The 72,089-nt window shown below is 41.5% G+C and overlaps 1 protein-coding gene across 4 annotated transcripts; it reads right to left on the bottom strand.

Annotated features, from left to right (window-relative positions):
- Nucleotides 1–27,050: 27,050 nt before the first annotated feature.
- On the bottom strand, nt 27,051–70,014 carry SPIN1 (spindlin 1). Of its 4 annotated transcripts, none has more exons than XM_075277329.1 (7): nt 69,945–70,014; nt 40,744–40,958; nt 39,842–39,890; nt 37,298–37,551; nt 31,386–31,619; nt 28,929–28,961; nt 27,051–27,867 (listed from the first exon to the last, which is right to left on the bottom strand). In XM_075277329.1, exons 2-7 carry the CDS (start codon nt 40,793–40,795, stop codon nt 27,668–27,670), a joined length of 822 nt encoding a protein of 273 aa, XP_075133430.1. In that variant the 5' UTR covers nt 40,796–40,958; nt 69,945–70,014; the 3' UTR covers nt 27,051–27,667. The 4 variants fall into 4 exon arrangements, with proteins under 4 accessions (XP_075133430.1, XP_075133445.1, XP_075133437.1 ...); XM_075277344.1 differs by lacking the exon at nt 69,945–70,014 and adding an exon at nt 69,501–69,769; XM_075277336.1 differs by lacking the exon at nt 69,945–70,014 and adding an exon at nt 69,397–69,417.
- Between the last annotated feature and the right edge of the window lie 2,075 nt (nt 70,015–72,089).

Below are 72,089 nucleotides of genomic sequence, written 5' to 3'. Positions count from 1 at the left end.
TGTTTGGATTTTAGGGAGATTAACAAAATCACGTTGTGGAATCCCTATCCCATTCCGTTGATCTCGGATCTATTCAGCCAGATTACGGGAGCCCGCTGGTTTAGTAAAATAGATTTACGTGGGGCGTATAACTTGCTGAGAATCAAGAAGGGGGATGAGTGGAAAACAGCGTTTAACACACCCCTAGGACACTTTGAGAATCTTGTGATGCCTTTCGGTCTAACCAATGCGCCTGCGTTTTTTCAGAATTTTATTAATGATGTACTAAGTGCCGTCATAGGGAGGGGGGTTGTGGTCTATCTGGACGATATACTCATTTACACCCTGGATTTGGAGACTCATTGGGAGAGAGTGAGAGAGGTTTTAGATCTCCTGAGGGTTAACCAATTAAGTGCTAAGCTGGAGAAATGTGTGTTCGCGGTCAATAAATTATGTTTCCTTGGCTATATCCTATCGGACAAGGGGTTCGAGATGGACCCTGAGAAGGTCAGGGCAGTCTTGGAGTGGCTGCGACCCGAGAACCTAAAGGCGGTCCAACGGTTCTTGGGGTTCTCCAACTATTATCGCCAGTTTATCAAGGGATTTTCTGAGGTTGTGAAACCTATCTCGGACTTGACTAAGAAGGGGGCTGACTGTGCGAAGTGGTCGCCAGAGGCGCTAGCTGCGTTTGAAGAACTGAAGAAGCGATTCTCGTCCGCTCCCATTTTGAGACAGCCGGATGAGAGGTTGGCCTTCCGAGTGGAGGTGGATGCCTCCTCGGTCGGGGTGGGAGCAGTACTTTCTCAGGAGTTCGAGGAGGGTACGCATCCCTGTGCTTTCTTTTCTAAGAAATTCTCTGCCTCTGAACGGAATTATGACATCGGAGATAGGGAACTACTAGCAATAAAACTAGCGTTCGAACATTGGCGTCATTTCCTGGAGGGGGCCAGAAGGCCAGTCCAGGTATTTACTGACCACAAGAATTTGATTTATCTTGGGTCGGCGAAGAGATTAAATGCACGGCAGGCCAGATGGGCTCTATTTTTTGCGCGGTTCCATTTTAACGTGACTTATGTGCCGGGTTCAAAGAATGTTAAGGCTGATGCTTTATCCCGGTATATGTCGACTGAGGAGGAACGAGAGGCGCCTGCCACTATTCTTGGGGATGGAGTGGTGGTAGCAGTATTGGGCGCGAAATTGGAGAAGGCCTTGATCGAAGCGCAACACGCTGCACCTTCCAAGATACCTAGAAACAAGCTTTTTGTCCCAACTACTCTCCGACAAAGTCTCCTGAGGGAGTGTCATGAGTCGGTTCTTGCTGGTCACCCGGGGGTTTCAGAGACCATGAGATTGGTGTCTAGGAATTTTTGGTGGCCAGGGTGGAGTAAGGAGGTCTTGCAGTTTGTTCAAAATTGTTCGGTCTGTGCAAGAGCCAAGGCGTCGCATACCCGTCCCCACGGTCTTCTACATCCATTGGAACCTCCTAAGGCACCTTGGACTCATCTGTCTATGGATTTCATCACGGGCCTTCCGGTGTCTAAGGGTTTCACGGTCATTTGGGTAGTCGTTGACCGCTTCACGAAAATGTGCCATTTGATCCCGTTTTCCAGGCTGCCATGTGCCAAGACACTATCTGAGGCGTTTATTAAAGAGATTGTAAGGTTGCATGGTCTTCCTGAGGAGATCGTTTCGGACAGGGGACCGCAATTTGTGGCTAAATTCTGGCGGGCTTTTTGCAGCAGGTTGGGAGTTACACTGTCGTTTTCCTCCGGGTTTCACCCAGAGTCTAACGGACAAACAGAGAGGAAGAATCAGGATGTGGAACAGTTTTTGAGGTGTTTTGTTCGAGAGAACCAGAATAATTGGGCTGCCTTTCTCCCCCTGGCAGAATTTTCCCTAAACAACCATGATTCCAATGCCACAGGTACCACACCTTTTTTTTGCTCCGGTGGTAGACATCCTGTTTTCGGAGTATTTTCTTCCATTTCTTCCCCAGTTCCGGAGGAGGAGCTATTTTCTAAAAAGCTGCAAGGGGTATGGTCCCGTATCCGAGAGAATCTGGTGCGGGCGTCGCACCAGGCTAAGGTCCAGGCGGATCGGAAGAGAGGAGAGTTGCAGTTCTTCCCTGGTGAGATGGTTTGGTTGTCCACCAAGAATATCAGGTTGAAGGTTCCTAGCAAGAAGCTGGGTCCCAGATTTGTGGGTCCTTTTAAAATCATCAAGATGGTAAATGAAGTGGCGGCGCAGCTGCAACTACCTAAAAGGTGGAAGATAAACCGGGTCTTCCATGTCTCCTTGTTAAAGAAGGCCAAGAAGGGAACGTCTCCAGTTAGGGTTCCACCAGTTTCTGAGTCCGGGGAGTATGAGATATCCCGAGTTCTGGATAGCAAATATGTTCGGGGGAAGCTATGGTATCTGGTGGCATAGAAGGGATACGGTCCTGAGGATAATTCTTGGGTCCTGGAGTCGGATGTGTCAGCTCCCAGACTCGTGGAGAAATTCCACAAGGAGTTCCCGAAGAAGGATGCTCCTAGAGAATCCGGAGTCTTCTCCTTGAGGGGAGGATCCTGTTAGGAGTATTTAGGTTCTTTACTTTCTATTTTTCTTACCTGGGGAGTTTTTGGCTGCGCAGTGTCTGGGGTGGCATCCTGGCGCTGCGGGGTTGTCCTGTCGTGGGTATTGGTGCACACCTTCTGACTTGCACGTGCGCACTGATGGTAGGCAGCTTTATCTCCTGGTTGATTAGTCTGTCCTCCCATTTGCACCTGGGAGGAGTGGTCTCTACTCTGTATTTAAACCCATGCCTCCCATGGTTCTGTGCTGAGTGTCGCTTTTACAGAGCTAGGCCTTAGCAGGAGGAGTAGGTGGTTATCTGGGATAGAGGAAGTTCCGTGGTTGATTTTTGGGAGGTTTGGGTGAACGAGTTGGTTTGTGTGTTTTCCCTTCTGTGTTCACCAATCCTCCCTCTGTGTATTATTGACTGTGTGAGTGAATTGCCTTATCCTTTGATTTCTACTCAGTTTCCCTGTGTTTGTTTCCTAGTGTATGGTTCCTTCCCATATTGGTTTGGGGGAATCCTTTACCACATTTTTCCTGTGTGCTGCTTGTGGTGTTAGTCAGCGCACACCCTTGTCAGTCCCTGTCAGTAGCAGCTTCACTTGTTCGTTAGGGGTGACCCCCTTTAGTCTCCAGTCCCTAGAGTTCTTATAGGGCATTCCTTCTCCCACTTCCCTCTAGGCCTACGGTATCAGTGAGAGAGGAGCTGTCGGGGTCAGGCTTAGCCTGAGTACAGCCGACCCACACCCGTGAGGCAGGGACCGGGATAGCTAGTGGGAGTAGTGCAGGGCGAGATTTCCTACTGCTATCCCTTAGCCCCGTTGCAGCTACCTGGACTGACATAACATCATATGTGGGTATAAACTGATATTAGGGCACAGCCGGACACAGAAGGGAAGAAGGGTTATTGGGTTTTTGGAGCACAGACGGTTTGGTTTTTGGACTCCACGACACTTTTGCAGAGCTGAAATGCCAGTAAAGTCGAATCCCCTGATATGTGACCTTATTTTGGAAACTACACCCCTGAAGGATTTATCCAGGGGTACAGAGAGCATTTTTAACCCCCAAGTGTTGCTATAACTTATTATCCATGAATGAATACGCAGCTGATTGTGAAAGGTGAAAATGACAATTTCAGTGCCTAATATGTTGTGTCCGACTTGTATCAGAGATTAACGCTCTGAAAGCTGTTGAGCCCGGGATACCCGCTTACCAGTTTTTGGAGTGTCTCTTCTGACATAAGTTGGGCTCAACATATTGGACACTGAAATGGCGAATCTCTGGAAAAATTTCATTTTAACTTCTCATTATTAGTTGCGATTTCATTTCTGGAAACTAAATAAATGCAACACTCAAGGGTTAAAATGCTTGCTACAACACTTGATAAATCCCATCAGTGGGGTGGTGTCCAAAATGGGGTGACATGTCTGCGGATTCCACTTTATTGGCAATTCAGGGGCTTTACAAAAGTGGCATCCAAAAACCAAACTGTGCTCCAAAAACCAAAATAGTTCTCCTTCCCTTCTGCGCCCAGCTGTGCCCAAACAGTCGTTTCTACCCACATATGGCATTACGTACGTTATCTGGGGTACACCAGTATCATACATGTGGGCATACAGTACCATTTGGGTGCTTTTGGAGTACAGATTTAGATTCTTCGTTTTTAGACACCATGTCACATTTGCAGAGAGCCTAAAATTGCCCTTACAAAATGGGGTCACTTCTTGGGGAATTTCAGTTTACTGTCACCTCCAGGGCTCTACAAAAACATCATGGCGCCCAGAAAGTCCCTCTAAATCTGTACCCCAAAAGCTAAAAAGCGCAGTGCACCTTCCCTTCTGAGCCCTGCTGTGTGCCCAAGCAGCAGTTTACACCCATATATATAATTTTTTCCCCTCGGGATGGCCTCTTAATAGTTTTAGGAGTGCAGGTCTCTGACAACACAAAGTGGGTGCAACGTATTGGGCACCAAAATAGCAGATTTCTTTAAAAATTTTAATTTTCATTTTGTACATTCATTTTTGGGAAGCATTTTTAGGCTCTAAATGATAATACCCCTTGATACATTCCTTGATAGGTGCACTTTTTAAAATGGGGTCACATTTGAGGGGTTTCCATTGTATTGATACTTCAGGGGCTCACCAAATGCGACATGGCACCTGAAAACTATTCCAGCAAAATCTGTTCTTCAAAAGCCAAATAGCCCTCTTTCCTTTCTGAGCCCCACCATGTACCCATACAGCAGATTATGGCCACATATGGGGTATTGCCGTGTTCAGGAGAAATTGTTTAACAAACTGTGGGGGCTTCTTCTCCTTTAACCCCTTGTGAAAATGAAAACTTTGGGGATAAAGGGACATTTTAGTAATTTTTAACCTACACATCCCAAGGTTATTAAAATCTGTGAAACGGCTATAAGGTCAAAATGCTCAATATACCCCTCAATGAATACCTTAAGGGGTCTAGTTTATAAAATGGGGTCATTTATGGGGGTTTTCAATTGTTTTGGTAACTCAAATCTTGTTTGAATGTGCAATCGGCCTGAAACATTCTGAAGCAAAAATTGTGTCTTTAAATCCAGTTGGTGCTCCCTTCTTTTTGGGCCCTACCGTGCGTCCGTACATAGGATTAAGGCCACAAAGTGCGTTATGGGGGAAAAGACTGCCTTTAAAATGACACTTTTGTGTAAAAAAAAAAAAAAAAAAAAAAAGATTTTTTTTTTTTGTTTGGTGCAAATTTTTTAAAAACCTATGGAGTCAAAATACTCACTATACACCTCAATGAATACCTCAAGGGGTCTAGTTTCTAAAATGGGGTCACAATTTGGAGGTTTCTACTGTTTGGACACCTTGAAGGCTCTGCAAATGGGACATAATGCCTGATAATGATTCCAGCAAAATCTGGCCTCTAAAACCCAATTAGCGCTCTTTCCGTTCTGAGCGCTGCCATGTGCCCGTATATCAGTATACCAGAACATATGGGATATTGTTGCATTCAGTAGAAATTGTGTAGCAATATGTGGGTTGCAATTTCTCCTTTAACCCCTTTTGAAGATGAAAAATTGGGGGCTAAAGTGACATTATATTAGAGAAAAAAATAATTTTACATTTTCATCTCAATGGTAAAAAAAAATCTGTGAAACACCCGTAGATGCTAGTACATCTCAAAGTTATTACCACATAAAGTGACACGTCAGATTTGAAAAAAAGAGGCCTGGTCATTTAGGTACTTTTAGGCTTGGTCTTAAAGAGGTTAAATAAAGTGAAGGAAATAAAATAAATCCACATACCATAAGTAGGCTTTGCCAGAACTTTTCAAGCAATGAGGATAAAATAAAATAAAAAGTGTATACCTAAAAAGTAGGCTACAGAAGAGGTTCTGTATTTAAGCTATGTTCAAGTGTGTTTCATTTTTAGGTAGGCTGATCCTAAGTTGGGAATCATGGGAACAGAATATCCCTTTACTGTATGGAATGAATAATAATTTTTGGATAGTACAGATTTATTCTAGGGATACCTACCATATTTTCTGGCGTATAAGACGACTGGGCATATAAGACGTCCCCTAACTTTTCCTGTTAAAATATAGAGTTTGGGATATACTCACCGTATAAGACTACCCCTCTTCTGTACCTCTTTTTAATGCATACTTACCCCTTGGCATACTCTTTTTTTATTTGCTTTCCAATCCCGAATAGAGATGAGCGATTAGTATTCTATACTATAGTTTTGTATACCTCGCTCCATAGGAATGAATGGAAGAGGCCGATGCCAGCACTTAACCCCTTGTTGTTCGGCCGCTTCCATTCATTCCTATGGAGCAAGGTATTCGAAACTATAGTTTAGAATACTAATCGCTCATCTCTAGTTCCGAACCATCTTTTATGTAAAGGAGGGTTCATACTACCGCCACTGTCCACCCTGGGATTTCCGTCCTAAACCCTGGAGAAACTGGACAGGCAGCGGCTGCAGCTGTCTGCTTTGCAACCCATTGATTTGAATGGGTTGTAAAGCAAACCACCAGTGTCCGTATGGGGCCTCTCCCCCTGGATAACAGTTTTTTTTTTGCACGGACAATCTGGCGGGGACAGATTTACCATAGATATACCACTTTGGGGAATGTCTATTGCTTAGATCACTTTTTATTTAAATCAGAGGTGAAACAGTGAAAGAAAAAGGGGGTTTGGCACTTTTGATTTTGACATTCACCGTACAGGAAAAATATTTTATAAGTAGTTCGGGCATTTTCGGACATAGAGGTAACTAATATGTATATGTATCACAGTAGTTTTCTGCTTTTACATGTATTCTAGGGAAAGGGGGTGATTTAGAACATATATACAGTGTATATATATATATATATATATATATATATATATATATATATATATATATATTAACAATTTTTATTAGCCCCCACCTAGGGGGCTTGAACCTGCAATCATTTGATTGCAAGTCCCAATAGACGGCAATACAAGTGTATTGCTGTTTATGGGAGATTCTGTACATTACTATCGCGGCTGGTCATAGACTAGCTGTGATAGTAATATTGCTATGACAGGCCTGGGAGCCTTCATTAGGCTCTCGGCTGTGACCAGAACAGGTCGGCTCCTGCGACCTTGTCGCACAGGAGCCAGCCTACAACTTTAAAGGTATGGGGCCGATGGGGACCTGCCCCGGGGGTGTTTTTGCACTTTTGGGGTGGGGGTTACGTTTTAATGCCTGCAATTAGAATACATTCTGATTGCGGGCATTAGCATCGGGCCTCCGCGTTAAGTGGAGACCCAGTTGCTATGGCGACCGCTCTGCAGCAGAGTCGTCGCCATTAGCTTTACATAGTCGGCGGATGCCGTGGAGGCCGGAGCCGCATTATCGCTCCACTCCTGCCGCTGCAGGAAGCCAGCGGCAGCAGGAAGGTTGCGATCCCGCTCTTCCACCCTCTGCCCCACTGTATACCCGGCATATAAGATGACCTCCAACTTTTCAGAAGTTTTGCGGGTTAAAAAGTTGTCTGATACGCTGGAAAATACACTAGTTTGTTTACATTATGTATATTTTTTTTTTTTATATATACACTTTTTTCTGTCCCACAAGTAGACTTCAACCTGAGATTCTCTTGATCCTCAGTTCAATATTCAACATAGGTTCCCCATGTACAGAAGGGAAAGCCAGCCAAAGCAATCCTTCGGGGCAGGGCATGGGGTAATCTGAGGGGCATGGACTAAAGAGGAAAGGGATCATCTTGTCTCCTAAACACTCAGATGCTATGGACCATGTCATCTAGAGAGGTTAAGCTGCAGGAGTCTGAGTATTTACAACTCCGACAGCTCGTCCCAGTTACTGTATATAATAAAGGGATGACAGCACAATACTATTATGACTCAACGTGATGTAACAGTACAGTGCCGAGTGGGAAAGGATTGTAGTTTTGGCTTGGGAGACTTTGTGACCGTTCTCTATTTTTTTTTTTGGCAGCATGGAAACAAGTGCATATATTTTAAGTATTGTTTGCTTTCTATAAACTGACAATATTTCACAAAAGCAATTTGGAATATATCAACATTTAGTTGAACAGTATCTGTACAGAGAAAAGCAACCAAAGCTTCATGTCTTCTAACCCACTGACTCAGATCAAGCCAGAAGTTGGTCACAATTAGGGCTAGTTCACACGTGAGTATAAGGGGAGGTTTTTGACAGCGGATTTCGCATCCAAAACCTCCCCTTATAATGGTGGTCTATGGAGACCGCCGGGCTTCTTTTCTCCGCTAGCGGCGGGCTGCTGCTAGCGGAGAAAAGAAGCGACATGCTCGTTCTTCAGGCGGAAGCCGCGCGGGCTGCGCCGCACGGCTTCCGCCCGGCTTCCGCACCCTCCATGTTGGCTCATTCGAGCCGACAGCGGAGGTGAAAGCCGCGACCGCGATGGTCGCGGCGGGCGGGTTTTGACAAGAGAGAGACGCGGCTCACCGCGTCTCTCTCTGTGTCAAAACCCGCGCGGGCAGTTCACGTGTGAACTGACCCTTAGACATCACCGTTACACTACAGTCATGGCCAAAAGTTTTGAGAATGACACAAATCTTCTATTTTCACATGATCTGCTGCCCTCTGGTTTTTATGTGTGTTTGTCAGATGTTTTTATCACATACAGAAATATAATTGCAATCATATTATGAGTAACAAAAGCTTATATTGACAGTTAGAATGCAGCAAGTCAATATTTGCAGTGTTGACCCTTCTTCTTCAGGACCTCTGCAATTCTCCCTGGCATGTTCTCAATCAACTTCTGGACCAAATCCTGACTGATAGCAGTCCATTCCTGCACAATCAATGATTGCATTTTGTCAGAATTTGTAGGGTTTTGTTTGTCCACCCGTCTCTTGATGATTGACCACAAGTTCTCAATGGGATTAAGATCTGGGGAGTTTCCAGGCCATGGACCCAAAATCTCTATGTTTTGTTCCCTGAGCCATTTAGTTATCACCTTTGCTTTATGGCAAGGTGCTCCATCATGCTGGAAAAGGCATTGTTGATCGCCAAACTGCTCTTGGACGGTTGGGAGAAGTTGATCTTGGAGGACATTCTGGTACCATTCTTTATTCATGGCTGTGTTTTTAGGCAAGACTGTGAGAGAGCAGATTCCCTAGGCTGAGAAGCAACCCCACACATGAATGGTTTCAGGATGCTTTATAGTTGGCATGAGACAAGACTGGTGGTAGCGCTCACCTTGTCTTCTCCGAATAAGCTGTTTTCCAGATGTCTCAAACAATCGAAAAGGGGATTCATCAGAGAAAATGACTTTACTCCAGTCCTCAGCAGTCCACTCCCTGTACCTTTTGCAGAATATGAGTCTGTCCCTGATGTTTTTTCTGGGGAGAAGTGGCTTCTTTGCTGCCCTCCTTGAAACCAGGCCTTGCTCCAAGAGTCTCCGCCTCACAGTGCTGGCAGATGCACTCACACCTGCCTGCTGCCATTCCTGAGCAAGCTCTGCACTGCTGGTAGCCCGATCCCGCAGCTGAAACACTTTTAAGAGACGGTCCTGGCGCTTGCTGGTCTTTCTTGGGCGCCCTGGAGCCTTTTTGCCAACAATGGAACTGTGAAGTGTCCGAGTGTCTATGCCCAGTTCAGCTAAAAAAGACCTCACTGTATACCACTATTATGATGTTTAGAGGATTATACGTTCAAAACTTTGGTTGGGATCTAGTATAGAAAAGGAAAATTGGGAAGGTCTGGTAAATTTCTCTTAACTTCAAGTATAGTTTAAGAGATTCTGAACACTTGTGGTAATTACTAGAGTGAGGTTTGCTATGAAAATAAAAAATTGCGCAAAAATATTAATGTGTAACTTTGGTGTCAGTATACTAACTGCTGTTTGAGTTTTATTCCTATTTTATTTCTGTGTAACTAAAGCATTTCAATTGACTGCCAAGAGCTTCAAGGTCGTTTTATCTCATAGACTGCCAGATGCTGGAGGACGCGCAGAGAAGACGAAACTTGGCTTTGTGCCAGCACCACAGTCCACAGTCTATGTATTATATCCAAAGAAGTGATTTAGTACAAAAAAAAAGGGAAAAAAAAAAAAAAGGGTTAACCTGAGTAACGTATAATGACAATGTGTATATAGGGATATTCAAGCATATGATGTAATGGTTATGTTTTGAATTATTGTTTGTCTGTTATTGTCTTTTAAACTGTTGTATCCACAAAAGAGCAAAAAGGTGATAGTGAAAAGTTTTGAATCTTCACAGCGTGGGTATGGGAGGTCACGGAGGGGGAGACGGCCACTCACCCTCTGTCGCCTCGCCACTGTCGCCTCGCCAACCTACAAGTTGGGGTTTTACCCCAAGTTAAAATCTTTGTGCAAAAGTTCACGGCACACAGAGCTTGGATTACTGGTATCATCTATGTATTACAGAGAATATTCTGATTTTTACTTGTTTGTTTATATTTCTATGTGTTTATGTTTTATTTATGGGAATGGGAAATAATGAGATGAAACTTCTTCTTTGTGTCTTATCCCATAGTTATTCTAACGTGTCTTCTTCTTGTCTAATAATTTACAATAAGAGACCAGAATCCTTTTCCTGAGCTGACTCAGATCACGGTTATGAGGGAAGGTAACTCATCTGGTCTGTGCCGTATTTTCATCTTTGTATATTATTCTTTATAATTTGTATCATACAGAAGTGTGCACAATATCACACTAGCTTCCGTTCTCTTCTTATGTAGTCACTGATCCGACATAGAATTGTCTTAGTAAAGCATTTGGTGTTGCCTTCTTTAAAGCCGTACCCGACCCCTTAAGATAGTTGGAAAAACATATAGTGCTATAAGAGGGGTACGGTAGAAGGTTTTCCTTGTTAGGACTGTGTTGTTAGCAACATTTTGATTTTAAAAGTAAAATTTTAGGAAAATTCTGATAATCTGGAATTTTGAGACGTCCATCCGATAATCCGGAATATAGTGTGAAATTGTGTTAAACATGTATCTTAGTCAATGAGTGGTCACAATGTGTTAGATTATGTGAATCATGAAATGCATAATTGGAAGATGTTGATGTAATGAAAGGATGCCAGAAAGTGGCATGAAACAGGAGGTTTAGGTATGTTGCCTAAGTTTAGGATGTCAAAGAGATGGAACTTGGAATGTTGAAACATAAAGTGATGTGATAATATGCACATAATAGGATGGGTATCAGATTTTAGGGTGAAGCAAGTGGAAAGATTGCTCCAGCGAGTGAAAGGATTGTGCAAGAAAGTGAACATAGGTTGAGATAAGCTGATTGAAACCAGGATTGTCCCCATTGTAGGAAAACTGTTATTAAAACGTAGAAACTCAGTAAGGTGTCCGAATTTGAAAACGTGTATGTGTATGTTGATTGATAAAAAACGTAGAACAGATTATCTTTGTAATGATGTTTGGTTTTAGGAAAAAGAAAAAGAGTGAGAAAAATTCCTTTGTTCTATACTAAGAGAATTAGAAGTCACTCCCATACCTGTTGTGTAGTGTTCTATGTGTATGATTGTGTTGTGTGAACAGGAGATTGATTTGATCCCTCAGTTAATGTTTCTGCTTTCTCTGCTGATATATATATGTTCTGAATATGTACCTAACCTTATTGTATTGATATTATGAGATTGTACAAATGTGTTTCTGTTTCTTTAAGAGAGATTGCTGAGGTCTGTAGTCCTACACAAGACACAGCTATGAGATACGGGGGGGGGGGGGGGGATATTCAGACAGCACAGCCATTGTTGTTTGTTTTTCAGCACGCCCCATCCTATTTGTTACCGTTGGCAGCTGCACCTATTCTTTCATTAGGGGTGACCATCTTTAGTATCCCAGTCCCTAGCCTCTTTCAGCTCTCACCCCACCTGTCTGTTAGGTCTTCGTGTTTAGAGAGCCAGAAGTTGTCGGGGCCAAGTTTAGCTTGGGAACAGCTGACCAACACCCGCAGGCAGGGCCTAATCAGCCAGTAGCGCCAGGGAGAGTTTTCCTACCCCATTCCCATAGAGGTGCATGCAGCATTCAGTATATGGTTGTTTGGGCATTGAGACAACCGAACCGTGATGTTATCAATATCTTCAAAGGGGGGGGGGGGGGGGTGAAGAAGCCTAAGATAACTTAAGAAAATTTTGCTGATATGAATCTATTGATAACTTTTTGATTGAGCTCTATTATAGATGGTCTTATATTTGGGAAAGATGGTGAATCCTGCATCAGATATGCCACAGTCACCGTATATGAGGTAAACCAAGCGTAAGTAGACCTATTATGGGACTCCATGGGTCTCAGCTGAACTTGAAGCCATCGCTTGAACATGGTACAACGTCTGAGGGTAGGTGTTGGATATAGTAGAATTATGGTCCGATCTGGAGGGCAAGAACTTTTGTGTGATGGAGACCCTGCGGCTGCTCATAGGTTGGTATAGTCAGAAGTCATGGCACACACCAAGGCTGATACGAAAGAAAGTAGAGGTAGCATGTGGGCAGACACTGCCATTAGCCCGGCTGCGGAAGCCTAGGGGACATGTTTTACTGATAAGACCCAAACCTTTTAGCTCTCTTTTCAGGTTTTATGACACTGATCTGATGCACCGAAGATGGTCCAGGAGGAAAGGAGACTTGGAAAGGGGATGTACAAGTCCTGGTGTCTGGTGGTAAGAGAGTATGTACTGAGAACATTGTTCCCACTTATGGCATAAGCAGCTTCTTACTAAGTGCACTGTTTAGGAGTAGCCATGTGTGACCTGGTGAGCGGAGGATGGGCAGCTGCAGGATTTAGCATCACTATAGTCAGATATATATGTGAGCCCGCATGGCATGTGCTAGGCCAAAGAGCCAGGCCTGAAGCCCTTGTACCTGTTCCAGAGATTGCAGGTTGAGTATATACAGTGAGACGGTATGAGTACGTGCTTGTGTGTTGTTGTCTCCCTTCAGGATGGCTTGGGGCATATCTGGTGAGGGAAAACCATCACAAACAGTCCGTGTACAAAGTGAACTAGTTCTGGGGCAGACGTGTCTACGCGTGTCATTATTGGTTACCTGAATCTATTGTCCATTTGAAAATAGGAAAATTGATATTTAGCCCTGTTTTTGGATTGTATTTTTATAAATGTTCCAGATGTAATATGTTGGGCTGACTGACTATGTGACGAATAATCAAAGACATATGATTAATGTATATTCTCGAGTTTTTCCCTTTTTCCCTCCAGATTCTAAGTCAGTGGAAGGAACTTCTAAACTAAAACCCAAAGATTGGATGGTGATAAGGAGATATATGAGATTCAATGGTCACTTCCGGTTCCTGTTGATCGCCAGTACAGCTGTGAGAGTATAAGGAAAACCTTATAACCTTCGCCCACTTGATGATGTTCTTGAAAACAAATGGGACAATAAACTGTTAGAGGATATGGGCCTTGAGAAGAGAGAATTTGAAGACTGTTGGATCTATCTGAACTTATATTCCTGTTATGTTTCTATAGTTATTATATTCATATTGTTTATAGGTCTGACAATAGTCAATGTATATGCTTTCTATAAGATCTGAAGGGTATTTTCTTACAGTCCGGTAGTGAGAGATAGGGACAGACATCCCACCCTGCATTCCCTTTGTCTGGAGCTGTTTCAAGGGGGGACTATTAAGGTCATGTGTATATACATGCTGGTAACTATACCTGTTTTACTGCCAATGAAACATCTGGAGTCAAACTAGGCATATTTGGCTCTGACTTCTGCATGGAAAACTCTACCACACCCTCCTCCTCTCCAAAACCGACTAGCTATAGATATGATCACAGCAGAAAGAGGTGGAGTCTGCTCCATGATTGGTGAAGAATGTTGTACTCGCATTCCAGATAACACTGTGTAGAAATTTCAGGGAAAGAAAAATATAATTTAGGGGGGAATGTGAAGGTAGACCATGTCTATTCTTATTTTTATACATGCGTTATACTGCTTAAGAAATTATATTTTTCTTTGTGCAACGTTTATACATTAAGATGGCGCCTGTATCCAGTACCGCACCCAGATGCTGATGCACATGATCGTCATGTGGTTTACAAGAAAGACAGTATCATTTCCTGGGAACTCGAAAGCTAAAAGATGTTGAAATTTAAGAGCCAATGACTGATCGCCAGTGTATTCGGATACAAGACGTATATGCTTACAGCCTGCCTTTTTCTTATCTTTCTTGCATTCCTGTATAAAAACTGTAACTTCCTCAATAAACCTCAGTTCTGTGTGAACAGGCATCACGCTCGTTGCATGGACTGAGATTGAAACTGCATCAATGTCAGTGTTTATCTTTGTCAGCGCGCACATGCATGATTGATTTGGAGCAGGTGACTGACCACTGTAAGTGACCCGTATTCTGACGGGGGTTCTCCCTCAACAGAACCTCTCTCCTTGAAGTTCTTGATGATGCGATAGATTGTTGACTGAGGTGCAATCTTTCTAGCTGCGATAGTCTTCCATGTTAGGCCATTTTTGTGCAGTGCAATGATGACTGCACGTGTTTCTTTAGAGATAACCATGGTTAACAGAAGAGAAACAATGATGCCAAGCACCAGCCTCCTTTTAAAGTGTCAAGTGGTGTCATTCTTACTTAATCATGACAGATTGATCTCCAGCCCTGTCCTCATCAACACCCACACCTGTGTTAATGGAGAAATCACTGAAACGATGTTAGCTGGCCCTTTTAAGGCAGGGCTGCAATGATGTTGAAATGTGTTTTGGGGGATAAAGTTCATTTTCTAGGCAAATATTAATAGTAATTGCTGTTAAGCTGATCACTCTTTATAACATTCTGGAGTATATGCAAATTGTCATTAGAACAACTGAAGCAGTAGACTTTGTAAAAATTAATATTTATATCATTCTCAACTTTTGGCCATGACTGTATATTTTAATCTGCGTTTGTGCTAGATTTATACTAGAGTTCGGTGTTTCCAGTCTGGGTCTGCTGGGATCAAGGGCCCTATGGGGTCTGGATCGCTCATACTGTATATTGCAATACTAATGTAAATTTGCAGTGTATAGTAAAATTCATTGACTAATATAATGACAAGCCGTCAATAGGCTCCCAGCTGTCATGGCAAACGATATGTTAAAGATGGAGGTGCGTGTGTGCGCACTTAAATGTGAAAGAAGCATCTAAACTGCATCATCTAAAGTGTTAACCCCTATGATCAGTATAGGGACCTATTGCAGCTGTTCGCGGCGAGTGCTGCCTGTATTATACAGCTGGCATCCGCTGTATAATAAACAGGGCTCAGTACTTTCCACCCAGAATCTAGCAACATGCATATGGGCTCTATGCTCCAGTGGGGGAGAATGGGGTCTCATCTGAGAAGGTTTCCCTACTTGCACCCTGTGCACATAGTATCTGGGACAAGACCTGAAATGAGTGACTGCCCATACCGGATCCAAGACAAATGAGATGGAGCCCCTGCTGCTGTAGGACCAAGTGAACCATTTTTTGTCCTTTTGGAGGGGCTTTAGATTCCATACAGGAGAACGAAAGGATGAAACATCAAATCTTATATCGCTGGTGTGCTGCCAAATGGTGTTGAAGAAATGCAGCAATCTTTAGGCCAGAGAGAAGATTCTCTCGAATTTCTCTCAACAGGTTATAAAAGTAGGGCAAACTAGCCTGTAACTAGAGGTGAGCGAATACCGTTTGATTGGGTAGGTATTCGATTGAATATTACCGTATTCAACATATTCGATTTTGATCGAATACCACGCGGTAAACGCAGTAAAAATCCGTATCCCCTCCCACATTCCCTGGTGCTTTTTTTTGCACCAATAACTGTGCAAAGGAGGACAGGAAGCAGGAAAACGTAGGCATCGAAAAAATATAGGAAAAAGTCATTGGCTGGCTAAATCAGGTGACCTCAGATTTATAAGAATAGTGTCAGCCATCTTTGTGTCAGATGTGGTTTGGTGAGACAGGGAGGGACTTACTGCTGCCGCTAGGTTCACACCTGCGTTCAGCACTCAGTTCTGTGCTTTCCGTCTTCTACATGCCAGAAGACGGAAAGCACAGACTGGGTCCGGCCGTGAGCAGCGGTGAGCGTTTTATGCTCTCCGCCGCGAAATCGTTTTTTTTTAAAATCCGGACACAGAGTACTGCATGTCCGACTCTGTGTCCGGATTAAAAAACCCGGTTTCGCGGCGGAGAGCGTAAAACGCTCACCGCCGGACATCTTTCTCACCCATTCAAATGAATGGGTGAGAAAAAATCCTGCAGGTTTCCGTCTCCTGCTCTGTTTTATGCAGGAAACGGAAACCTGCATAACGGAGTGCCGGGTGCAGATGTGAACGAGTCCTGAGGGTCAGATAGCGATTAGCTTCTGCTATGCAGGAAAACTGAAAACAGACAGCTCTTTTCAGAGCTACACTGCAGGAAGAGTGTATATACTAAACTATATATACACTCAACCTGCCACAACTTCACAAAAGCCCTTTTTAGGGCTCAAATTAATTACAAGTGGTATACACTATATAACTGTCCCATAGGGGTGAGAATAAAGCTTCATACTGTCATCACCTGTACACATCTGAAAATGTGCCAGGATAGCACAAAGGGACGGGGACGTGGAAATCCAGCTGGGGATCCAGGCCACAGTCGAGCTACTGTGCATCCAGTGGCTACTGGAGGGGCAGCCAGCAGTGCCCCTCGTCATTAGCATAAAGGGACGAGGACAGGGATGTGGAAATCCAGCTGGAGATCCAGGCCGCAGTCGAGCTACTGTGCATCCAATTAGCTACTGGAGAGGAGCAGCCAGCAGTGCCACAACGTCAAGCAGGTGCAGGGTACCCCACTGCCGAGGCCTGAGCACCAGGAACTGATGTTACAGCAGATGGCAGATATTGCTTCCAGCGGCATTTGCACCAGCCAGTCAGCCACTACCTCCAGGCGTGTAGTAACACAACAGTCTGCCTTTCCTGGTGATGTAGTGGCTGTGGACCCGCAACCAGCATGTCCCAGCCTAATGGTGCTAATGTTTAGACACAGTTCCATGTTTCTGTGGCAGCTCACAAGTTCCTCGTCATCCTCCTCCTCCTCCAACGCCATCACCAAGGGCTTAATACTCTGCTGGTACAAGGCTCAACTCACCCCAAGGGCCTGAAGCTAAGTTTGGGAGGGCTCACCCCAAGGGCCTGAAAAGTAAATTTTTTGTATGGCTCAGCTTAAGGGCCTCTAACTTAATTTGGAAGGGCTCATGTGTAGGGCCAGAAAAGTAATTTTTGGAGGTCTCACCACATCACACACACAAACAATGACAGTTAAGGGTAGGGGTTGTTGGATTTCCTATGCCATCTGTGGTTGTCATGGGCAACATGATTTAAAGGGGTGCATACTAATGTTTCTTTAGCTTTAAATTTGTCTTTCTGTCCATACTAATGTAGAGGAAAGAAGGTTTCCAAGTATTTTTCCACTTTCAGAGGTTCTCTTGAGTGTGGAAACTATAAAGTTGATAGGCTGTGACAGTAGGGTAATACAGTGACTTGGGTGTGTTAGATGCCCCCAGGCATGCTTCCCCTGCTGTCCCAGTTGCATTCCTGAGGTGTTGGCATCATTTCCTGGGGTGTCATTGTGGACTTGGTGACTCTTAGTCAAATTGTGGTTTTCCCCTGAAACGAGCATTTTTTCCCCATTGACTATAATGGGATTCGATATTCGGTCGAATAGGCGAATATTGAGGGGCTACTCGAAACGAATATCTAATATCGAATATTTCACTACTCGCTCATCTCTACCTGTCACAAGTGTTGTGTCACTCAGCCCCTGCACATCAGCCAATCCGAACAGCACGCTCGCATAGAAATGAATGGATGTAGCTGGCACACGGGGGGTTAAGTGGCCAGCTGCCGGCAAAGCGGAAGTACCAGGTGCATCCATTCATTTCTATGGAGCGTGCTGTTCGGATCGGCTGATCCGAACAGTACTCGCTCATCTCTAGTAAAGATCCTTTAATTTATTACTACTACAGGACAGCATCCAGGGAATGGAGAATAGTCATGTGAGGAGATTTACAGGATCCATTACTGTCAGAAGAAAGCAATATAGCAACTAGTGCATGAAAAAGATCATATTTAATGATAAAAATAAAAAGTTGTAATATTTCTCCCCTTCAACATACCGTTAGTCTTCATGGTAAATTTTACAATATATATGTAGAATTATTTTATGCACAGGGAGAAATGTGAGCAATTGCTCAAATACTTGATTTTATTTTATATAACCTTCCTTTTCAACTCTTTAGTGGCATTCCATTCGAGACTGATCTTGCCCACTTTTTCCCTCCCCGATTTAATCCATATTGAACTCATCCTCCATTTTTGCACCTGATTTCTGTGAGAACAGAATGATAGAAATCTTCAGACTGGTAAAGGAAAAACAAAAATATTGTATTGACGAATTTTCAGGCCCTTTACCCTGTCCTTAGTTGAAGCACCTTTGGCAGCCTCCAGTCTGATGGCACAAGGTCACCTGAATTTGGGGATTTTCTGCAGATCCTCTCAATCTGTTATGTTGGATGGGGCAGTCAGTGGAAGCCATTTTCATGTCTCTTTCGAGAGAGGTTTGATTTTAGTCATGACACTAGCTAAGCCGCTAAAGGACATTCACAGAATAGTCTTCAGGGCAGCCACTCCTGTGCCATCCTGGCTGACTACTTAGGGTCATTGTCTTAATGGAAGATGAACCTTTACCCCAAAGCACTTTAGATCAGGTTATCATTAGCAATATCTCTGTACTTAGCTCCATTCAGCATTCCCTGATGCTACCACCAGGCTTCACTGTATGGCTGATATTGGGCAGGTGATGAGCTGTGCCTGGTTTCCTCCATATTAGAACTGAGACCAAAAAGTTCAATCTTTATTTCATCAGACTAGAGTATCTTGTCCCTTACAGTCCAAGGGTCCTTTACGTCTTTTAGCAAAGTTCACATGGGATTTAAACAAGCCTGTTACAGATGAAGGGCTTCTTTCCGGCTACTTTGCCATAAAGCCCTCATTGGTAGAGTGCTGCAGCGAGTCTTGACCTTCTGGAAGTTTCCACAATCTGCATCAAAAGTTGTAAGAGCATAACTAAACTTTTGATTTTCTGGCAGTAGTTATGTCATTAATACATTTGTACTTTGAAAAATGCAGGATGTCACAGAAACAATCCAAAATTTGTTACTTACTCCCCTATTTCTGTATTGAGAATTTAGAGATTGGCATTGTTAGATCTTATTATACAGCTACATATAAATACCCTAATCCCAGTTGTGTTTTCAATCAGTGATATCTCTGGAAATGTAGATAGAATTTCTAGGACACAAAAAGCAAGTTTGTACATTTTAAATGATATAACTGTTTAAATTGAACCCCCCCCCCTCTCATTTTCTATACAGCCCCTACTCCCAGACGCATTGCACAGTAATATTCAGGGAGAAGCAGAAACCGTCCAATACAGAAACAAGGGAAAGCGTAACAAATTTTGGACTATTTATGAGAAATCCGGCATTTTTTTTCCCCAAAGTATATCACAAAACTTATTAACAAATATTGCCAGAAAAGCAAAGTTGTTAAAAAAAAAAAATTATAGTTACACTTAACACTATCCTCCATCTGGGCTCTACATGGAGCACATTCCTCCTCATTGCTTGATAGGGTTTACAAATCATGTCCAATCCAATGAGTTTACCATAGATGGTTCAATCAAGGTAAAGAAATCTCAAAGATTAACCAGAGAAATGGAAGGACCCAAAGCTAAATATCAAGTTGTAGCAAAGAGTACAAATAGAAGTCCATTAACATGTTAGGTGGTTGTTTTGTTTTCAGTAAATTTGCAAATAAATTCTAAGATTGTTTCTTTCATTCTGTCTATATTCACATGAAAACTGGCCAAGTGATTTTTTTTTTTTTTTTAAACAAGCCTCAGTGTTAATTTTAAGGCTAAGTTCACACTGAGATTTTTGGTCAGGGTTTTGGCAGAAATCCACCTCCAAACCCTGAACGAAAAATGCCTCACCATTCAAAGTATACAAAACACTTTGAGTCTTTTCCGCTAGCGGCAAAAAAGCAGCAAGATGTCCTTTCTTTTTGAAGCCGTGAGCGGTTTCCGGCTTACGGTTTCAATGCAAGTCAATGTGAGCAGGTTTTTCCTGCTCGCGTTTTTTTAGTCAAAGTCCTGAAGCGGAACCTGAAGCGTTTTTTGGCAAAAACCTGATCAGGAAACTCCAGGCGTTTTTTTTAAAAAAATATATAATTCATGACCACATCCCCAAGAGGAAACGGATCAGGAAACTCTTTGAAAAATGCCTCGAAAAATGCTTCAAATGGCAAAAAACGCCTCAGGAAATGTCTCATGCGTTTTCCGGTCCAGTTTTGACAATGCCAAAACCCTGACCAAAAAACTCCATGTGAACTTACCCTTAAAGGTCAGTGAATGGGGCTATTCTGATGAACACCATTTCGCTGGTCCTTTGTCACAGGTCATCAAAATATAGGTTATTTCCCATTTTCAGCATTTTTCACTGAAAAACATGGAAACTGAAGACCCTCAAGTGCAAGACAGCCATGAAAAGTGGAAGTTTTTCACAACAGTTTTGCGCCTTGGTTATACGCATCTAGCCTAAGGATTTATTTTTAGATTAATGCAAGGTCTTGACAAAAGTGTGAGAAGGGTGAAAGGGTCTGAAGACCTTCCAAATTCATTGCAGTACAGACATATTGGACAGTGAGTGTTTCTTCTGGCCTCCTTCCTCAATTATTAAAATTCCCTTACCACACTGAAAAGCTTGGGTCCTTTCTCTAGTCTTACTTCCAGTATACTCAATAACAAGCATATTTTGTATAGAACAATATGCAAAGTCATCACATGGCCAATACTCACATCTACAAGCAAAAGCTGCAAGTACAAGATTTATTTTAAACATTTTCAGGATAGTCACACCAGAAATGTATTAAAAAAAATATTTACATAAGTAGAATATTCATATGGGTTATATTTTCAAATACATTTTAACATTGCGGACAATTTAACATTGTAAAACAGAACTGAAAAGGTTTTAAAATTATATCTACATGTCACAAAGTGTCTAAACCCCATTCACACACAAACGACAAAATAACTGAGCCACAAATCAGTAAATTCAGTTGGCTTCTTTAAGTTTTTACCTCTTCAATTTGGAAAAGGAAACACTTGCAACACATTTGTTCAAGCTGCATAGAATTTCTCTCAAGAAACCTTGCCATAAAAATACCTCATTTATTGTCATACAAAGAATGCCCATGACATTAAGAATCAAACCACAACAAAAATACAAAAAAGGACAAACCTGTGAAGAAAAAAAAAATAAAACCCTCATGCAATATAGCCATATTATAGATCTGGATGAATTTCGTGGTAGGGATTCCACAGATCATAAGCTCATTACGACACTTGCATCATCCCGTTTCATACGGGCAAATACAGGTGCTTTTTTAATTGGATTTATGGCATGCTCAGTCAGACTCTATAAAAATAGAAACTTGTACACAAGAGTAGCTTCATACACACAGGGCCTGTCACAGCCTTCAGGATAAAGCATGGGAGCTGTAAACTCCATATTAATGGGCATGTACCCTCACTGCATCAACAAAAGTCTAGAGCTCCATTAGAAGACATTAAGTCAGACTTCACTGCAGACACATCCTGCCCTGTGGTGTCCTACAGAGGTAAGCAGTAGTGCATGTAAACACTGCATTGGTTACTCCACTTAAAGGGGTTGTCCCATTAAGTACAACAATCCCTTTATTCTGTGGATAGAGTGTAAGAGTGAAAATGCTGGGAGTTTGACCGCTACATCCCCCATCGATCAGGACAAAAGGGGGGGGGGTGATTGAAAGTCATGCAAGTGTACTAGTGCACCATTCACAAGGAGGCAGCACTAGGGACCTGGTGGTTGCCCCCCTCCCCTATAACTGTCCCTATTGGGGCAACCCCCTAAAAATAAAAAAGTAAAAAGGAGTCAACAGCTATTTGTACCATACACATGTATGCTTAGCTTGCCAAGAGTGCAAGTGTTCTCAATGGGGGCATAAAATATGGACAGACCTCTGAAGTCAGCTGATCTCCCTGAAGGACAAAGAATCTGGCGTTTTGAAATCCAATATAGTGAATATAAGGAAGGGTTTTGTCTCCAGCCTGGATGTATTGAAGGAGGAAAGTAGTTTTCCTCCTTCAATACATCCAGGCTGGAGACAAAACCCTTCCTTATATATGCTGGATATCAGTCAAACCCACCGAAATCAGCAGGTTCGGCCGACAACATGTCCAAGAATTTTATATCTTTCCATAAGATTTATGTGTGTTTAGTGTCCACCCTGGTTTTAAATCTTAAAATAAAACTTACAGATTACAGTAAATACTGAAGTGTGAACAAGGAATCAATGAATAAAGCTATTAAAATTAAAAAAGACCATCCCCTTTAATAAATCATTATTTTGCAACTTGAAATGTCAAGGCCTACTGAGCCTAATAAATTAGTATCCAAAAGATGGCAGAATGTAATAAACTCTAGGCATGATGAGTTAAATAACAGCCGTCTTCCATTTATGGATGCCCAATACATTCCACGACAGTATCTCAACCTGTAACAGTCTAGGACATGTGACACTTGTAGGACACAGAAAAAAATAAAAATAAAATTAGCATATGTATGTACGCTAAAAGGAAAGGGGGGGGGGCAGGGGGCAATTCCAAAAAAAAAAAAAAAAAAAAACCACCGCCTCAGGTCTGCTAAAGTGTCAAACCTTTTAAATACACCAAAATGATTGAATAGAATGAGCTTGTAATTGCCAGTTACAATTTGCAGAATATTAATGTTCATAATAAAACGAGTTGTTTTAGTGGTATAAAAAAAAAATTAAAAAATTGAGGCCCATTCGAATGACAGTTATCTGGTCAGTATTTTGCATCAGTACATATAAAGCCAAAGCCAGGAACTGAATCAATGTATATTTTGGAGCCACTCTTGAAAAAAAGTAATGAATAATACTTGACTAAGGCCCCACTGTAGCAAGCCAGCACAAAACAGACAAGAAAAAAAAAAAAAGAAAAGATTCCACAGTTCTCTGCAGACTTTCTGCCCCAATACAATCTATATGGAAATCACCAGCGTTTCCAAAGGCTGAAGAGTTTTTCAAAATCACAGTGGTTAATCCATCCACATAGCAGGAAAAAAGAAAAGAAAACCGAGACTCATCCACTTTGCAGGTAATTTGAAAACAGCACCCAAAGCGCTGAGTTTTTACAATGTGGTCCCAAGCCTAAGGGGGTGCTCACACTACCGTTGGTGACTGTCAGCAGTGTCCATAGCTATTGTCCGTTACAAGATTTTAGCAACAGACACTAACTGAACTGTCGCAAAATCCGTTAAAATGCCATTGAAATGAATGGAATTTTTATCTTGTGTCCATTTTTTTCCAGTGGCCAAAATAAATTTTAAAAAAATCCTACATGTAGGACTTTTCTGTCCGTTAGGGAAAAAAAAAAATAAATTATTTTTTAAACATTGAAGTGTATGGGCAATGGACAGTAAGAGTGGGTTCACACCTGCACTCAGTCTCTGCCTTGTGGATTCCCTTCTTCTGCCGACAAGAGACGGAAACCTGGCATTTAGTGTCCGCGGCGAAACAGTTTTTTTTTTTAACCGGACACAAGGTCCTGCATGTCTAACTGTGTCCAGTTTATAAAAACAAACAAACAAACCAGCTTCGCCATGGAGAGGCAGAAGATGCTCACGGGCGGACAATTTGCAAACCCATTCAAATGAAAGGGTATGAAAACTGCCTGCCAAGATCCCGTCTTCTGTCCAAAAGAAAGAACCTGAAAGCGGAGACTGGGCACAAGTGTGAACCCGCCATAACTGATAGCCATCAGTTACTGTCGATTTGTGTCCGTTAGGATAGGTTAGGGGGTATACACACACGGAGTAACAGCGCCGATTATGGCATGCTAACTGGCGTAAGAAGAAGCACTGCAAAACAGAATCCCATTGAATTCAATGGGTTCCGTTTTACGCGTGGTACACATTGAAATCAATGGGTAAAAATGCCTCCCATAGATTTCAATGTGTACCACAAGTAAGCACTGATTCTTACGACAGTTATCATGCCAGAATCAGCGCCGCATTACTTTGTGTGAATGCCCGCTTATACTTCTCACTTCTGCTCAACCCACTCCAGGCTTTAGCAAAAAAGAAAAAAAAAAAAAAAAAAAAAAAAAAAAAAATTGGTTCCGGAAATCGCAGCATGTCAATTATAACTATGGAAATGCTGGAGGGTTCCCTATAGGTATAAAGGAAGCTTAAAGTACAAAGAGGAAACTTCTGCGGACTGAAAAGTGCTGCAAGAAAAGCCACGATGTGTTTCTACCACAATTTTTCCCACAGCAGTTAATTTTTGCTGCTGCTTGCCATGTCGGGCCTTAGTCTTAAACAGTATGAGTGGCAACCAATTCTTAAAATAAATTTGAAATAATTGGAATGGAAAGTATTGTGAATAAAGATTTTGGAAAACATGCAAGATTGATTTTAGACTGGGGGCACGTGCTTGCATTGCCATATAAGTATCTCAGTGTTGAACAAATCCTATTCGATAGCCGCATCATTTGTCAACCTGATCTTTTGGCTACAAAAAAAAACCAAAACAAAACAAAACTGATAACCTCACCAAGAGCACCCCTTTTTATATGTGTGTATTTATACGTTTATTTTACTTTGGCCCCTCCTTATGAGGAGATACTACAGTGCGAGCGCATGTATAGATCCCCATCCTATAGTACCAATAAATGGTGGAAGAAGCCTAGTGGGCCATTTACTGACAAGTTTGCCTCATCATTGCTCTTTAAAATCTACATTCACTCAAAGCAAGGCAAGCAAATGAGCTGGAAAAAAAAAAAAAGTGGCGATTGTTAAAAATATTAGAAATAAATAAAAAGCCACCTCATTCATGCACCTTTATTTTTGCAACAGTAAACATACTAACTAGCATGCAAATAAAGAATGGTCTGGTCAATTATATTCTTTATATATATTTTATGTAATATTACATGGCAGCCTGACACCACGCACACAAAATACAGTTATACATCAGAAAAAAGGCAAAAAATAGGATTACAAACAAAGCACAGCTTGTAGTTCAGTCCTGTGAAATTTTTGGACGATAACTTCAAACCATTTGTATCCAGGTATCGAGATGTAAGGTAACATTAAATGCAAGCACTGCATGCAGACCTAAAACGTGAGCCCTAACAAAAACCTGAAGAGAGATGAATGGTGAAAGTTCTTTTAATGTACATGTATCGGAGTTAACAGGTGAAATCCAATATAAAAAGAGAAGCAGGGAAAAAAAAAAAAAAAAAATTACACATGTAACCAAATGGACAAACATTATTTAGCATTCAAAAAAAAAAAAAAAAATTGACAATACATACTGTGCGTTTCCAACTGCGCACACACACGCACATTTACAATGTGTTACAAACTATAGCGGTGGGCTCACGGAGCCAGGCTCTACTTTGAGATTTACATGCAGGACTCTTCAGAGTCAATAGTCACTTTAGAGATCTGCAGAATAGAAACACTGTTGCAAATCTATGTACATGATTTCAAGACCTTTTATAAGACAAAATGACAAATGGATAAGCTATTCACTGAACACTCTTCTGCCTTTGCTTGCCCCCCACAAAAAAGGAAAGAAAAAAAAAAAAAAGAAAAATAAAGAAACCCACAACATTCAAGAAAGTACTGAAATAGCAAATGGACAGCTACACCAACATTAATTCTGAGCAGTAGGAAAAAAAATATTTTACAAGGCATTTGCCATAAGGCTAAATATGAAACATGGCAGAAGAATTGCAGTAAAAAGAACGCCACAAGGTTTTAGGTGAGTAACAGTTTAGCACTCTCGTGCATTAATAGGAGGCAAGTGCTAAAACTTAGCAGCAAATGGGATAAAATGAAAACCCTATAAGTATCTGTTTCCTTCCAAAGTCGTATAGAGAAAGTTATATTGGAGGACACATGCGGCTTTTCTGTATCCACTGTGCATAATACACACCATTACAGCAAGAGTGGGTGAAATACATGATATACCTTACCGTTGATAATAGAGTGTACCAGCAACAGGTTTATACAGAAAGTCTGAATGCAGTAGCTTGAAGTTTAAGAGGTAAAAAAAAAAATTCTAGATTGGCACAACACGATTATAAGCCTGGTCAACGTTATAAGCTGCTGACAATGAGAAAAACCTCTGCATAGTGCATTACACTTCAGATGTTTGATACTCATAGAATTTTGGGGAGTGTAGGATCAGCTTTAACTTTTGCAGCTTATGTTGACTCTACAAATCAACATGCTGAAGTCTGTGCAAAACATAATTTGGGGGGGGGGGGAATTATAATATTCATGATATAAACAGTCCCGCTGCTTGAGCAGGCATCATTGTAACAATTAGTGTGCAAGAACGAATCTGGAGTCACTGTTCCATACGACGTAAAGGATATGAAAAAATATGGATGTAACAGAACTTGTCGTAAATGCTTGTCTGAAGCGGTAGGTCAAGAGCTTGTTTTAGGAGAATTAGAATTCATGAGTTATAACTCGAGTAGTGACATGATTTAGATTTATCACCCAGGATAACAAAAGCTTAGACACTATTTTTTTTCTTTAAGATACTGCAATTCAAAAACAGGCCACATGTTTTGATAGCACTTGGATTACAAGTTAGCCAGCAGCAAGTGACAAAAAATAAAGTATAGGCAAATAAAGGTTATACAGGAAAAAATTAAAAGGAGAAAAAAAAAAAAAAAAAAAGTGGGAAGTGGGAACACTTCTCACTCACAAGACAGACTTAACACTGGAAATTTACTTTCAACACAGTTAAACCTGGTGCAGAATTGCCCACAACCTAAGACTCATGTCCACGGTAAAGCCAAAAGGTAGGAAATGTTAGGTCTATTCTTTGTATCGATACATCTCTTACACAGCTGCACTAGTGTTGCCATATGTTATGTCGAGCTTCAGGCCAAGTTACAGCCAATGAACATTCCTCAGATTCGTAACTGAATTGTGCCAAGTGTTGGCAAAATGTTGGTGTGAACCGTAAGTCAATACTTCACAGTGCAATGTTTTGCTTGGAATCACAGCACAAGTATCAATTACCCCTACTGCCTTCAACAAAGACGCTGGAAGCTAAAATAATGGACATCTACTTTACGGAAGTTAGACATATCAAACAGTTCTCTGTAGAGTAAGGAATGAGTGCTTAAGAAATACATTTCTTTCCAGATTTCAGAACCTGCATGGCTGGCCTTGTCCTTGCGCTAAAGACGACTCCTGCTTCATGTTCAAAAACGTAGTGTCCCGGAATCCAAACAAGTCAGTCTTTGAAAGTGGTTTGTTCCTTTGTAAGAAAAAGACAGATAAGCAGGTTGTTCAAACAAAATGACTTTTCCCTTTCTTTTGTATGCAATACCAGGGATTGTGGGTTCGCAGGAATATCGGAGCATTTCTGAAATCAGAAAGCAAAAAAAAGTCTTTCTACAAATTTTACATATATTTAGATCCACAAGTTTGGCAAGTGTGTCCACAATTCCACTTAGGATGTCTTCACCAAATCGTAGACATAAATATGGAAATCGTCATCAAACTTTATGAAGTAAACAGAGGGTTTGGCTTCCACTTGGTGAATAACCATGCCAGTCCTTTTTGAGCCATCTTCTTTGGCATATTCCACTTGTTTCCCCACCAGGCTGTCGACAACCTCGCCTGGTTCTCTTTCAGCTGGAGGAGAATCATCTATTGGTAACATTAAACAAAAAATTATTAGCATAATAAAAATTTTACTTTGTACAAAGGATTACTAAAACGCACTAGCTTTTCTAACCCCCCCCCCCCCTCCCCCATCAACAGAATATCTACTAGACTGAAATTTTGCTATTGGAAAAAGAAAAAAAAAAAAAAAATATTTGACTTTGTTCACATATGCGCACAGGTTTCTTTTCAAGGGTCTATAGGGTTCATAGACAAATGGTGTCAGCTTGGTTTCCGTGGAGAAGTGAACGAAATGCCCATATGGAGACCGGTCACAGATGTTAACCGAGCCTTATAAGTTGGGGAAAGAAACACTTTACTGTCATGGCAGAACTTCTCCCATTTCAGAGGAAAAGGCAAAAAAAAAAAAAAAAAAAAAAAAAAAAAAAAAGAAACCCACGTTCTAAAGGAACATTTAAACTAAGCCAAAAATTATTGTTTAAAATAAATAAATAATAAAAATATAATAAATAATATAATTAAAAAATATGATAATCTACCCCCAAGCCAATGAGTGCTAGAACTACAGGAAAGAAGGCAACCTGCCTAGAAAAGTTGCATAATCCTGAAGCGCACAATTTCTTATAATACATGAGTAGTAGTTTTATGAAATTAGTACTTTATCACAGTGAAAGGAATTTGGTTTAGAAACTCAGTTTGTCACCCAGTTTTTCAGCAGATGGGACACAGCTGACTCTTGGTGCATTTCTTAAGAGTAACATATATACAAGAAAGATAAATCTTATAGAGCCTTAAAAGAGAGTCTATAGAGGCTTGAATAGGAGCAGAAACCTATCTTTTGGAACCACCGACAAAGCAAAGCAGAGAGAACAAAATGAAATGAGGCCTTGGTCCCAGTGCGCTTACAGGCAGATTTCCATATTCATAAAAAGATGAACACCTCTGCCTGGTATGTTTCGGCTCCCATTAAAGGCCACTACAAGGCACTAATATTGGTTTGGACAGAATTTTGTTCCAGAGACTCCCTTCATTGATATTGTATATAAAAAAAAAAAGATTACATGAGCAAATGTAAAATGCATTACCTTTGTCATTCTTTTGCATGGATGAAGAATTCCCTAATAAGTATAATAATATGATTAATATATAGATTTGTAAATTGTAACAATAAAATAGAAGTGATTGTCATCCAGAGATGGTTACCATCAATGAATTAGTTGAAGCAGAGATAAAATTTGCACCACTCATGTATTATACTAGGAATAAAATTACCATCTTAAAAAAAAAAAAAAAAAAAAAAAATTATATCATAAATCAGCCAGAGATGGTGGATTTTTATTTCACAACCCCCTCCCGCCCCCACACACACAAAATTAATTAGCAAAAATATGTTGAAGAGGAACCCTCATGTGAGCCACCCTAAACTGGTCCCAAATAATGACCTTTTCTACGGTCCCCCTCATTAAGCTTTCTGTTGCTGAAAAAGTTATGAAATAGGGAAATTTACCTTAACTATCAACTTACAAGTGGCGTCATGCAGTCATTGTGAGTCCAGCAATTCGTCAGTTAGGTGTCAGCATGTTACCCTACCTATCAGGATGAAACGGTTTCCCATACAGAAATCGGAGGCGAGAAAATTCCTACTTGCAGGACTGCTCTTGCATATTTTAAATTGGTAGGGGGTCAAAGTCCACGAATGGTCACCCAACACTAGTGTGAGCACAGCCTAAAACCCATTAACTGCCATGATCCCCAATTGGGAACTGGATACTTTAACCGGACTACGAATGCCATCTGTCATTGAGGAATAGAAACAAGAGAATCCTGTGCACCAGCAGGATGTCAGCCGTGACAGGAAACCTAAAAACAGATCGTGTGTGTGCATGCATTGCTTTGCGCACACGAGGTCACTTTCACAGTGCAGTTCCCATATTATTGAAAAAAAAAAAAAAAAAAAAATTGACAGTTAATGGGTTAAGGTAATTTTGCATAAAGCTTTAAAAGCTTACAACTAGACTACACATGCTGGAATCAGTTTAGGATGGGGAAACCGCCTGACATGTTATTTAAGTGGAACGGGTCATTTGTCCCTTACCACATAGGAGACACACACACACCAGAGGGTGTAAAACTTCACTATCCAGAAGCAATGCAGACGTAATGCCGAGGATATACAGGTGCACCTCAATAAAATTACAAAACTATTTCAGTTCAAAAAGCAAACCTCAGGTTTTACTGATTCTTTACACAGAGTGATCTAAGTGTTTATTTCTTTGGCGGTTGACGCCTTATACAGTTAATAAATACCCAAAAGTTACTCAAAATTAGAATATTATGAAATATTGAGAAGGCAATTTAGGAATTTGAAGGAGATTCACAATGAGTGGATATGAGTGAACCACCATACACAGAAGTAACCAGGGCAAGTGCTACAAACATCATGTTCTTGTATCAAGTCACTCATGAGAATACCAGACACAGCGCACCTGGGCTAAGAGGGGGGGGGGGGGGGGGGTGCGAACCAACACTCCCCACAGGACTGGTGCTGAATTCAATTAAGAGTGGAGAGGCACACAATCCGTGTTGCTTGAGGTCCATCATGAAATTTACAAAGTCAGTGATAGTTAAGGGAGCCAGACCATCTGCTGGTGTTGGTACACAGAGTTCTGTCAAGCCCAAAGCCAGCGCAGCCATCTACCACTGCATGCTTCCCTCTTCTGACAAGCATTATGGAGATGCTGATTTTATTTTCCAGCCGAACATGGCCCTTGCTCACGCTACCCAAAGGGACCAATGCTTGGTTTACTAACCTTGGCATCATTGTGCTTAATTGGCCAGCAAACTCACCTGACCCAAGCCAATATATATGGGGTATTGCCAAGAGGAAGATCCTCAGACCAAACAATGGAAGCCTAGGTTGCTTTGATAATCGGCATTCAGCTCATCTGTATTAGCACCTCAGCAGTGACACAGCCTGATCACCTCCATGTCACGCCGTGCTGAGGCAGTCATTTAGATAAAAAGGAGCCCAAGTGAAGTATTGAGTGCACATTTTTCAGTAGGCCAACATTTCTGTATTGAATATTTTATCTTATGCCAAGTTTAAACTAGCTCTTGCTCTCAGTTGTTACACACTGAGCCCAGCAGACCCCATTGACTATAAATGGGGTATATGTTGAGTGACTGACATTTTGAAACAAAGTGTCAAGAGAATAAAGCCCTCCATGCAGGATTTTCAGCTGTCTGCATCAGATGTAAACCTAGCCTGACAATCTAATTCTCTGAGATAGTAACTTCTGGGTTCTCATTAGCTGTAAGCCATAATCAACATGCAATGAAATAAACTATGTGTGCAATGAATCTATAAAATGTTAAGAGTTTCCCTTTTTGAATTGAATTACAGAAATTAACTTGTCAAAGATATTCAAAATTTGCTGAAATGTGCACACTATCTAATGGAGTATTTGGTCATAGAATATTTCATTAAGATATAGAACACAGTAGGTTTAGAAGTACAAGGGTAACATATTACAATGACTTACTTGAATCTGGCATAATGCGAAGATCTCCTTCTTTGTAGTCATCTAAAAGTTGATACATGTATAAGACAGGGTCCTTTTCATAAGTGATATAAAACCATGTGTTCATAATGGGCGCTCGTGCCAAAACCATCCCTCTCCATTCATCTTTGGAGCCATCTTCTGTTTCAAACATATGCTCTACAGCTTTACCAATCATTGTGTCCGCTAAATGGGCATCACTGATTCGGGATGATGCTTTAAGAAAAGAAAGAAAAGTTTCAAGAAGATATCACACAAAAATTCTACAAATTAAAACAAAAACCATGAGCGTCAACAAAATACCCATAAAAAGGTAAGCGATTTAACAGGCTGATACAGCTCTAGACAGAAGCTCTGTGGGAAGGAGAAACTGGTCTGGCCATGTTCTCAACATGATAGCCACCTTATCAACCTGATAGCCATCTTCATGTCGCCCTATTAATTCTCAGATGATGTGAAAGATGGCATCATTCCAAACTGGTGAAGAAGCCACAAACTTAACTTCAGTAGACGTCAACCAATTCTAGATAAGCCTCATTACCCACAGTGCAATACCGAATCAGAGAAACAGGTTGTATCAGCAACAAACTAAACTGGACAACCAAAAGCTGCTAAGGATGTAGCAAGCAACCGCTGTTCTGACCTCTTTCAGTAAGAGCTATTTATGCATCAATTCAGAAAGTTTTGTCTATGTTGTGTGAACACCCCCTAAAGGTGTCACCAAGTTAGTGGAGTTTGTTGCAAGCCTCGGTTACAAAATATTAATGACACCAAGATCCGTCAAAAATCCCACTGATTTCAATGGAATTTGATCTGCTGTCCGTTTACACAAAATTTTTATTTTAGCAGACATAAGAGGTCTTAAAGAGGACCTTTCACCATTTTTCCCAAAGGCAGTTCTATATACTGCCGGAAAGCTGACCTATCGCGCTGTGCTGTGGAGTGGGGAGGAACGCCCCCTCCCTCTCCTGATAATACTCATCTATGGATGAGCACTGTGAGCAGATGGAGGGGGCGTTCCTCCCCACAGCACAGCGCGATAGGCGCCGCGAGGCAGAAGGACGTTCCTGGCTAACAGTCAGAAACGCCCTTCTGACCATAGAAGAGCTACGGTACCGGACCATAAGCTCTTCACACCGGGCACAGATCGGGAAAGCCGACAGTGCGCTGAACTCAGAGCACTGTCAGCTTTCCGGCAGTATATAGAACTGCCTTTGGGAAAAATGGTGAAAGGTCCTCTTTAATGTTTGCGGGGCAAATTGTTCTTCATGATGCTATCAATTATTCTGTATAATGTACTGGGAAGCTGGGGGGGGGGGGGAAATCAATTTTTTTCTACATTTGAAGAAAAAAAAAAATGCATTTGTGCGACTTTCTTACAGGCTTCGGTTTTACAGCGTTTACTGTGCAGCCAAAATGACAAGCCACCTGTATTCTATGTTTCGGTATGATTCCAAATTTATATGGTGTCAGGCTCTGGGGTTGCTAGGTGGGGTGGCATAGACACACAAGTCCAGATTCTTTAGTCCAAAACAAAGGTAGAGTTTATTTTCACTCAGAAAGGTAGTGCAGCAACAAAAGGAAACAATACAAAAATAAATCCCTGCCCGGCTAGGCTCTAACTAAACATAGAATAGATTACCTCACCTAGAATAACAGAAATCAAAAGCCAGTAGAATTATTCAGGACACAGCTCCAAAAATATGACCTCTCTGTTGCCTCTCCAGCCAATCTCTGCCAAAGTGTTGCTGCTGGAGTTGACTTCTTAAGCCTCCTTTAGAAGGAGAATCTCTGCAGCCGAGTCGCTGCTGTAACAGCCCAATACTGAGCATTTACCAAAATGCTCAGACGACGAAAGTTGTCTGCTGAGAACAAACATTCCTGGAGTTTTCTCATCTCACCCACCTGAGTAGTCTGGGTGAGATGTACACCCCTCCATTACCTGACCAGCCATCAGCAAACAATGGTTTAACCCCTTGACAAAAATCCAACATGTGTTAATTTTTTTTTTTTTTTCTAAAAGTCGCCATATTCTGACACCTTTAACTTTTTTATACTTCCGTGTACAGGGATGCATAGGGCATCTTTTTGCCGGGCCGGGAGTAATTTTCAGTTCTACCATTTTGGGGAATTGTTATGTATAGCGTTTACCATACAGGAAAAATATTTTTATAGATTTGCAGAGTGGGCGTTTTCGGACAAAGGGATACCTAATGTGTAGGTATTTCACAGTATTTAAGTAATTTTATATATGTTCTAGGGAAAGGGGGGCGATTTGAACTTTTTTTTTTTTTTAAACTTTTTTTTTTTGCATTTGTTAGACCCCCTAGGGATCTTGAATCCCAGGGGTTCTGATCACTAATGCAATGCATTACAATATACCAGCGCTTCTATTGCAGGTTACCTAGCGTAGTCTGCAATAGAAGAAATAGAATGACAGGCCGGGTGTCCTGGGTGTCATAGCAACGTGACGCCGGCCCCGAAGCTTACTCCGGGTGCCAGCTATCACAGGGAAAATGGCGCCTCGGTCAGCTTTGACCGAGGTGCCAGAGGGGTTAATGCCCCTGATCAGTGCAGGCACCAACTGGGGGCATTAGCGCTGGGTGTCTACTGTATAAAACAGTCGACACCCGCCCAGAAAGGGGTTAAATGTGTCCAATTTTCCAGTTAAAAAACGGACACGTTAACATCAGTTAGTGTCAATTATGATAGGTGACCAGGTAGTGTGAATGCCCTCCTACAATATTCAGATTCTTTAACAGACCAGACCATTAAACTGAATGGGTGACAAAACGACTTCAGATAAAGCCTTTCCCCCCCCCCCCCCATCAGTGATGAAACAAGTATTTTCGTCAAACAAAATCAGCAATACTGGTTGGAAACAAACCCTCACTGGACTCATCCATCTGACACTGTTGCCTCACGGAGTGGCCACAATATCTTGATTTAACCCCTCTGAATTTATGTGGGGACATGCTGAAGATGGAGAACGTTTATCTTAAAAGATTTGTTGATGCTTGTGCTAGCATTTCACCACAAGTTTAGGCAAAAACTTCTGGTGCCACATCCTTATGAATTTTATTTTTTACAAAGTCTACTGGGTGGCCAAGGTTACAAGCTACATATATTCTGTGGGTCGGCACAATTATGTGTGGATCAGTAATGTTCCAGGGGACAGTCAGAAGGCAAGAGATTCAGCAGTTGCGAAGTGTAGGAGGCTGTAAAGCAATGATGCCAGTCTTGGACTAAGGCCTTGTTCACATCTGTGTTGGTATTCCCTCTAGGGAGTCAGCATGAGGAGGCCGCCTCAGGTTCTGGACCAAAAGCCGGGTAGCTGCGACTGAAAACTGGGGCACTGCACGGGCATCCAGCCGTGCACTCCGCTACGGATTAGGCACAATGAATGGGCCTAGTCAGGAGCGTCTTCAGGCCAAAATTGCGAGGCGAAACGGCCCGAAGAATGAGCATCTCACCTCTTTTTTTTTTCCCAGGAGCTGGAAGAAACTGCTCCCTGAAAAAAGACCTGAACGGCTACCATTGATTTCAATGGGAGCCATCTTTTTGGTCAGAATTTTGAGGCAGATACGGCCTCAAAATCCTGACCAAAAATCTCCGTGTGAACTTACCCTAAGACTCCTAGTTTAATAGAGGAGCTTTATTTAACCTTTCCAGATCCAGTTAAGTGTACAGACCCCCTGAAACCTTGTTATTTCAACTCTACAGTTCCGGTCATGTATGAGGGGCAGGGCCTGATTAGGTTGGTGTGGGCATAGAACACTGACCCCAGTGCTTTCTGCAGTAACCTGTGGTCTTCGAGCAACTTTTCTTGTGAAGTTGCTTAGTGGTAAGACCAAGGGAAACTACTGCCACCAAACACTTGCTAGTTGGATTAAAATTAACCCTTAGTAGGCAGGAGGGTTATGTGATCTGATTGCAGTGCACCTGGGTATATTCAGACAATCCTATTTACAGCTGGTGTAAGTTCTAGCAGAAAACGAAACCCATTGAAGTCAATGGGAGGCTTTTTTTCAGCGCTGAAATTCCACATTAAATTCCTCACCATTTTTTTTTTTTTTTTTTTTTTTAAAATACGCGCTGATTCTGCAGCAAGTTATCGTGCCAGAATCAGCGCCGCGTTATTCCATGTGAATGCCCCCTTATGGTGTCCGATCAGCTTCTTAGCAGGTGCTCTATTTAAAGACCGGACATCCACCTTAATAGTATGGTGTATTTCAGGAAGGGGTTAATGGCATTGTTTTCAGATACACATTTTAGTGATTAACCTTCCGTATACTATAAAAAAAATGAAATAAAAATAATGCTGTTAGTTTTGTGCCATTCTTCGTCTGCCTTAACATAATAAACTTATACCCAGAGTAGATACAATTTCCATGATACCAAATCTATATATTCATTCTTACTACTATGGCACAATAAAACCCTTTTTTTCATACATATATTTTATCAAACATATCCCAAATTTTTTGCATCACCTCTTTCAAAGGCTATTTTCAAACATTTTTTTGGTCGCCGGAACTTAAATGGTGCATTTGTTATTGACTATGGCATCTAAAAATTAAATGCCAGGAACAGAGGCTGTTGAATCCTGGGCCTTACGAGAAGGTGCCCAGCTGTGAATACACAGCAAAGCACCTGCTTCACACTGCACAGAACTACAGTGTCAGGCTCCGATATACATGCTGTATATAACAAAAAAAAAACCCAAAAAAAAAAACCCTACAACAGTGCATCAGAATAAGGCCCCTCAGTGATACTGTTGAGAGAGATTTGTTTTACATTGCATCACATAAATATTTGTAGTGATTGATATTTAAAGGGGTTGGCCACTTTCAGACCAATATTGACCAACAAATGTACAATAAAAAGATATACAATTTTCCAATATACTTTCTGTATCAATTCCTCAGGGTTTTCTAGATCTCTGCTTGCGGTCATTCATTCTGTTACTTCTAGTGGATAAAACTCTGACCATGGTCATGTGATGAGCACACAGGTGCCGCTCGTTATAGTCACAGCACAATAATCAGACATCTGCCTGGTAATCAGCTGTGCTCCTGTATGCTCATCACATGACCATGGACTGTAAATCACATGACCATGGACTGTAAATCACATGACCATGGTCAGAGTTTTATCCACTAGAAGTAACGGAATGAATGACAGCAAGTGGAGATCTAGAAAACCGTGAGGAATTGATACAGAAAGTATATTGGAAAATTGTATATCTTTTTATTGTACATTTGTCAATACTTACATATAGACTGCATCAGAGTGGCATTTAAAGTGGAAGCTAATTGAGTAATTCCCCAAAAATTACTAGTTTATAAACCACTCCAAGATTATTATCCCAGATACTTCAGTTCCTAAACCTTGGACATGCCTACAGATTGCTGCAAAGCTCATCAGAAAAAGTGTGGTTAAGGCTGGGGCCCCACGTAGTGTAAATGCTGCAGTTTTGCAGTACTTGCAAGGTAGATGGGATTCTGGCTATTCCCATCCACACAATGGAGAAGTGTGATTTTAAAAACCGTTAAGTGTTAGTAAAGCGCAGCATGTTAATTATACCTACGGAAAAGCTTCCATATAGGTATGTGGCTGAGCTCACATGGAGTTTTTTGTCAGGCATTTGAGTCAGTTTCTTGACCAAAAACTCTGTGGATTGAAACCGAAAGATCACAGAGGAAAACTTTCTGTGAAAAAAACCACTGCATGTATTCCTACGGCGTTTTTTTGCTGCGGCTCGCAACGTGGAGCCTAATAATACAGGGCTAATCTTTAGGTTTTCTATGGTAGAGCACAGAAACAGTGTTTGTCTACAAAGACCCTTGCACAGTAAAAGCAATACAGTAAATCAATGACTGTGCTGCACTTACCCACTCTGTCTGGAAGAACTTCAAGAGCAGATACCCTTTCATCCTTGTGAAGCTCAAGTCCATACACACAATCAAATCCATCATATTTTATAAGATAAAGTGAAGGGTTGACTGGTACTTGATCCAAAACAGTTCCTTTCCATTGAGTTATTGGACCACTTCCCTCCTTCCAGCCATGCTGTATTCTACAGCCTACAATATTTCTTCTTGGTTGAGAGATTGGTTTACTTGGTCCCATATTGCTGCGATGTTTTCTGAAAAAAAAAAAAAAAAAGTGTATTAAGTCATGAACATTCATTCCAGGCTAGGGCTAAGCTTCCTTGGGGCACCTCTATCAATTTTACATAAGGACAATTTTGATGTGGCTTTTTTAGCGCAGTTTTGGAATTTACAGCTGAACATAAATTTGATTCACTTGTAAATTTAGAAAAAGACACCAAAAATCTGCACATGTGTAACCCCCTCACAGGAGTTACTAATGGTTATTTGGCCATAGAAGTGCCTTACATGTTATGATAGATTGTATGTGTTGTCATGTTTATTCAGTATTCATTTGTGTAATATTGTTAAGCTATTGTTCTCTGGTTTCAATTGTCCTAGTGAGCTGTGGTCGCCATAGCAACACACACTATAGTGGGTGGATCTGTAGCTGGAACAGGAAATAGTCATAGCAGAGAGAGGAAGTAGTATTGTGTAATCAGCCAGGGAAGGAGAAGGAAGGAGAAGTGTGGCAGTGGCCATCTTGTGTTTAAGACACTATGTGTTGTGAGGATTGCCACAGCAGCAACAGGACAGAGAAGCTGTGACAGCGCCCTGCATCACTATCAGTAAGAGGACAGGATTATATCAGGCTAAGCAGAGCTATAACCCTGGCAGCCTGCACCTACCTCTACAAGGTAACTGAGCCCCTTCAGGAGACCAGAAGCTGGATCTGCAGACACCTTAGACTCTCTGCTAATACATGGGAAGGTGTCATCCAGCTACAAGCCACTGTGCCACAGCTCACTGCTACAGGACAAGTGACCAGCAGGTGCCTGTTACAATAAAGCAGTGAGCATTTCTACTGATCCTAGTCTGGACATTGCCTTCCTTGCAGCTAAGCCCTGGGCAAATGCTCTTTGTTGGAGTAGAGCACTGACACCCACATCACCATCTCAGCCCAGGGACCAGCGGGTGTCTCATTACTCCAACTGGCGTCACATCTCACTGACTCTGCCTATTACCCTGTGCACCTCTCCTGGGAGTTCTGGTGCCTATAAGGTCACCATGACAGTCCAGCCTCCTGCACGGTTCTCCCGGGGTGGTCGCAGTAAAAAGACACCAAAAATCAGCACATGCCAAAATTCATCTTTTACCACCCCAGTCCCCACATAGTAATATGTTCCCCAGCAGTCACCAGGCAAGCAGTAACGTTCCTCAGTATCCCAACTTCCCTGAAGTTGTGACGTTCTTCTGCTCTTCTCTGAAACATCATGCACCAAACATCACTGGGAGTGATACAATCTTTGAAATGAATCTGAAGATGCTAATGAAGTTTAAAAGGGACGTGTGGTTGTTTCCCTTTCAGAATCTCTCCACAGCACAGGTTAGGAATCACTGGGCTAAAAGTATACTCCCCCAGTGGCCTCCTGAACCAGGGACAGGATACAGAGAAGCAGGTGAGAGATCTGGCAGTTGTTTGGGTGGCTCTCAGAGGAGTACACAGCAGGGGACCCGTTAATCACACCTCCCAGGACACCACCACCATCATCAGCGACTAAAGGGAGTCCACCACCAACAAAATCACTTCTAAGCTGCTGTGGGTGCTATTTGGGCATAATGAACATACCTTTTTTGCCAAGAAAAATTGACTTCTAATCTGCATGCAAATAAATGTCTGTTCACGCTAGCATTCGGGGACTCAGTACCCCATTCCTTCAAGCAGGACTTCTCTCTGCTTAATTCGGGCGGAAGCCATTATAGTTTAAGGATCCTGCGGGTAACCACTTTTTAAAAGGGCAGGGTTTCCAGTTTCCAAGTGGACCCAAAGAACTGAAACTCAAACACTAGTGTGAACCTAGCATAAGCCATTTTATGTAATTGGAGTTGTGGCCACTCTTGCCAGAGCACCGGATTCTGCCTCGAGTTATTACCCAATAATAATCTGTTAGAATTGTTGAATTTCTCACTGGCAAAACTGAACACTGTGACAGTTAATATACCTTTTATGCACCAAACAGCCTTTATAGCACTATAATAGGTTTAGAAAAAATTTTGGTGATGTAGACCCTCTTTATGCTATCGGAGTAACATATCATGCAATATTCTACCAGCTATACCACTGCATCAATAATGTGTTGCAGTCTTAATACACAATCTAAGTAATCAAGTTTTAGGAAAGGCCTCAGTCTAGGCAACCTCTAATGTCACCACCCTGAAGCATACTTTTAGAATAACTTTTCAAGTAATTTTCTGTTACCAGCTGGTTGCACTAGTGAAGCACTAATCCCAAATCTTTGCAAGAAAACAAACACTAAATCAAATGCAGAATTCTTAAACACTTACTTATGAGAGGTCCTTTTCTTCATCATATTTGCAGAAACTCCTGCATGTGCTGTTAAGAAAAAAAAAATAATTTTTTTTTAAAGATTTTCAAATCCATAAAAAATAAGTACAATTTTAAGAAGTACCCAGTCACCCCTTCACAAAAAGATCTTAAAACTTATATCAAGATCCAGTTTAGAGGTTGCAATGTTTTTGTTTGCTTACAGATTACTATGATCATCTTTAGTCTACAGAATTCTATTTATCCTTGTGCATACATAATATATGAACATAAACCTGCAAGTCTGTGCAATAGTAATCAGCTAAATATTAATTTGAAATATTTGCTCATTGCAGTCTGCTTAGTACCTGGCTGTTAATAAAGTTCACATGGTCATCACACGTTTCCCTTCCTCTACAGCAGCAAGTGAACTTACGGTATATAGAAACTCCACAACAGGGACAGTACTTAGGAGTAATGCAGAGTGACACCATTTGCGGGAGATCTAACAACTATACTTTTTTTTTATTTTTTTTTTTTTTAATGTTAATCACTTAACTACAGGAAGATATCACAAATAGCAACCAAAAACACAAGGCGTTTATTAGCATCATATTAATAAATGCCACACTTATTTTGATTTATCATCAACTCTGAATTTTATCATTTAAGACATTTTCCTGTAGCTTAGATTGTGACTCCTTTCTTTATGCAATATAAAGCAGGCTGCCGCAAGTCTTCCACAGTGCTGAAAATAGTACCAGTAATGTACATTCAGTAGTTTAACCATCTTGTGTCAGTTACCTCATAGTACTACCACGTAATACAAGGTATTGGAAGGAGACAAGCTCATTATAGAGTGACATACTGAGCCCAAATTCCATATAATCATTTTCTTACAGCGTTCTAGACACCAGTTTACCTGCATCAGCTCTTGATCGCTGAGCGGCTGCCTTTCCAAATGGAGTCTTCATTCATCTGTGTAAGGCAGGGCAGCAATGCTGCCAAACTAGGGTGAAAACTAGTCACACCAAGTTTGACGTAGTAGTTGCAGTCTACATGAAAAAGACCACCTCTCTTTCCACCTTGCAAACAAAGAGCTTTTTAACCATAAAGTGCCCTCAAATGGTAAGTGTCCTGCAAAACAAAACCAAAAGTTTTCATTAATTGACTGGGCATATTTACATTTTATTTATTTATTTATTTTAATTTAAGTGCCCAAACCACAAACATGCAACATAATGGTACAACCATCACCTTACTACTAAAATAGGACAACCGTGGAAGAGAAGGACAGTACAGGCTATGAAACTTTACAAAAATGTTGAACCAGCAACGATGATCTATACAAAGTCAATGATATATATAATTATAATATATCTCACTGATATCTTATAGTGCTAACAAACAACAAGTGAAACATTTTGGATCATTTCTCATGTAAACCTACATACTGCAACATTAAAAGGAAGTCTACTAGCACCACAATCACTTCTAGACCACTTACATGCCATTGTAGGGCTGTCCGTGACATAGTGAACATAACTTTGTGGGATGTGGCAGTGTCTGCCCGTAGTCACCACCCAATGCTGTCCCCAATATACAAACTGACATGCTGGTGCGAACACAGATTCTCTGGCAAACGCTGCCATCTAACAGTTCATTTACAGCAAGATTGCACCTTGGCACAGTCAATATATTTGTGCATCACAACAGCATACAAGAGATAAAATTGTGGTGGCAGACTTATTATAAACACATACTTTGTACAAATAATAAAGTGATCAAATATCATTTAATGAGAAATTCTATACTGCAGAATATAAGATAATCACGTATCCATTAGGGAATACGGCTTATGCAAAATACTTCAAATTGCCATCTGTGACAACTGCTAGAAACCACAACAACAGTACAAAGAAGGACAAATATGAAAAACTGGCCATGATTTTCCAACCCTTAAAGATTGGACGTTTTCACAACCGTTTATTTTAAGACAAACAAAACTTCGCAAATAAACTACCAACTCATTTCCAATTTATTATACAAATCTGATTTTAAGGTGGAGTATCTGATTAAACCAAAACAGCCTGCAGGATATAAAGAGCTGAGCAAATCTTAGTTATTTCATGACCTAACATTGTTGATCATCTGAAAATATGGACTGTGCTATGGCTATGTGAGCACTGGCCAGCCCTAAATAGGTGTAAGTTACCCTGTTCAGAGCCAGCCATGCTTTCTAAAGGACATAGCAAGACACCATCCCTGTCTTGCTCACACGTTAGATATTATTTTCATTATTCATGCACAAAGTTGTTTGACCGAAATGAAACTAAGAATTTAATGAGGACATATGTAAGCAAATATGTTTATTGGTGAAAACTGTACAATTGAAAGGAGGATCTAGTACACTCTTTGACCACTCCTAGAACGGACACAAGATTAGTTATAGTTGGGCATGGAGGCACACAGGATGCAAATGGTACCCAAGACATATTTGTCCAAGATGTTTCAGCCAAAGCTGGCATCCACAGCCGGTCTCATATCTGCTCAGTTGGTGATCAATCTGGTAACGAGGCAGGTTAAGGAAGTCTCGCAGTCTGGCAGAGATATTCCTGAGAAACCCTTGTGTGGGTGAAAAATTGACCTGCTGAAAAATACCAGTGTCTAGCAGTTAACCAGTCACTAAGAGATACACTACCCAAAAGTTCTCAGTCTTCTATAGAGTGGCAGAAAAAGCTTTTATACCCTGTAAAGATCCAGTGGATGTATATGGATGTAAGGGTTTTTTTTTTGCATGAGTATTATAAACAGACAAAAACCTCAATGGGCTTAAATGCTGGGGAAATCGAGAGCTATTCAGTCTTTTCAGGTGTACCCTTGAGAACTAGGTGAACAGTCAAGAAGTCAAGAAGACATAGGGCAAACACAGGCTTGGCCACTTTATATACACAGCACTTCCATGTCAATAAGTGGTAAAATCAGCAGGATAAGCCATTAATGTATTGCTATGGTAGACTTTTTAATAATATCTGTAACCAGATACAAAATACCATACATCATTTCATTCTCTGTGCTCCTGATCAGTTTGGCATGTTGTTAAAATTTGTCCAACTGTTTAAAACCTATAGCCCCAGTAAGATGATCTGTAAACTAATGCTTATCCCCAAGTGGATAGAAACCTTTAGGCCCACTTTGAGAATAATTTATAATCTTCCAGGGGCCATATATTTATTTTTCATTTCTCTTACATGTCAATGTTGGTGCTACACTTTTTTTTTTTTTTATTGCCCTCACTGCAGTAAGGGCGAAGATTGGATAACTTTGCAAGACAGAAGAATTAAACATTTGATAAATTTGGTGCAAATTACATCAATGCACAATCCAGCAAAACAGACTAATCTGTTCCTGCTGTACTACGTTGTGCTGAGTATATAGTTAACAAACAGGCCACAAGAAAATGGCTGCTTACTTACTGCGTGCGCAGTGGTCTCTGCCTAAGCCCTAGAAGTTTGACCTCCTGTGCCGGAAGAAGACGAGTGAAGAGGACATTCCTGAAGAAGATGGAAGCGGCACTGGAGAGTTCTTTCGCAGCATTGGGGATGCCCCCAGTGCTGTTTGAGCGCTGGGGCCAGCTCCCAGTGCTCCAAGAGAACTCATTTGCATACCAACGAAAACCGGGATTTATACCTACGAAACGGCGGCGGCGAAGACATCTAAAGGTAGAAGAATAGCCTTTCTTAAGGCTATTCCTACGTGTGAACGAGAACAAAAAATAAAATTATTTTAATGAGAGGGAGACTTACACAAACCAATTTTGTACATGCAAATTAAATTTGAACTTACTACAATTTTTACAATTGATTCATATATTCATGTCTAGAGATAATTGTTATTGCTATTATTTTAGCATGTAACAGATATTCCTAGAAAGGCGTGTTACTCTATAAAGATCATGTATGGACAGGGTCAAATGTAAGCTTTATTGATGGCTTTGTGTATGCGTTGTATAAGTGTTTGGTGCAACTCTTGGTGCTGTGACCTGGATGATGGTAAACATCTGGGTCACAGAGCTAATAAACTTCCTGGTTATGTTCAGAGGGGTATTACAGAAGAATACCCCTGTGATTAGGTTTAGAGAAGTATTACATTATTCATAGCCCTAACCGATCCCTGGATATGAGCATTAGTAGGAAAGACTTATTAAATACGTCCTCGGCTACAAGAGAGTCACCCCAGGAGGACATATAAATAAGTGGGTGACAGGGAAAGTGTTACTGTACAAGCTACCTTGTGTCCTTAAGAGATTAAAAATTCCCAACTAATAGATTATACTACAGCAAGAGAAAAACTCAAGGTCATAAAACTAAAAATCATATTTACTGAAATGGATGGAGAAAGCCAAAACGGCAGGGTTTAGAGCTTTTTTTAATCAGATTCCCACTCAAACAGATCACGTGCGCTTGACAGTCACTATTAGGCCATGACATCAATGAGAGAGGAGTCTTGCTGACATACCAAGGAGTGAACCTACATTTACTGAGTAATCTTATGCTGCCCCAAATGAACAATTTGTTTCAGTTCTGTAATTTTATTGGAAAAAACCCCATAAGAGTTAATCATAAAAACTTTGTATGCATTTCATTTAAATATTATTTCCCCACATAGTAAAACTGTCAGTTGTGCCATGTCCTATATTTTACCTCTAAAATAGTAGATTACAAATAGCCTTGTTTTTCTTAAGATGCTTGGATAAACAGCCAGGGAAATGCGAGGAGGGAATACCTGACTGCTCCTTCAGTATTAGGTTTCACATGGTAGCTATAAATATATTTTTTTTGTACCAGATGATTTTAGATCCGTAGATCAGGGATTTTAAAAAGGATAAATGTATTGGTTAGAGAATAAGTTAAAAGGGAAAAGCAAAAAAAAAAAACACAATAAAAACCATCCATTAGCCTGCATGACCAAGTAAACAATAGAAGGAGAACCAAATGTCAAATTTTAACCCCTTCCCGACATCCGCCGTAATAGTACGGCGCTGCCAGGAAGGACTTGTGTGCGCATCATGCCCTGCGAGTGTCAGCTGTATGTTACGGCTGACAATGCCCTGTAACACCCACGGTCGGAACTGGGTCCGATCGCAGGTGTTAACCCCTGAGATGCCAGTGGTCAAACATGACCGCCAGCATCTCAGGGGTTTCAGTATATAATAGTGCCGATCGGCACCCCCGCGACTGTTTCGGGGGTGCCGGTGTTGGTAGTGGCCAGCCCGGAGTCTGATCAGTGACCCCGGGTCTGCCCCATCACTTCCGCCTCCACATATCTGGTTGATCCTGCCAGAATGGAAGCTGTCAGCCCCAAAAATCCCATATAAAATGTTTATATGTAAAATAAAGAAAAATAGAAAGAAAAAAACCAAAAAAAAAACAAAACAACATTACATATTTGGTATCACCACGTCCGTAATAATCTGAACAATGAAATTAAAACATTTAACCCGAACAGTGATCATAAAAAAAAAAAAAAAAAAAAAAAAAAAAAAAAAACCACAACATGTAGAAAACCGCTCAAAATAATGATTATTCACCACCTTTCCCTTACAAAATGTTCAATAAAACGTAATCAAATGGTCAGATGAAAACCAAAATGGTACCAATAAAAAGCAGAGGTTATCCCACAAAAAAAAATAAGCCCTCAACCAGCTCTGCCAACCGAAAAATAAAAATGTCATGCCTTTTAGATGGCAATGCAAAAATAATTGATTTTTTCCCCTCAATTGAATTGTATTCTGCACAAATAGCAACGCATTAAATAATAATATAAATGAGGAATCGCCATAACCGTACCGACCCGCAGAATAAAGGAAACATGTTACTTATGCTGCACGGGAAAAAAAAAAAAAAATGCTAAAAAGCAATGCCAGCATTGATGTTTTCTTTTACAAGTTACAGGCACCCCAAAATGGTGGCATTGAGAAGCACATCTAATACCGCAAACACCAAGCCCTCATATAGCCACATTGCCAGAACATAAAAATCTAGCTTGTACAATGTGAAGACAAAACCGCCAAATCATTAGGACATAAGTGGCTGCGACTAGAAGGAAATGTGTAAGCGGTGCGAGCGTTTTCAGGGGACACCCCATATTTAGAGCTTATCAGAGAGAATACACCAGCGCTGACCCCCCAGAATGCCCCTCTTCCCCGTCCATGTCATAGGAGCTAGTGGGAAAATAGAATGGGATTTGGTGTACCCAATTTACTCCGCACAGCTTACATATTCACTTCGGGGTTACTAATGCTACTACATCACTTGATGAATTCTTTGAGGGGTGCAATTTTCAAAACAGGGTCACTTTCTAGAGGTTTCCACTGTTTTGACACCTCAAGGGCTTTGTAAATGCGACATGGTTCCTGAAACTGATCACAGCCAGATCTGCCCTCTAAAAGCTCCTTGGCGCGCCTTCCCTTCTGCGTCTCGCGGTGCATCCATATTTTAGTTTACACCCACAAGTGGGGTACTATGGTACTCCGGAGAACTTGCATAACAAATTGTGGGATGCGTTTTCTCCTTTAACCCCTTGTGAATGTGTGTCTAGGGCTAAACAAAAATATCAGTAAAATAAAATCAAATTTGAAAATTTCACCTCCATTTTGTATTAATTCCTGTTAAGCACTTATAGGGTTAAAATACTAGATATACTAGGTTGTTTTGGCTTATTTAAGGGGTGCAGTTTTGAAAATGGGGTGATTTATGGGGGGCTTTAATACAGGGGTCTTTCAAAACCCCTTTATAACTGGATTAGTCCCTTAAAAAATGGGTTTTAGAAATTTCTTGAAAATTTTGAATATTGTTGTATCACTTGTAAACCTTATAATGTCCGTAAAAATTAAAAGGGCGCCTAAAGTTTGATGCCGACATAAAGAAGAGATCTGGGACATGAGATTTATGATATAATTTTGGCGGTCTGAATATCTGTATGCAATGCACATCATTTCAAACTTTATAAAATGCATATTTTTCAAAATTTCCACCAAATTTCCTATTTTTTCATAATTAAACACAAAACATATCAACCAAAATTTACTACTAACAAGAAGTACAATGTGTTACAAGAAAACAATCTCAAAATCACTTTGGTAAGATAAAGCATTCCAAAGTTTTTGCCATATAAAGTGACACGTCAGTTTTGAAACATCGAGCTTGGTCAGGAAGTCAAAAAGTGCGGGAAGGGGTTAAAGCAATAAGGCCATGGAGAGTTGAAACTGGGCTTTATGGCTAAGGAGCAAACGAATGAAAGGAAAGAATTTGGGTGATAATAGTTATTAAGAAGTTTCTATAAGGTGCACCTATGTTCTTAGGTTTCAAGGAAAGCAGTTTGGGAGAGCCACAAAAAATATATTCATCTATAAGGCTTTGCTCTTTGGTTTTAGTTAAGAGATTGCCCCAACATGTTAAAGTTTAGGGGAATCTTAAGGCACATATAATCTTTCAATAAACTTTGCCTAAGTTAATAGTACAGTGTGTGTTCACGAGGAGCAACACTTTCTGGTTATTATATTACATATTTAAGATTTTCAAGCTCTGTATACTGCATCTCCAGTTTGTATTCCTCCCTGCACTGGTAGATGTAGACTAGCAGCCATACACTGCACATAGTAAGTAGAGAAGAATCTGCTCACTCATAAGGGCTCGTTCACACAGGGCAAGAGGGGGCAGATTGTGGAACGGAATCCACGTCGGAATCCGCCCCTTCACAATAGAGTCTATGTAGACCACTAGCTTACTTTTTTCTGTGAGCGGCATGTTCCTGCTCACAGAAAAAAGTAGTGAGCTGCCCTTTCTTCAGGCAGATTCCACAGCAGATTCAGCCCCGGCGTCCACCTCGCAGCAGCACCCGGCGCACTAGGCTCATTTATTTGTGCCTACTTTGGAGCGGGAAGCCGCGACAAGCGCATTTTGGCCCTATACTGATGCAGCTTCCCGCGTCAAAATCAGGACCAAAATACGCCTAAACCGTGCCCTGTGTGAACTAGCCCTAATAGTTCCAGGACCCTGGGGACATATACAAAAACATACTGATCTTTACTGATATGAATAATGTACTTTGATTGCGATGGAAAGGCTTGCTACAAAATTAGACTTTATATCTTCTTTTCTGGATGTCCTATTCACTTCTACCCAGCCATCTCCATAGACTTCTATAGGCTTGTGTAATCCAAGTCCGCCTCCTGATTGATTTATCAGGTACTTTCAGATTGAAAGTAATTTTAGTTGAGGTAAGGTGAGCAGAGAAAGCTTCTTTGCTAATCTATTGCTTCTTACAAGTGAAGATTACTGTATAGGTGAGTCCAGACAAAGTCAGTGCCATGAAGGAAGAGATGGCACTTTATGGGAACTTTCAACAATTGGCCAAGAAATGGAAGAAAACCTTTGAGAAGAAGGTCTACATCAGTTTAGATGAAGTCTATAAACAGTACTGCGAATAGTGTATTTGTTGCACATTTAGAATCATACCATTTATCTTAAAATGCTAAATTGCATAAGTGCATTTATTTAGAACAAAAAACACCCCCTTCCCCCACAAGACTGAATTCCACAGCCCTGTATAAAATAACACAACCTAAATGTTTATTTTATTTTGAAGCTAGTACCCTTTGACAATCTCCATAGCCCTCCAAAGTGACATACTAGTGACCAACTAGTCACAGAGTAGACTACAATTAGTCACAATGCCAGGATTGGACATTAATACCAATACTTGGTTTGGATCAAGATTCTTAACCGGTTAAGGACCGCCGTACGTAAATTTACGGCCTGCGGTCCAGGTACCTAAAAACCGGACTATTGTAAAAATACGTCCTGTCTTTAGGTACCTATTTCGCGGGGGGAGGGGTGCGGGGAGGACGGGGGTTAGGTGTTACTAACACCTAACCCCTTCCTCAATAACGTCCAGTCGGAACTGAGTCCGACTGGACGTTTTAACCCTTTTGATCGCGCCGTGAAACATCACGGCGCGATCGAAAGGCATCCGCCGACAATTGAAGTTGATCGGCACCCCCCGCGGCGAGATCGGAGGGTGCCGATAGCAGTAAAAGGTAGTCTGGGGTCTGGCCAGTGACCCCAGACTGCCCGGAGCCCCCACATACCTGGTGATCCTGCCAGGACCTTCTGATGTCAGGCTGTGCGTCTACACAGCCTGACATCCTGCTACGGAATGCCATGTGGGACACCTGCATGCTGTGTCTCACATGGCATTCTATATCAGCAAAGTATTGCTGATTGAAGTGTCCTAAATGGACACATGAAAAAGTAAAAAAAAAATGTAAAAAAAATAAAATGAAGTGTATGAAAAAAATTAATAAAGTTATAAAGCCCAAAAATCCCTTTTTCTCAATAGAAAATGAATTATATAAAAAAAACTAAAAAGTAATAAAAGCAATGCATATTTGGTATTGTCGCGTCCGTAACAATCTGTACAATAAAACTGAAATAATATTTAATGTACACGGCGAACGCCGGAAAAAAAAAAAACGGAAAAAACTCGCCGGAAGTAATGATTTTTCGCCATCTCACCATACAAAATATGCTATAAAAAGTGATCAAAAAGTCATATGCATCCGACAACAGTACCAATAAAAAGCGCAGGTTGTCCCGCAAAAAATAAGCCCTCAACCAACTCTGTCAACCGAAAAATAAAAATGTTACGCCTCTTAGAAGATGCGATGCAAAAAACATTGATTTATGTCCCCAAATGTGTTTTTCCTCTGCAGAACTAGTAACACATAAAAAAATACTATAAATGAGGTATCGCCGTAACCGTACCGACCCGCAGAATAAAGGGAACATGTTACTTATACTGTACGCTGCATGGCGCAAAATTAAAAAAGTAAAACTCAATGCCAGGATTGATTTTTTTTTTTTTTTAAATCCAGCAAAAAAGGGTTAATAAAATGTATTCAATAAGATGTAGACACCCAAAAATGGTGTCATTACGAAATGCATCTCATCCCGCAAAGAATAAGCCCTTATATGGCCGCGTCACCAGAAACAAAGAAAATATAGCATCTCACAATGTGAAGACAAAAACCCTCAAAAATCGCCAAATTATTAGAACACAACTGGGTGCGTCATGTAGGGAATATATAAGCTGTGTGAGCGGATATCAGGGGACACCCCAGATTTACAGCTTATGAGGGAACAGACACCAGAAGTGACCCCTAAAGTGACCCCCAGAGTGACTCCCCCAATCATAGGAGCTACGGGGACATAGTAGGGAATTTTGTGTTTGCAATGTCCTCCGCACAGCTTATACATTCCCTCTTCGCCATCCGCTGTGCAGTCACGTCCGGGATACTAATACTCACTACACCCCCTGATAAATTCTTTGAGGGGTGCAGTTTTCAAAATGGGGTCACTCCTGGTACCCCATGGAATCCACTTTTCTGGTACCTTACAGGCTCTACAAACATGACATGGCGTCCAGATACCAAACATCTGAATCTGTACTCCAAAAGCCGCATAGCGCTCCTTCCCTTCTGCACCCTGCTGTACGTCCAAACTGCAGTTTATGACACATGTATGACACATGTATGACACTGGAGTACCCCCGGATAACGGACATAATGTCATATGTGGGTATAAACTGATACTAGGGCACAGCCGGACACAGAAGGGAAGAAGGGTCATTTGGTTTTTGGAGCACAGACGGTTTGGTTTTTGGATGCCATGACACTTTTGTAGAGCTGAAACGCCAGTAATTTGGAATCCCCTGATAAATAAATTATTTTGGAAACTACACCCCTGAAGGATTTATCCAGGGGTACAGACAGCATTTTTAACCCCCAAGTGTTGCTATAACTTTATATATATAACTATAACTGTAGTGGATTGTGAGAGGTGAAAATGACCATTTTTCCAGGAATACGTCCTTTCAGTGCGTAATATGTTGTGCCCACCTTGTATCAGAGATGAACGCTCTAAAAGCTGTTGTGCCTGGGATACCCGTTTAACAGTTTTTGGAGTGTCTCTGCTGACATAAGTCGGGCACAACATGTTGCACACTGAAATGGCAAATCTGTAAAATTTTCATTTTTAACTTCTCTATCAGTTGCGATTTCATTTCTGGAAACTAAATAAATGCAACACTCAAGGGTTAAAAATTCTCGCTACACCACTTGATAAATCCCATCAGTGGGGTAGTGTCCAAAATAGGGTGACATGTCTGCGGATTCCACTTTATTGGCAATTCAGGGGCTTTGCAAAAGTGGCAAAAAAAACCAAACTGTGCTCCAAAAACCAAAATAGCGCTCCTTCCCTTCTGTCCCCGGTTGTGCCCAAACAGCCATTTCTACCCACATATGGCATTAAGTACGTTATCCGGGGTACACCAGTGTCATACATGTGGGCATACACTGCTATTTGGGTACCCAGCAGGGTGCAGATGTGAAGGAGCAATATGTGCTTTTGGAGTGCAGATTTAGATTCTTCGTTTTTGGACACCATGTCACATTTGCAGAGACCCTAAAATTGCCCCTACAAAATGGGGTCACTTCTTGGTGAATTCCAGTTTACTGGAACCTCCAGGGCTCTGCAAAAACATCATGGCGCCCAGAGGGTCCCTCTAAATCTGTACCCCAAAAGCTAAAACGCACAGTGGTCCTTCCCTTCTGAGCCCTGCTGTGTGCCCAAGCAGCAGTTTACACCCACATATATAATTTTTTGACCCCCGGGATGGCCCACTTAATAGTTTTAGGAGTGCAGGTCTCTGACAACACAAAGTGGGTGCAACGTATTGGGCACCGAAATGGCATATTTTTAAAAATTTCAATTTTCATTTTGTACATTAATTTTTGGGAAGCATTTTAGGCTCAAAATGATAATACCCCTTGATACATTCCTTGACAGGTGTAGTTTCTAAAATGGGGTCACTTTTGAGGGGTTTCCATTGTATTGATACTTTAGGGGCTCTGCAAATGCGACATGGCACCTGAAAACTATTCCAGCAACATCTGCCCTCCAAAATCCAAATAGCGCTCTTTCCATTCTGAGCCCCAGCATGTACCCATACAGCAGATTTTGGCCACATATGGGGTATTGCCGTGTTCAGAAGAAATTGTGTAACAAACTGTGGGGGGATTTTAATTCTTAAACTATTTGCAAAATTAAAACTATGGCGCTAAATGGACGATTTATTGGGAAAAAAAGTAATTTTTCATTTTCACGTCCCAATGTTAATAAAATCTGTGAAACACCTGTGAGGCCAAAATACTCACTCTACCCCTAGACAAATTCTATGAGGGGTGTAGTTTCCAAAATGGGGTCACTTATAGGGGGTTTCCACTGTATTGGTACTTTAGGGGCTCTGCAAATGCGACATGGGACCTGAAAAATATTCCAGCAAAATCTGCCCTCCAAAAGCCAAATAGCCCTCTTTCCATTCTGAGCCCCGCCATGTTCCCATACAGCAGATTATGACCACATATGGGGCATTTCTGTGTTCAGCAGAATTTGTGTAACGAACTTTAGGGAGCTTTTTCTCCTTTATCCTCTTGTGAAAATTAAAAATTTGGGGCTAAATTGACAGTTTGTTGGAAAAAAAGTAATTTTTCATTTTCATGGCCCAATGTTAATAAAATCTGTGAAACAGCTGTAGGGTCAAAATGCTCACTCTACCCTTTAATATGTTCTGTGGGGGGTGTAGTTTCCCAAATGGGGTCACTTTTAGGGGGTTTCCACTGTATTGGTACTCTAGGGGCTCTGCTAATGCGACATGGCACCTAAAATTATTCCAGCAAAATCTGCCATCCAAAAGCCAAATAGCGCTCCTTCCATTCTGAGCCCCGCCATGTTCCCATACAGCAGATTATAGCCACATATGGGGTATTGCCGTGTTCAGGAGAAATTGTTTAACAAACTGTGGGGGGCTTTTACTCCTTTAACCCCTTGTGAAAATGAAAACTTTGGAGATAAAGTGACATTTTAGTAATTTTTCATTTACACATCCCAATGTTAGTAAAATCTGTGAAACAACTGTAGGGTCTAAATGCTGACTATACCCCTTGATGAATTCTGTGAGGGGTGTGGATTCTAAAATGGGGTCACTTTTGGGGGGTTTCCATTGTTTTGGTACTCTAGGGTCTCTGCAAATAAGGCATGGCGCTGAAAATTATTCCAGCAAAATCTGCTGTTCAAACACCCAGTGTCGCTCCTTCCCTTCCATGCACTGCCGTGTGCCCAAAAATCAGTTTACACCCACATGTGGGGTATTTCTGTGCACGGGAGAAATTGCACAATAAACTGTCAGATGCATTTTCTCCTTCAACCCTTTGTGAATGTGTTAATTTTGGGTCTAAATGAATGTATTAGTGAAAAAAAATGAAATGTCTAAATTTCACTGCCATATTATTTTTATTCTTATGAAATGCTTAAAGGGTTAACAAACATCCCAAATGCTGTTTTGAATAATTTGAGGGGTGCAGTTTTGAAAATGGGGTAATTTATGGGGGTTTCTATTATACAGGCCTTTATAATTACTTTCAGAACTGAAGTGGTCCCTAAAAAATTGGTTTGGAGAATTTTCTTGTAAATCTGGAAAATTGCTGTTACACTTGTAAGCCTTGTGACGTCCAAAATAAATTAAAAGACAATCAAAAGATGATGCCAATATAAAGCAGAGATATGGGAGATAATATTTATTCATGTATTTGGATGGTATGACTATCTGCCTGAAAAGCAGAGAATTTCACATTTTGAAAATTGCAATTTTTTTCAAATTTCCATCAAATTTCCTAGTTTTTTTTTTATAAATAAACGCAAAAATATTGATTAGTGTTTACCACTAACATGAAGTATAATGTGTTACGAGAAAACCATCTCAAATTCATTTGTGTAAGTTAAAGCGTCTCAAAGTTATTGCCATTTAAAGTGACACATGTCAGTTTTGAAAAAAGAGGCCTGGTCTTTAACATACTTTTGGGCCTGGTCCTTAACCGGTTAATACTTGATACTTTTTGTAGCAACTTTACAGCCACACCTTCACATTGAAGTCAATGCTAAGGTGCATTAGGGTGCCTGTCTGGCACACTGTAGTGTGTTTAAAGGGATTCTACCACTAAAACACTTTTTTTTCTAGCTACCACGTCGGAATAGCCTTTAAAAAGGCTATTCGTCTCTTACCTGTGGAAGTGCTCTCCGCCGCGCCGTTCGTTCAAAATACCGGTTTGTACCGGTATGCTAATGAGTTCTCTCGCAGCGATGGGGGCGTCCCCATCGCAGGAGCAGCGATGGGGGCGTCCCCATTGCAGCTCGAAAACTCACCGCAGCGCCGCCTCTCTGGTCTTCGGTGTCCTCCCCTTGCCTCTTCAGCGTCTGTCGGACGCCTGCGCAGTACGCTCTGTTCGAAGATTGCCAAACGAAATTGCGGTCCCAGCCATAGTGCGGGCACCGCACATTCGCGCATACGCAGTACATTCGGCAATCTTCGCCGAACAGAGAGCATACTGCGCAGGCGTCCGACAGACGCTGAAGAGGCAAGGGGAGGACACCGAAGACCAGAGAGGCGGCGCTGCGGTGAGTTTTCGAGCTGCGATGGGGACGCCCCCATCGCTGCGAGAGAACTCATTAGCATACCGGTACAAACCGGTATTTTGAACGAACGGCGCGGCGGAGAGCACTTCCACAGGTAAGAGACGAATAGCCTTTTTAAAGGCTATTCCGACGTGGTAACTAGAAAAAAAAGTGTTTTAGTGGTAGAATCCCTTTAAGACGCTCAAATGCACTCAATTTACTTCCTAGTAGAGTCGAAATGTTACTAAAGATGCAACATTATTGTCAAGTACATGATGTGGTCACTTAATATTAATATGAGGCTTAAAGTTGATAATGCCACATACTTTACATTATAGCAAGTGACATCATCAGTTATAATTGGCAACATAAGGTGAAAAGGGGTTTCCCATCTTGGCCAAACATGGGAATAACTCCCTCCGAAAGTTACTGAAAAACAGCTGAATGCAAACGTCCTATGCAGTTTCCTCTTCATCACTATGAGCCTGATGGCTAACCTATTGCATGCATGTAAGAGGTGACACACCAAGACGTTTTTGCCAACAGCATAAGGAGGTGGGGCAACTCTCCTGCTTTCTGCTGAGAGCCCAGCACGAACGGCAGCCATCTTACCTGGTCTAAAGGTCCATTCCAGTGACTACAGGGAGATAGGAGTGTAATTTCAGTCATGTGTGCTCCTTACACCCCGGCCATTCAAGCAGCTACCAAAATCTCACCCTACTGCCAATGTACCCACCACAGTTACCACTCAACAATACTGGCAAAGGAAGGGGGGAGGGGGGGGAATGGGGAAGCGAACAGAGACCATCAACTCTGTCAAGAGCTCACTGTGCTGTCACTGTACTCCAACACTGTTACCACTAATGTATATTAAAAAGATAACTTTTTAATAGTTACAAATATCAAAGTTATGGCTTTTTCTCGAAGCAAAAGCCCTTTTTTAAAATAAAAAAAAAAAAAAAAAAAAAAAGTTTTAACGCGCCAAGCATAGGAATAACCTTTTAAAATGTGTGAGGTGTATAACGGGTTGAGGCACATGGAAGTACTACATAAACAACACCATGTTCATCAAAGCAGTTTTGGACTCCCATCTTTTGCCTTACCAGCATTACAAAATGACAACATAGTTACTCAATGATTACTGTAGAAGAAAAATACCGTATATACTCGAGTATAAGCCGACCCGAATATAAGCCGACCCCCCTAATTTTAGCACAAAAAACTGGGAAAACTTATTGACTCGAGTATAAGCCTAGGGGGAAAATGCAGCAGCAACTGGAAAATGTAAAAAATTAAAATGGTTGGAGTTTTTGTGTGCAGTAGTTGCTGGGGAAGGGGAGGGGGTGTTTTGGTTGTCTGTATGCCCCTTCCCTGAGCTTGAGGACTGTGTTTTATCTTCCCCCCACTTGGAATTCAGTCTGGCTGAATATAGGGTATCTGCAGTGCTCCTACTAACCCCTTCCCGATGGAACAGAAGCACTGCAGACCCCCTATATTCAGTAGACCAGGCACTTTCAGACACAGGGATACCTAATGTGTATGTGTTTCACAGTCATTTTCTACTTTTATATGTATTCTAGGGAAAGGAATGATTTAGAACTTTAATTTTTTTTTTATTTTTTTTTTAATCTTTTTTTTTCTTTTGCACTACTTTATGGGAGATTCTATACATTACTATTGTGACTGGTCATAGACCCCCCCCCCCCCCTCCTAAAAAAAAAAAAAAAAATTTATTTTTTTTTTGCTGACTCGAGTATAAGCCGAGGGGGGCTTTTTCAGCACAAAAACTGGGCTGAAAAATTCGGCTTATACTCGAGTATATACGGTACTACATTTTAACTCTGGTTACCCTGCCCCAGTGCTTTTACTTATTATTGCCTAGGGACAAGAGCTACATGTTTTACAGTTGTGGAGGGGAGGAGGGGTGTCCTTGTACATACTAGGATGTGGCTATAACCAGCTGTCAAGGTTTCACTTATTTGGCAAGTGTTCCATCTTACATTTCGCCACAAGTGAAAAGTGAGGAAGGCGGTGGCAGTGAAGGAAAGGAGGCCAATTTGAGCAAAGTGGTAACAAGGCAGCAAACACACTCCAACATCCAGGGAAATGGAGAAACACAGATCTCAATATTCTTCGTGCATTTCCAGAAGATTTCTAATAAAAGACTGCAAGCAAATGCAACAGTTTTTACATAGCATTAGTATTGGGAAAGCACCCATACATGTATCCCATTAAATAAAAGTAAACAAGGAGGGCAAGTCCCAAACAGTTCTCACAGTGACTATAGGAATGGACCAGTATTTGGATGATATGAAGATTTTTAGAGATTGTGGCTGTAACGAAACAATAGGGCATTGTAGTTGGGTCTCAAGTTTATTCAAGTCAAGTTTCAGTAACCAGTTATAGCAGAGCACTGTTGGCCAGGTTTTTCCAGAGTCCCTATAGCTGCATCAAAGTGAAGGATGCCCTTTTCTCCTATACAAGTAGCCACTAATTAAGTTATCTGCTGTGAGAAAAAAAAAAAAAACACACGAGGGGCTGAATCCCAAAGCTAGAGCTCATGGAGCCCACATTTCAAATATCACAAAACCAAAAAAAAAAAAAAAAAAAATTATTGTAAATAATCATAAAATCTAATCAGCAGGGCAGATATTATAAGCCAAAGAAACCACAGACATCCTAAGAATATCCACAGACCAGAATTACACAGGAATGGATGTATCACTGCTCAATTTAATTCTATATAAATATCACATCTATCCCCACAGTAATATTACGGTATGTCACACATGCTGAATCAAAACGTTACACTGGCAGTTCTCATACATACCGCATATCTCAAACTACATATAGAAGTACTCTTGCTCTTTAATAAATAGATGTATAGTATATAGCAAAAGTAAGAGAGCCCCAGACACCAGAGGATTATCAGATATCGCTGAAAAATACTACTACTAGAGCTCATATCCTTATATCCATATCCTTATGCGATCAACCCCAGAAAATAGAAAAGCTACAAATCATATACCTGTAGTCATAATGTATGGCAAATGGTCCGGAATACCGGCAGAGTCCCCGGATAATGCCTCAAATCCCAAAGATAGGCCATCAACACCATTTGCCTGATCACACCAGACCCCTTTAGGCTAAGGCCCAACATACCAGGCTGCATTAAAAAAAAAAAAAAGTTACGGGAAAAACCATGGCTGAAATGCATCGCTATTTATTTTTCCAGCACTATTCAGAGGAAGCCCGCAGAGTTCACATACCATTTTTGAAATTGCAGCATCTGCACCTATTTTTCTGCAATGTGTTGATGGTATACTCTGCGGTGGAGAAAAAAAAATAAAAAATTGAAAAAAAAAAAACAAAAAAAAAAACAAGTCTTTTTCAAATCACAGCCGTAAATTATTTTCTGCAATGTGTGGATGGGATTAGCCAGAATCCAATCCACTTTGCAGTCAAGGTAAAAACGCAGCAGTTTCATTATGTGGGGCCTAGTGAACAAAAAAAATTTGAAGCTTTAAAAAAAAAAAAATTAAATAAAAAAATAAAATAAGTAAAAGTTCTAAATCCCTCCTTTCCCTAGAATACACATAAAAGTGGAAAATGACTGTGAAACACATACACATGAGGTATCCCTGTGTCTGAGAGTGCCCGGTCTACTGAATATAGGGGATCTGCAGTGCTCCTGTTCCGTCAGGAACTCGATAAGTTTCCCAGTTTTTTGTGATAAAATTAGGGGCCTTGGCTTATATTCGGGTCGGCTTATACTCTGTTAGAGTTAAGTCCTCCATCTTTGTATTTTGGCAGCCATCTTATACTCTTTCACATATAAACTGATTTTTCTGCTTAAGTCAAGGAGGCCCTTTGTTAGACTTTAAGGAATGTGATCATGAACATTAATGCATAGGTTGCTAATCATTATCTCTCAAGGGCCTCATATTGAGAAGATGCAGCTGACTTTGTATATCTCTTACCTCCTTTACATGATGTATGGACACATAACCAACAAAAGTATTAATCTTATGGTATCTGGGCACTCTGTCATATTTTATGGTTTATGAAGGTCACTTAGAGTTTGTATAGACAGAATCTATGTAGCTGATTGTTAATTAAGTTGCAACATGTCATCTTATCTCTTTGGCCATGATATATACATATAGATAGTCTGGGATGTTAGCTCACACAAGTATTTTGAATCCTTCTTTGTTTCATGGGAAAGTCCATCCCAGTGTGGAAAATTATAATGAGCCTCAGCCAATAGCCATGTGCCAGGCTTGTCTTATATCTCTATAACCAATTATGTTGTACCTGATTAGAATAGCCAAGCCAGCTCTTTGTCTGTAATGTATTTAAACTACATTTTTCTTATAATAAAGCAGAACTCTTTTGATACACTACCATCTTGTGTCTTTAATAAGTTCTCCAGGCTTAAAAGAAAGATGGCTGCAGTCCATCTAGGCCTGTTAATTAATTATCTAATTAGGACCTCTACAACATACGGAGGGATCCATTGCTGTCCCTATCAACTCTAGTACATACGAGTACATAATCTAATAAATGCAAAACGAAGCACATCTTACTAGAATGAATTTTAGCAGCTCACATGAAATTTAAAAAAATAAAATAAACCACCACCACTTGTGCGTTTGTGTGTTTTAACGGAGAAATTACTCATTGGAATTTTCTTGTTTATAATGTTATTGCAACACATTGCTAACCAAGCATGGAAAACTATACAGCCAGAGGAGAAAAATCTAGGAATTCCTTTATAAAAAAAAAAAAAAATCATTTACATAGATTTGTCTTCGAAACATGAACTTGTTTTACTAGCTACAAGATCATTTGTCTACATTCACACACTGTATATTTTACACTGATGAATGGATTTCTGGAAATTTTAGTTCCTTAAGGCTACATGCACACGTGGAAGTGTTCATTCGGGATTTTCAAACCACATGAAAGGTTATTTTTAAATCTGGGCTGTCTTCTGTTATTGTGCTCCATTATAGGAAATACCAAGTTATCTTGCCTGAATAGAGGATTAAAGAAAAAAATATATATCCTGTATATATTATTTATCACTAAAACCATAACCAGCCCTATACAGTTGATTATGCATTTGTGCCAATTAACATACAGGTGGATTGCTGCAACATCAGGATTGGATTGATTTCAATAGCTCGCCCATTCGCTAACCCATAAGAGTCAATTCACACGGAGGAAAACAGTGAAGAATTTTTTTTTTAAAAAAAAAAAAAAAAGGCTTTGGTGAAATTCCACACCAAATTCCTCACCATTTTCCTCCGTGTGTACGGACTCTAACTGCCACTCAACCGGAGTATAATTTTCATTATTTACCTATATAAAATTTTTTATTTAAACAGAAAGAATTAGGTATACCGTGCATTTCCAAAAGTATGAAACGTTTTGGGGTTTTTTTCCTCTGAAAAAAGTTAGGGCTTATTTTGAGGGTGGGTCTTATTTTTCATGCATTGTAGTGAACCAGTCTTTTCCGATTTGTTCCAGATGAATCATGCAAAATAGTTAGGGTTCGTAACTAGAGATGAGCGAGTACTATTCGAAACGGCCGCTTCGAATAGCACGCACCCATAGGAATGAATGGAAGTGGCTGGCACGCTGACTTTGCAGGCGGTCAGCCGCTTAACCCCCTGCGTGCCGGCTGCGTCCATTCATTCCTATGGGTGCGTGCTATTGGAAACGGGAGTTTCGAATAGTACTCGCTCATCTCTATTAATAACTAAGAGAGCGTTCACACTACCGTTGGTGTCCGACATGTAGTGTCCGCTCAAAATCTGTCACGGACATTAGGAGCGGACACTAGATGTGTCCGTGACACCTGTCATTCACTTGAATGGGCATCGGGTGCGTTCTTTTGCACTCCGTGCCCGTCCTTTCCTGTCCGCAAGAGAAGATGTCCGACTTCTCAAGCGGACAGAAAAACCCTGCATGCAGGGTTCCTCTGTCCGCTTGAGAAGTCGGACATCTTCTCTTGCGGACAGGGAAGGACAGGCACGGAGTGCAAAAGAACGCACCCGATGCCCATTCAAGTGAATGACAGGTGTCACGGACACATCTAGTGTCCACTCCTAGTGTCCGTGACAGATTTTGAGAGGACACTAGGAGCGGACACTACATGTCGGACACCGACGGTAGTGTGAACGCCCCCTAACTTACATTCACAACTGATGTTGCAGTGTCAGTGGGTCTTACTGGCACTCTGTCTAAGCACTGAGAGGGCACAGTGCCACTCAATATCCTCTCCTTTAAGTTTGGGGAGAAAGTGTGCTGTAGTGGGGTGGCTTTGTCTATGGGAGTGAGCAGGGGTGGCACCCAATGTTTTGTCACATAGGCAGCCAAGCCCACACAATAGCAGTGGCTGGCAGGCAGGACCCAAGAGGTGGCACTCAGCAAACAAGACTCTGGAGAGGGTGAGTGGATTTTGCCCTGCCGTTGCAGGAGTTAGCGGGGCACTTGTTTAGGTTGGTTGCTACAGTATGTTAAATATGATGATAATTCAATATTCATGGCATACATAGGGTTAATACTCTGCTGACTTCATTCATATTTTTGTACTTGGTGCGGTTGGAGTACACTATTTTAGAGTTGGCCTTATAAAGTAACAAGATGGAGGGAAATACCCTCTCTCATGAACATAAATGAGTGACAATTACACATGTCTGGGTCATTGTGGATGGTGGTGGTCATTCATGGGGGATCTATGGCAGGTCTGCCTGCTGTCTCTCTCTGTTATACTGGACATGGCGTCGTGACCAGCCCAGAGTCCATCAACCAGATGATCAAGCGTGAACCAAGATGGAACTCTACAAGATATCCAGATGAAGAGACCTACCTATGAGCTTCTCCGATGATGTAAGCTAATGAGACTGACTGATATTTCTGTTATTCTGAAAGCTTGCCCTGTGTTTTCCTTGGAGACACCAATAAACCCCTACATTGCTCTTATACCAAGTTGACACTTCCTATCATGTTACCTTATGGGACCCATCTCTTAAGGCCTCTCAACACGTGATCGCAAATTTCACCAAATACTAGATATTTTACACAGCATGCCTATTCTCTATCTCTGTGATGCCACATGACATAGTCAGCGCCTCCAACACTAGGTTATGACTAGTGCTTATTTTTGGAGTAGGGCTTATATTTCAAGTCTTCTCCAAAACCTTGCAAAATCAAACAAGGGCTTATTTTCAAAGAAACAGGGTTTTTGTTTTTGTTTTCTCTTTTGTTTTAGATTTAAGACAAATATTTAAAAATTAAGCATCTGCTCCATTATAGTCGTAGAACAAATAACACCTCAGATGGTTGAGGTGACAGCAAAAGTCCAGAGGATCTAATTGGGGCAAATTATTAATAGCCATTAACACCAGTCTTTTTAACCCTGCAGTTGGAGAGCGCTCACTGCAATATAAGACTACAATGCAGTGAGCTCTATGAACAGCCACAAATACAGCCCACACACTGTATAGGACTGAATCACTAAAACACCTGTTACCAACGTACAACAGCAGACCCCCAAAGACTATAATGCGGGAACTCTTGCGGCCAATTTTTGCTGTTATCTCACCAGCCAGGCTCACATCTAGGCTGATGAGACAACAGCATTTGTAACTACACCCAGTTCTAGAGCCACGTGCTTTCCTTTTATAATTCCAGGTCATTTCTCCTTACTGGCCTTATTAGTTGCAAAATAACTGAAATTAATCAGGTGTGATGCCCAGACTGGTGTTAAGTTATTCATAGAGTGCTGAGTTTTTCCTGGTTAAGTGTGTAGACAGTTTATGGATGACAAAGGTATTGTGACCTCAGACACCAAGCAGAGAGAATCAGCTCAATAACACAAGAGTGGAGTTTCCTACACTTGTTTTGATTTCCCCCTACACCAGAATACGACACACCTAATTTAGTAATAGGCATGCATCTTGCGAGCATCTCCTGTCCTCCTAGCAGATGAATCTCATATCATGAGATTTTCCAAAGCAGCAACGTTTTTAGCTTTTACCATGCATTTCATGTGAGACTAGACCAGTGGTTCTTAAACTTGTTTGAGGTACCGAACCCACCACTTTCATATGCACATTCACCGAACCCTTCTTTAGTGATAAATCAAATGGTTTTTTTTCAAGACAAAGGTATATGTTTTTTTACTGGTACACAAAATGAACCATGCATAGGGCCTAGGGTTTGATCGAACCCCGGTTAAGAACTATCGCACTAGAGTAAGTTTAGATAATATCTTCCCCACTGTCTTGCATTCAGAAATTGCAGAAGGATCAATACAGGGCATTACAGAGAACTGTTCACCTGTACAGATTTAGGGCTAGTTCACACGGGGGCAGGTGGGGCAGATTTTGGCACCGGGAGTGACGCAGGGAGCCACGTCACTCTCGGGTCAAAACCCGCCTGCCACGACCGGCGCTGTCGCGGCTTCCCCCTCCAGAGTCGGCTCAAATGAATGGACCAACACCACCTGAAGAAAGCTCGCTTCTTCGAAAAAAACGTTAGTGGTCTCCATAGACCACCATTGTATGGAGGCGAATTTTGAGGCGAAATCCGCTGTCAAAATCCACCTCCATGCCCCCGTGTGAACTACCTCTTAAAGTCAGCACTTGCAGCAAGATAGACTGCATCCTTTGCGGTGTCCCAAACCCCTCCTTACTCCTCCCCCTTTCTACTGAGAGCTGTAACATGACACCTCTTCTGTGAGGTGTCTTAACTTGGTCACCATCACAATTGTCCCCTTAAGTTTTAAAAATGATTTAGTACATGTACCCTAAAAAACAAGCCCCCATATGATCAAAATGGCAAAGTTATCTTTCTCTGGAAACCCCATTACAATTTACTTTTGTGCAGCAGTGATAAAACAAATTTTTACTACATAGTAAAGCTCAAGGAAAAAAGATTCATCATGTATTATTATGTCCACTAAAAGGACGTGACAGATATGGTGAAAACAGACAACAAATGAATTTATGACAGCTGTTAGTCTTAACATTTTGTAACAGATACTAGCAATGGACACGACTAAGGGCCCCTTCACACGGCGTAAGCGCACCGCTCATTTAGACCCGTACACGTGAGCGCTTCAAAACACTCACTTCAATGGGAGCACGCGTAAAGCCGGCTCCACGCGTGCTCCCATTGAAGTGAATGGGATGTGTTTTGAAGCACTCACGTGTACGGGTCTAAATGAGCGGCGCGCTTACGCCATGTGTAACTGTTGTGAGAACACCTCCTAAGAATACCACGCTTGGCCTCAAAGGCCCAAAACCAGCCTTACTTTGAAGGCTTAAACAAAAAAAACAAAAAACGCTTTTATTTTAACCCATTCAGGACAGGATCATATTTGCTTTTTTGTTATTTACTACCTTTATATGGCATATCTTATTCTTTGGATTAGCATAATGATGGCAATATCAGATTTATATAGCTTTAGCTTATGGAGCTGTCTAAGGTGTTTTGTTTGTTTGTTTGTATTTGCTGGGAGCATTAGATTCTGCTCAAGTCGATTTACGCTAGGTACACACCAGCGTTCATGTCTGCATGGGGACCAGAAAGACGAAGAGCCTGTCCACTTAAAAAGTGGTTACCCACAAACCCCATAGACTATATTGGGTCCCCCCAGCTTCAGCATAAAACTAGTAAAGAGAAGAGCCCTACGGAGACAACGCAGATGTGAACCTAGTCTTAGCAATTTTTTTTTTTCTCAACCACATAGGACAAATTTTTGTAATTTAATACTATGGGTATTTTCAGACTTGGGGATGCCAAATGTGTTTATGTTTATTTATATCTAGATCTAGAGAAAGGGGCTTCAATAATTACATTACTATGGCAGGCCTGGGATCCTTCAGAAGGCATGGTAATAGGACAACTCCTGCCTAGTTATTGACCATCAAATAGAAAGTGAAACTAACCACCTAGATGCTGTGGTCACATTTAAACACTCTGATCAGGGGCAGTGCTACCAGGTCGCTCCTGTGTTAAACAATATAAACCTGGCGCTCACCGTACCTATTCTGCTTTTGAGCTTATGCCAAAGTTACGTGAACCAAGATGCACATGTACGCCCTGGAGCGCAACAAATTCTAGTTCTAGAATAAGTCATAAGCAAAAGTCAGCTTAGAAGGCTATTAAGTGGAGTAGCATCAGGAAGCGAGCTGGAGATGTCACATATACGTCCCAGTTCCATTCCTTAATCAAATGATTGGAAATGTAACTATATATTTTTGATAAATTATGAAATTTAGAAAGTAGGCAGGGAGAGGGAGATTAGATTAGTGTAGGAATTTCTATTTACTCCGGACAACCCCTCTAAGACAACAGAAAGGAAGACACTTGTTCCTTCAGACTTTCAGGTCCTGGTTTCTACAGTTCCTCTACTATAATTCCATTCCAAGACTTAACCTTATCCACAATGAAACTTTCCTTTTGCTTCAACGTTCAGAATCAATAGGCTCATGATTTGCACTGCAATATAAAAATAGTGGCAAAACTGAAAAATGAACACTTGTTCCAAAATATCACATCTATTCTCATCATTTGGACAGCAAAGAGATGCGAGAACTTTTCAGGGCAAAAGATACTTCGGGCCTTCTCCGATGCCATAGCGAACCATTTGCAGCACTAAGAAGTCCAGTCTATACACAACATCTAATATAAAACCAAAAAGTCAACAAATAAAAACCATATAGCCAATTGGTGGTCTCATACAATACACACGGAACCGCAGAAGAGCTCCTATGAGAGAGTGAGAATTTCTTCACTTCATGAGAGCAATAGGTCAACTGCCATCCAGCATCAACAGTTACAGATAAAAAAAGACCATACATGATCGTCTGCACCAACAGCTGTTGCTTCCATAAACTTGGATCAGTCAAGCTCACATAATAGGATGAATTCACATGTGGCAGATTTGATGGAAACATGCAAAACAGGTGTGCCAGGTTTTAGTCTCTGTATTGCAAAGGTTGGAAGACAAAGGGTAAAGCCAGCGGCAATAAATAACTCGCTGTGGGTTTTAAATCGCACAAAATTTGTATAAATCGCACCCAGTATCATATTCTGTAAATTCCAGCGGGTCAGCCTCCAGCAAGTTCAGCGCCCCTTTATAACACCGCTGGTCTTTAAGCTGCCATGCCCCAAAAAATATTTCAATGAAGCAACTTTGCAAATTGGCAACCTCAAAAGCATCAATGCTTTGCCATGGTGACCGACTACTTACTGCATGTAGCCTGGTCCAACAGCCTTATTGCCACCAATCTGTCGTCTGTCTGCTATACTACCAAATATGTATTTGCATGAAAAAGGATAAAGTTGGAGGGGGATTTGTTTTCAGTCTATTATAGATACAGTACATGTACACCCGATCTCTGCAGTTTAATAAATAGGATGTTTAAATTAAAAATAAATAAAATAAAAATTTAAAACCAAGATGCATTGGAACACAAAAGAAAAACAACAATTGTGAAGACGCACAGTACCCTCTCAGACATCTGCAATTTTAGAACAAGTTACTGTCCGGCTTCTCGTGACTCTCTCAGGTCTATTCTAATTTAGGCTAAGGCCCCAAGTGGCGTCCCGCAGCAAAAAGGCACTGCAAGAAAAACTGCGGCAGCAATTCAATGCAGTCCTTGACGTGGCAACTCAACGCAGTTCTTGCCACATCGCTTTTGACAAAGTTCGTAGAGTTGTCCTCTGCAGACTTTCTGCTTCAATTATACCTATAGGGAAACCGCCAGCGACATGCTACGATTTCCAAAACCGCAATGGGAGAAGTCTCCTACTACCACTTTAAACCAGTGCCATAGTGCTGTAGAGGCTGTGAACACAATTCAAACCGTCCCCTGGTTGCGTTTTATCCTTGATGCAAATATCCACCATGTGAGGGATTTGAGAACCACTCTCCATGACATCAGAGCAATTGGGAGATCAGCTTCCACTGCCCAAGGAAGGGGAGTGGGGAAATAGACATGGGGGGATAAATAATCATAGGTTTGGACTACCAGTTTCACAGACCAGCTGTAGCCTATGGATAGAGGATCAATACATTTTGTAGCACAACCCCTTTAAAAGACTCACACAACTACCATTCATATATAAAGTCTAAATCAAACATATAAATATTCAACATAACAGACAATGTTTAGGCTTTTTTTTTTTTTTTTAAAGAACAAAACACACCCTTTAAGTTGTTTTTTTTTAATCAAAAGAATCATCAAATTTTGGCACAAGGGAGAACTGAAGTATAGTCTAGACAAACGTTAGAGACCTCAAAGTATTGTCTCAAGAGTGTACACCAAAAAAACAAAGCACACAACTACCACTTTCTAAAGCTAAAACTACATTAGGAATATCAAAAGGAAGAAGATTGCAGGATGTAAAGAAAGTTTACTGAAAGATAAAATAAGTTCCTAAGGCTGTGTGCACACCAGCGTTGACTCTCCGTACAGCGATCCCATTTCCCATTCCACTTAAAAAATGCGCTTTTCTGTCTGCATTTTCGCCCATTGCAGCCGGAAACCAGACAAACCCCATTATAGTCTATGGGGTCTGCGTGTCTCCGTGAGTAACCATTTTTTTTTTTTTTAAAGCAGATTAGGTTTCCATTCGAGGGTCCCCAACCCAATGGCAGATGTGAACCTAGCCTCATGTACATACGCTGTCACTTCACCCTGCAGCCGCTTCTGAAGATGTAAATCTTCGTGTTCATTATCCAAATAATATGTCCCTGTATACATAGGTCAGGCTATAGCCATCTCATCTTACAGGTTACCGCACACCCAGCAAGTACAATCCCTCTGTCTATGTTTTAGCACCTGTAACACCAGCTTTTTTAAAAAAAAAATTTTTATTGTTGTTAAGAATGGAGGCAGTCACGCATCAGTGTTCCGTCCATATTGCATCCGTATTTCTCATATATTCATTAGTAGCTGATACAGAAAAATGGAGACTGCATCTGCGTAAACTCACAGAAAATGCTTCATACGTAAAACTCTTGGGATCTAATTAAATCAATTTCCCCTTAAATAACAACCACCTACACATCATGAAGGGAGGGGGAGGGAGGGGGAGGGAGGGGGAGGGAGGGGGAGGGGGGGGGAGGGGGGGGAGGGGGAGGGGGGGGGAGGGGGAGGGGGGGGGAGGGGGAGGGGGGGGGAGGGGGAAGGATGATTGATAGGGGCAGAACCACTGGAACCCATAGCAGTCACAAGGGCAGGAGTTCCCAACTGTGCTTTGTGAGTGGAGCAGTAGTATTGCCTTTGTGACCACAGCTAATGGAGATAGCCAACTACAGCTCAACGCCATTCCCAAAGTAGTAAATGGAGCGGCTAACACATGCACACCAAGACAGGGGTCTTGGAGATGACAGCAAGCAGACATTTTTCAAACAATATTCAAGCAACTCTAACCCCTGTTAAAACCTGATATAACCACACATAGTAGTGATGTAGATAAATGCAGACAGAGGAACGGTAATTTGTGGAATCAAAAAAAATAAAAAAAATTTAAAAACTTCTCATCTGTGGAACACCCATTTTGTAGGATTCCTCATGATCATCATAAAAATGTTAAAGAATACCTTCATACAGCCATTCTGCATTGTATATGCAATAGTCATTTATGAGCTCAGAAGTTTCATCTCCAAATATTGTTTTCACTTTTATTTTATTCTTCAGTGTATGGTAATGTTACAAGCACATGACAATAGTTGTCAGTGTGCTAACTATTTTTTAATTGATAGAACACTGACCCATTCATTTCTATGGCCCCACCTTTAGGTTAAGAACACATTGAGTGACGTCACCACAAGTTAGCCTCCTCATGTTCATTAGCAGCTAGGCCATGACGACTTATAACAGTTGCAGCACAGTGAATGGGATCGAAACAGATCCAATCCACATGCTACCTGAGAAACCTGCAGCATGTCAACTAGTACTGCAGGCCTACACAAGTTACAATCATTGCAATGCAAAACTGCATGTGCACTGTAACAAACGCAAGATGATTGTAAAGTGGTTTTTAACCAAAGAATTTGAAGCGGAAACCGTTGCTGAATTTCCTTGTGGAATCCGCTCCAAGTAGTCAATTCCCTTTGCCCAACAGTCGTACCAAGTGGGCACAAATAGCCACAAAGATCCACCTAGGAGACACATTCAGGATAGAAAACACGTACTAGGAGAGTCCTGATTTATGAAGTACGTCAGATGTGTTTGAGCACTAGACAGAGCAATGTGTACTACTGATGTGCATCTGAAGTCTTCAATAAGAAGATGTTATAACACTTAGAGTCTACAACACTACGAATGGGCCTCAGGGTATTTTCACATGCAGCATCATCAATGCACAATTTCTGCAGCAGAATACCAGTATTGGCTGCAACCATGTGGATGCCTGCAAGCCAAATTCAGCACCAAAATCTTCTGCATGTGAATATGCCTTAACAGTGATGATCCATTAGTGAACAGTACTGTAAAGTTTAACAACTTACAAGACTATTCAACAGTATCCAATCAATAACCGGTGTAGACAATAGCGTTTCACTACTGTGTTTGTTTAGCAGCGATTCATCACAGTCTATTCTATAAATGTATATAAAAATATAATATCAAGCTGCATCCAGCAGAACAACAGACAAGGTCAACACCACAAGGAGCCATCATCATTCTCTCACATGTAATTCTTTCCTAGCACATACAGCAATGACAAAGGCTGCACAAGTAGCCATGTATCAGGGCTTCAGATACAGGAGTAGATCTGACAGATCAGAATGGAAAGACGACATGTCTCCCAATACTAAAATAGCCATCACATAGATGTAGTGAGTCTGCCAGCGCATTATGGTGCATCACTCCCCTCCCCAAATCACAGGGATGAGAGCTCGCCACTGGGTACCAAGGCCTGCACTCTTGGCATTCCTATGCCTGGAGATGTAGAGACAGTCGGCAGTGTGCCCTTACCCTTGAGATGCCACAGTGAGGCTGATGAGGCACCAAATGAGCAAGGCATTCCTAGCAGGCAGGACGAGAGGCAGCCATGTTGTACCGCTCCAGTATTTACAAACCTGCAGCAGCCAGCAATTCAGTCCTGGAGAAGGAGACAAGCGGGGGGAGGGGGCGGAAGGCAGCAGACAAAGAAAGCCAAAGCCCGACTCACAGACAAGACACACACAGCAAGGCTGCCCCTGCCCGGCTCTATCCCCGCCTCATGTGTCTGCTGCCTCCCACAGCCTGGAAATCGCATGCTGCACACAACGCACAAATGACATCACAAAGCGAGGATTCCTCCGCTCAGGTGGAACAATAGCAGCGCCTCTCTTACGTCATACATGCTCCAGCCGCTGTGACGTCACTGACTGAAGGGGAACACAAGGGGGCGTCGCTGCGCGCCAGGGGAGAGCTCCAAGTACAGAAGTGTGGCGCTCGCAGCAACAGGAGGATTGTAGGAGAGGATGGAGACGAGCCGCTAGCGTTCCCAGACAAAGGGCGTCCGCAGAATAGGCTCTTACCTAGACAAGGAGCTCTTTCCCTCCACTTTCTGACAGGAAGCTTCCAGGTGAAGGCTGCGCCACAGCTCCTGTGCGGCCAAGTCCCCCCAGTGCCACCCCCCTCCCGCCTTTGTAAGATTCCGTCAGCGCTATTTTGTGGCACAGCAGCTCCCGCCTCACTCGCCTCTCCCCCACAACTTCCAAGCCCGCCACTCAGACACTCCACTTCTCGTTTTCTTACTCTTCTCTCACCCCCTCCCCCTTTCACACACTGCCAGATTTGGGGCCGGCTGCTAGTATACACTGTGCTGTGTTTCTCCTGCAAGGATAAGGCCTCGCCTTCCTGCCAAATAATGAACCCCTCAGAGCTCAGCCCCTCCTCTTTGTGTTGCTGCAGGACTGAACTGCACGCATGCGCAGAAGGAGCTAGCTCTCCGCCGCGGTAGGACTGAAATGCGCATGTGCGCTACGTTCTCGCTGTGCCTGGTGCAAGTTTGGTAGACAGGTTTTTCCAATAACGTTACGTCTTGTTGTAGTTTATAATGAACACGTGTGACGTCAGCCTGTAGGAATCTATGCAGGGTGTCTGGAGGAAACTTACTAGGTTGTTCAAACCAGCCATGGTGAAATGGAAGATATTTTTTCTTTGCTACCTGGTTTGGGGAAATAAATAAGCAAATTCTGGGATGAAGAAGCATTCCACTTCATGTAAGCGCCATCATTAAGGTGCAGTTCTGAGACAATGACTGATAAGGCTGAGGCCCCACATAGCAGAAATGCAGCTTTGTTTTTTGTTGCAGATTGTGCTGTGTCTTTTGTTTTTTTGAGCCAAAGCAAAAATGGCTACAAAAGGAATGAGAATTGTATAGAAAGTATTGTGCGAGGAGGTAGTCCTTACCCACCAGCCATGAATTCAGCACCCTGTCAGCTTTCTAGCGGTGTATTACACCACATGTGCCCGAGGACGTGAAAGGTCCTCTTTAAAAAAAAAAAAAAAAAGCAATATTTGCCTACCCCATTGTTTGCTCAGTCACTAGCCAAGTTAGGCTGCGTTCACACTGAGTTTTTTGGTCAGGAATTTGGTTAGGAAACTGACTCAAATTCCTCCTCCAAAAAACGCCTCACCATACAGTCCTATGGTGAGACGTTTTTAAGAGGAGGAATTTGAGTCAGTTTCCTGACCAAAAAACTCAGTGTGAACGCAGCCTTGCTGGGTTCACACCAGCGTCTGGACTCCGTTATCAGGTTTCCGTCTTCTGCATGCAGAAGACGGAAACCTGTCATGCCGAGTCCGGCCATGAGCGCCGGTGAGCGTTTTATGCTCTCCGCGGCAAAACTGTTCTTTTTTAAACCGAACACAGAGTACTGCATGTCTGACTCTGTGTCCAGTTTAAAAAAACTTTTGCGGCGGAGCACATAAAATGCTCACCGGCGCCCATGGCCGGACACTTTTCAAACCCATTCAAATGAATGGGTTTGAAAGATGCCAGCAGGTTTCCGTCTCCTGTCCAGTTTTGTGCAGGAAACGGAAACCTGCAGAACGGAGTCCTGGGCACAGATGTGATCGAGCCCTTAGAAGTAGAGATGAGCGAACACTGTTCGGAACAGCCGTTCCGAACAGCACGCTCCCATAGAAATGAATGGAAGCGGCCGGCACGTGGGGGGTTAAGCGACCGGCTGTCGGCAAAGCGTATGTGCCAGGTGCTTCCATTCATTTCTATGGGAGCGTGCTGTTTGGATTGGCTGATCCGAACAGTGTTCGCTCATCTCTACTTAGAAGTGAAGCAGCTAGGTGGTCACAGATTTGGTACTGGTGTCAATACTATGATGTCATTGGTACCAAAAATGTGTATGTATGTGTGCCAGCACAGATTGGAACGGGGACCAAGTACTGGGACAGAGGACTGGGGATATTAAATCATTCTAGCCCCTGTCCCCAGTTTGCTTGGAAAACCCCTCTCAGAACTGCATGTTTTTGAATACAAAGTCTGCCCTTCTAAAGGTGCATTCACACTACTGATACGCTGCCTGATTCTGAACGTTAAAACACGTTCAGAATCAGCGCGTTATAAAGCAGTTCCCATTCATTTCAATGGGAGCCAGCATACAAGCGCTCCCCATTGAAATGAATGGGCTGCTTTTTTCACTACGAGCGCTCCCATTGAA

The sequence above is a fragment of the Leptodactylus fuscus genome, chromosome 1 (genome assembly GCF_031893055.1).
Source record: "Leptodactylus fuscus isolate aLepFus1 chromosome 1, aLepFus1.hap2, whole genome shotgun sequence".
NCBI lineage: Eukaryota > Metazoa > Chordata > Amphibia > Anura > Leptodactylidae > Leptodactylus > Leptodactylus fuscus.
Note: the sequence above shows the minus strand (reverse complement) of the source record. Positions and strands in the feature narration are given on the sequence as shown.

Bases quoted from the DNA above. Each gene is read 5' to 3' on its own strand.
- SPIN1 (XM_075277329.1), bottom strand. From the start codon at position 40,795: ATGAAGACTCCATTTGGAAAGGCAGCCGCTCAGCGATCAAGAGCTGAT. The intron at 37,552-39,841 runs GTAAGTGTTTAA...TTTTTTTTTCAG, and splicing joins AAGAAAAGGACCTCTCATAA to AAAACATCGCAGCAATATGG. The intron at 28,962-31,385 runs GTAAGTCATTGT...TATACTTATTAG, and splicing joins TCGCATTATGCCAGATTCAA to GGAATTCTTCATCCATGCAA.